This window comes from Amblyomma mixtum, chromosome 2, assembly GCF_055824585.1.
Source record: "Amblyomma mixtum isolate Tamu chromosome 2, ASM5582458v1, whole genome shotgun sequence".
NCBI classification, from domain to species: domain Eukaryota; kingdom Metazoa; phylum Arthropoda; class Arachnida; order Ixodida; family Ixodidae; genus Amblyomma; species Amblyomma mixtum.
In genome coordinates this window covers 202,391,304-202,463,392 of record NC_143013.1, presented here as the reverse complement: position 1 = coordinate 202,463,392, position 72,089 = coordinate 202,391,304, and the positions used below count along the sequence as shown (strand labels likewise).

The following is a 72,089-nucleotide window of genomic DNA, read 5'->3' as shown; positions in this document are numbered from 1 at the left end:
GGTAAGATCTGCCTTCAGACACGGTTTAGAGGGGCCTTGTGCGATGTGCTTATAACGGGCTAGCCTTTATGGCCGGAGATTCTTCTCATCACTAACGTCCTTTCGCTAGCCCACGTGGAGGAGTAAACAGGTTATTTCCACGTTCAGGAACAGCAGTCATCACGAAAAAAAATTGTCGTTAAGGTTAGTGCCGTGGCGCACAGGATATCTTGAACCCGAGCTCTGTTTGGTAGTGTGTTCAGTTTTCGGGCTGAGGAAAGACTGAAGCTTCGATGTTTGGGAAAACGAAAACAAGCGGATTGAATGGCACTTTCACGAAACGTATTTACATACTGAAGACAGAAGAGCAAAGAATCAATAATTAAAAGTTCATAGCGTCCAGCGACTGGATGAGCTTTTTCGACAGGGTCCAGAGCGTTCTTTTGCACTCAGCACCGTTTTTAAGCACCCCATGTTTCCTCCCATCCATCAGGCGGAGGCCAATCCAAGACGAGGCACATTTCCCCAAGATGGGTACCAAAGTTTCACAGCACTGTAGCAGGCGGAGTCACTCGTTTCAGAGTCAACCCCTGGGAATGGGAGCGGAGAAATTGCAAGTTCACTGCTAATTCCTGTAGTGCAGCAGCAGTAGTGAAAGCGGCTCTGTATCACCGAAAACACATGTGATCCTTGCGACGCCGCGGCACTCATCTGCGGCGAGCTATGACGGCTTATGACGGAAACAGGTAATTAGTTGATGGCTCCGTACCTTTATTTCCCAGAACGTCCACCCTTGGTTCAATCCGTTGTCGGTCGTTGTCCCCAGGCGTCCTTCTTCGGGAAGGTCAGCCCCATTCCACGAAGCGTGAGAAAATCCCGCAGGCGCTTTCTCAGTGCGCATTTTGGGTCGTCGTTAGTTGAGTGCTCCTACCAGGCTTGGTCAGCGAGATGTGCCGCTGCATATGATAGCAGGGTGCCAGGCCTCCCTTAAGTACTTGCAAGGGTGCGGAAGGAGATCTGGTTCCATTTGTGCCGTAAACAGTGTCACCTTGGCGAACAAAACATTGCAGACGCGTGTGGCAGACCATGGTTTCTGGAGGGATCATTACTGCCACGATATGAGCCGCTTACAGGGAATGGTTGTCCTTCGGGACACCCCAGGTGTGAAAGAAGGTCCGGTTACCCTGTCGGCTTACTGCCACAAAGGTGATCACGGCTGCTTTCGTGCAAGGTACCTCTTCGGAGTGATACCGCACGGCAGCCACCCGTGCCCGCATAGGGCCATTGTCCCGAACCAAACACCCCCTCCGCCATTGACTTCGGTGGGGGGAATTGCTGGGGATCACGTAAGGATGATGACGAGTCGATAGGTTATGTGAGACCTTGGGGCACGGCACTTCTTGTGTCACTCCCCATCCCATCTGAGAACGGCCAGCAGATGCATAACAGTTAGTCATTTCTTTTCAGCGCAAAACGCATCCACTATTTCGGCAACATTGGAATGTGCGTCCAGGCCTGCTTCAGCTACTTTGTAAAGCACCCCGATGACTTCCGTGTAATGAAACACCTTATGGGGATATCTTCAAAAAAGCGCACCTTTCTGCCTAGAAATAAACAGCTTAAAATCGGTGTTAGGCACTACTCTATACACGCACCGCCTTTCTGTGTGAGCAGATGCTTCTCATGCCGAGAATCCAACGCGAATCTGTGCAGTTTAGAGACGATCCTAACGCTTTCAGGCACGCGTTCTGGAAGGTCACCACACCACGTTTTTCTAGGCACTTCCTGGTTTCCTCGCTGTCACAAAGGACGAATTAACCTTCGCTCCAACACGGAATGCACTTCAGGGCTCTTAGGCATACGCTTACAAGGTCTCTTCATGCCTCATCTGCCGCTGGCGCGCAGGACCGCAGCGAACTTCTCCAATGTTGCGCTGGCCTTATGCCACGCTCCGGCAGTCACCTTGAAGGGCAGTGTGGCTTGTTCGTCTTAGCAAAGTACAATACTGAAGGATAGTTCTCTTTCGATTATGTCAAGAAAGACGCCGGTTTCGCTAATCCACTCTTAGGCATACGCTTACAAGGTCTCTTCATGCCTCATCTGCCGCTGGCGCGCAGGACCGCAGCGAACTTCTCCAATGTTGCGCTGGCCTTATGCCACGCTCCGGCAGTCACCTTGAAGGGCAGTGTGGCTTGGCTGCTCGCACTGAACCCTCGCTGGGCTGGCGCAGACTTCCTTGAAAGTAACATTAATAGCCGTCCCAGTCTTAGCTCTGCAGGCAGAGCTTCGTAGGAGCACAAAACCACTTTCCTTGTGCGCTAAGAGCCTCCGCGGTTCCTCAGTGGTTATGGTGCTCGGCTGCTGACCCGAAAGACGCGGGTTCGATCCTGGCCGCGGCGATCGAATTTCGATGAAGGCGAAATTCTAGAAGCCCGTGTACTGTGCGATGTCAGTGCACGTTACAGAACCCCAGGTGATCGAAACTTCAGAGCCACTACGGCGCCCCTCAAAGCCTGAGTCGCTTTGGGACGTTAAACCCCCACAAACCAAACAAAGCCTTATCTTCTTAAATATGACAGAAGCCAACAGCCACAGAAACCAAGGGGCACATGGGATTTTTTTTATAATTAATTTATTTAATTAGTGGTGTTGATCAATTTAGAATGTTACTGAATATGTTATGGCTTAATGCTAATTGATTAGAAAAGCAGAAGAAAAAACAACCACATGCCGCCGGTGGGATCCGAACCTACGACCTCCGACTTACGCGTCCGGTGCTCTACCTCTGAGCTACAGCGACGGCTGTCAAATCTTCTGCTTTCGGGGGTATTTATGTTTACAAGTAACCTAACCTTGAGAGTGTTCATCAGCGCCACCCACGTTCATAAGCGGCGGACGTAGAACGTCCTGAGTTACCGCAGGTGTGACGTAGAACGTCATCGAATCTTCAAATCTTCTGCTTTCGGGGGTATTTATGTTTACAAGTACCGAGGGCCTCGGTTCTGGCAGCCTTGACGCCATAGGAAGCATAAGAGGGTTGTCACGCAGTTTCCACCCTCTTCGTTCGATGACGTTCTACGTCACACCTGCGGTAACTCAGGACATTTAACGTCCGCCGCTTATGAACGTGGGTGGTGCTGATGAACACTCTCAAGGTTAGGTTACTTGTAAACATAAATACCCCCGAAAGCAGAAGATTTGACAGCCGTCGCCGTAGCTCAGAGGTAGAGCACCGGACGCGTAATTCGGAGGTCGTGGGTTGGGATCCCACCGGCGGCATGTGGTTGTTTTTTCTTCTGCTTTTCTAATCAATTAGCATTAAGCGATAACATATTCAGTAACATTCTAAATTGATCAACACCACAAATTAAATAAATTAATTATAAAAAAAATCCCCTGTGCCCCTTGGTTTCTGTGGCTGTTGGCTTCTGTCATATTTATAACGAGCCCCTCATTCCCCTTCCCTTGTTTGCTTAATTGCTTAGAGAGGGCCTCGGTTCTGGCAGCCTTGACGCCATAGGAAGCATAAGAGGGTTCTCACGCAGCTTCCACCCTCTTCGTTCGTTGACGCTCTACGTCACACCTGCGGTAACTCAGGACGTTCTACGTCCGCCGCTTATGAACGTGGGTGGCGCTGATGAACACTCTCAAGGTTAGGTTACTTGTAAACATAAATACCCCCGAAAGCAGAAGATTTGACAGCCGTCGCCGTAGCTCAGAGGTAGAGCACCGGACGCGTAATTCGGAGGTCGTGGGTTCGGATCCCACCGGCGGCATGTGGTTGTTTTTTCTTCTGCTTTTCTAATCAATTAGCATTAAGCGATAACATATTCAGTAACATTCTAAATTGATCAACACCACAAATAAATAAATTAATTATAAAAAAAAATCCCCTAAGCCCCTTGGTTTCTGTGGCTGTTGGCTTCTGTCATATTTATAACGAGCCCCTCATGCCCCTTCCCTTGTTTGCTTAATCTTCTTAAAGAACTTACAGTTCGGTGTGTCGGGAAACTCTGACAATCTCTTGAATTCTGACTGAGCTCCAAGTTGCCTGTTTCACCAGGTGAACAACGGTATTTGTTGAGTGAAACACAGGGAAGCACAGCCTATGTGTAACCTGCTTTCATTTGACTGCCATTCTCACATTCGATATGCCTTCGGTATCGTGAAAACGTTGTTGTTACTGAGCGCCTGTGAGCGGCGATTCATTTTTGGGGTGAAGACGCGAGAGTGTGGCCTCCCTCTTCAAAAGCCAGTGCATCTAGCACGGCAGCGCAACGAAGCTATGTGGCGTACGCGGAAAAGGACCTGGCCCTTCGAAGAAGGCTGCCGCACACTCACGTGTTTACCCTACGAGTTGCTCATCCTGTACATCTTCGCTAGTTTTCGTACTGTATATTCAGCTATTAGTTTCATTTAAAAGATCGCGCACCACATCCGATGCCACTCCTGGAGTCTGCTATAAATTCAGTTTGCCAACTGACATAAGTATGTCAAGCAGCAGCTGCTAAAAAAAGCGACAAGAATGCTTAAAGGGATACTGAGGCGGTTTTCGAATCAGCTAACCTTCTAGGGTTTTGAAGTAGTGTCATTGCTGATCACGTCTGTGAAATTATTTTTTCGATTTTGGCTAAAACAGTGGCGCAATCACCAATTAAAAACGCGATGTTTAAATTTCCCGCGCCCCGCGCGAGCGCAGGAGAGGGGAACAGCGGAGAGGGAAACCTCGTCCATGTCGGCCAGCGTGACGTCATATTGAGGAGCCGGGGATGCTTCGGCGCACCCGAGCGCGCTTTCAGCGCGCGTTGTTTCTCGTGCTGCATGCGTTGTTCCTCGTACTGCGTGCGTTGCGACGTACAAAGCGTGTCAGCCGACTTTGAGAATCAGATTCAACAGGTGCTACTCTGCGTTCGTGTCCACGAACAGCTACGGCCGCGACTGTGTCGTCTTCCACTGTTTTCCGCAAGACCACAAGATCGCAGCGCAACCGCTCGCTGCTGTGACGAAGAATTCAAGCCGACTAAAGCAAGCTTACTCTGCTCGAAACACTTTCGTAAGAGCGGCTACAGGCAGAGCTTGTCCTAGTGTGATCTCTGGAGATTTCTGTCGAAAAGGCGCGGCTGAATCATGACACAGTTCCATCGATTTCCTCGCGCATAAGAGGCGTGTCACTATTCCGAAGAAGCGCCTCTTTTAAAAGTAGAAACATGCTCACTTAGCCCCTGAAGAAACCTTATAGAGGCTTAAGCATGTGTCGCTCTCCTCAGCTTAGGTGCGGCCAGACCACCTAAGACGTGCTCAGCAAGGCTCGGTTAGTGATTTTATACTCGGTTCGACGTGTCCAAGCAAGCAAGCAAGCAAGCAGAGCAAAGCACAATAAAGCAAAGCAAGCAAGCATCGAAGCTCTTCATATGCGGCATCTCGTTTAATCCTAGCTAAGCAATTAAAATGAAAGCGTTCGACGTTGATTTCGGATGCAAATTTATGAGAGAAATGAATGCCAACCGAGTTTTTGCAAAAAAAACACCGCAACCTTACTTGGTTTCTTCATCAAGTTGTGGCAGCGGGCGAGTTGGAGCTAGCTTGGCTTTTAAACACACATATAGTTGGCAACTACTTCACTGAACCTAAACTGCAAATCTAGGAAGGGCGAACGTTTCCGAGGCAGCGATTAATATTTTCTGGCATCTGCTGAACGCGCCAGGAGTGAAGCGTATTTGTGCGCGTATTTGGCTTGGTTTCCAGCGCCCTATGATTGCGTCACTATCTTGTGGTCACATGCCTCGCAGTGCTTGGCCACTGCGCTTCGCTAATTTTGACACCAACTTTGTGCTCCTTCATCGTCCACTTGAAATACTTTCTTGCCCCAACCTGCAACGCCGGGTACAGAGAACAGGATTTACACAGTGCTTTGGGCCTTTTCTTTAGGATGACGCTCTTCCGGGCGAGCCAGGAGGCGTCCGGTGGTGGTAATTGACTTGAGTATTGTTCGCACCCCTTCCTTTCCGAGAATACGAGCCGATGTAGTGTTGGCACCTTTTACGCATGGTCTGTATCGCGTCTTTGACGCTGGCGTATGCTTGTGCTAGGCATAGAATTTTTTGCTTGTGTCTTTTTTTGGTTTCAGGCGATACGTGGAATGAGCAAACTGTAGTATCCTTTTCTTTGGTGGTCAGTAAAAAAACATAGTCGCCGTATTCGCTTTTACAAGGACACGGAAAGCTGCGATCTGCCGCCAACGCAGCGCCGGATCCCCATCGGCAGCTTCTCCAGTCCTCAAAGTGACGTCACGACCTCTCTTGACCAATCACGGGCGGCGGCGCGCCGCGCGGCGTGCCCCGCGGCACAGGCCGCATATTTCGGCTAAAAAAGGCAATTCGCGCTTGTTTTTGCCTTATTTGGATACGATATTCCAGTATACAGTATGAAAAACTATAGGATGCCGCTGCCAGCCAGATTTTCAGAAAAAGTGCTTCAGTCTCCCTTTAAGCCGGTGTGACAGCTGCCGCGAATCATCCCAGAACATTTAGCCTCGTGAATGGTCAGACATCATCCGAAAGCACATAAAATCAGCAACAAAGGAAAGAGCTAAATTGAATGCGCCGTCTCACTGCCCCGCGGTTATGGACGCTGACAATTTTTTCTCATTGAAAATATCAGCCGCATTCAGGGCCCAGGCAACGAACACGTGCCTTCGTCGGGAGGTCGCTGGCAATTAGAGGCTGCTGTGGCAGTGGCCCTTTCTTCAGAGTACTCTCTTTAGAAGATATGTTTGATGTATTAGTTTATATCTTACTGTCATAAAAACTAGATCAATGTGAACACTTCTTATTATGTGTTCAGTTACTCCTCCTGTTGATTCCGGTGCAAAAAACACCTTTTGCTGGGCGCGCCGTAAACGAATGCCTTTTTGGCCCTTAAAATAGTCTTTCCGCCTTGCCTTGTTCTAGAATAGCTAGGTACTGCAACTAGAAACGCCGTGTTAGTTCGTTTTGCGAAATTTCTGTGTTCGAAAACAACAAGAAAACTTCGTACTTCCTCGACTCTGAGCAGAAAATTACTTCCTGGTTCAGAGCAGATTTTTTCTGCTCGGCGGCTTCTTCTCAAACAATGGCTTCTCCGGCTCTGCAAAATGCTTTTCAATTTCGTGTAAACCCTTGATTTCTCAGGACAGTGCGCATGCGCACAGTGACGGTTTAATGTCCTAGCAAAATCGGTAAGTAAAACGTGCGAAATTCATTCTGCACTTCCGAAAGAAAATTTTGCGCAACATTTTCTTTAGTGTCATACTCCTTCTTGCGCTATATACTTCTTCCAAAAAATGGCTTCAAAATTAAGGCAGTGCGCGACCATGCCTCTTTTTTTAATGCTCTTTCCTCGTCCTGTTACAACAAAATTTCCTGATCAAACCTTGAAGTTCTCCAATTTAGCCGAATAGAAAAACTGATGTGGCAACAATATGATACTTTATTTTTAGGCGTAAAGGCTTTGTATAGTGCGTAAAATTGTTTGGCTGTCCCAATGTGTGGTATTTCCCCGTTCAAGAAGCGGCTTTTGCGTCCCTCTGGGGTCTGAAAACTATTTAAATGGATGTGCGTAGACTGAAATTGTTTCAGAAGCGTTTGTTTCGCAGAGCGTGCGATATATTGGACACTGCAGTAAAAAATTTCTTCCAGCGAACTGTACAACAACAGTCTAAGTAGAGCGTTCCTGCATACACTTGCCTTGCCAAGTAGCAAGTCCGGTCAAAAAAAGTGCCAGCAGGCTTGTAGACGGGATGCGAATCCCAAAGCTATTTCTGACCATATTTTATGTCTGGCTCCTGTTTAAAGTGGAGTAAAAGAAATTTTAGCAGAGTGAAAACTTAAAAATGAGGCTCTTTTCTGTTTTTAACCTAAATCGCTCAAAACGAGATTTCCTGTATGAAGGTGCCTTTATCTTCCATCTGGGACTACATAGCAGGCTAACATCTTCTATGTGGTTCGTGTTACCGTGTGGAAGTAAAATGAATGAGAACTCGCCGTTTCCAGCTGAAGTATTTTACAGGAATCGGCGTCAGTTAAGCATTTTAAAACCAAAGAACTCGCAACATTTGTGTTTTGTTGCTCTTAGTAGTTAAGTTACAGTTGAAAGAACACAGAATACGGAGCACAACAGTGTGAGTGTCTCGTCGCCACATCTCAGAGTTCTGAAGAAAAATAAAATAAAAAAAATATAGCGCTGACGCCGTCTTCTTGAGGTGACAATAAAAGAAAAACAAAGGACAAAAAGAAGCTACGGTAGTGTGCTAAAATAGCCGATGATTAGCCTTCGCGGACACTTCCCGCGTTTTTTCTGCTCACTTTCGATATTACTATTACTATTATTAGTTTCGCTATTACTATTACTACTTTAGCTATTACTAGTTTCTTTCCTCCATTTACAGGCGCAGGAAGCGCTTGGGGTGTGCCATTTTTCTAACATGATCCCTCCACGAATGAAATGCAGCGTGGCTCTCTCGGCGAATAAAAGAAAATGAACGATAATACCACAACTTTTCCCATTGGTCACAGAGGCCTTTCGTGCAATATTTCTTCATAGATGGCGCCAATAACAGAAAAACTAGTTTATTAGTTGCCATTCCAATGCAGCCTCACCGCTTCGAATGAGTGCCAACGGACCTAAACTTTCGTCCTCGGCATGCGATTCCAATTTGCTGCGCACGACGGCTTCATGAGGCCATGCGGGTGGCATGCGACGCGAGTGACACTTCTAGTTGTGACTCGCGTCGCGTCACAGCAAAACTAGCCGCATTACTTTTGTGCTTTCCTGCTACTTTCTATCAAAACAGTAGTAGCGATGTTCTCGAAAGGTTTCGGCATGTCTTTCGATCAAACTTAACTTTGTACTTGATACAAACATCTAGTGGGAAGAAACGACATATTAGCAATCCTGGCATACAAATCTATCAATCCCGCTGTACTTATTATTCATGTTTAGTGCCCTGTAAAAACTTCCTGCTTGCCCCAGACATTTGTAACATGTTTTAGAAGAACTTTTTGTTGGGCTAGATGGTGCATGTTGTAAGAAAAGAACTGTAGCGCAACCAAGACGTACACAATAGAGGACCACATAGGACTAGCGCTAAACTTCGTCTAACTTTATTCGCTAACAGCGCAGCAAACATAAGGAAAACCAGGACATGTGCAGAGAGATAGCAGTTTCCACACAACACTATCTACAGAAACGTTCAAGAGAAGAAAGAGAGAAAAACTTTATTTAAAGAGTAATTCGGGGCACGCCCCAGGGTCCCCGCACGATCCCACTGCACTCAAGTGTTTATGTTCCTAAGGTCCATAACACTGGCAGCCCGGCCGGTGGCGATGGTCTGCACGGCCGGGTCCTCCGAGCGCAGCAGGGTCTCCCAGTCCTCCCAGGTCTTGAGGTTCTCTAGGTCCCGCGGGGGAGGGTCCGCCGGGCAGAGGGAAAGGATGTGATACGCCATTTCCGATTTGAACAGGCTCACCATGTATCATGTATCCTGTATGGTGTAACATGTATCGACGCGATCCCGGTCAGATAGGCTGTGCCCAGTATCGTACCTGCTATTGTTTGTTTTCTTGGTGAGGTAATGTCGCTACATATCTCTGTCATCGCTGGATGGGGCGCGAGGGGCACGGACGGCACCGTGAGCCGTGAGTAAAGCGTTGGAAGGACTGACAAAGAACTTTGTTCCCGTAAAAATCAGAAAAACGAATTTCGCCAATGTTTGCAACAGTGTGGCTTTGAAATGCGGTTCCACCGGCAATGATAAGCTGCAGAAACAGATCACAGAGTGCAAGGCGACCTGTCTAAACCCTTTCATCACAGTTAAGACGCACAAAGAAGGCATGCCTTTCAAGGTAATAGTTGATGACCGAGGAACCTGGCAACGCTGCCTGCCTCAATTCCTAAGAGCCTATCTTTCGATCCTCCTGATTCGGGACCCAGTTATGTTTAAAGGACCTGAGGAAATCACAGGTTTTTGGAGATCAAGCCCCCCGGTGGTGTGCCTTTCAATTGATGCGGTGGACATGTATTATTGCATTCCACGGAGCGCCGCCTTAAAAGCTGTGAAAAAAGGTATTGAATACTTCGGAAATGCCAGGCTTCAAACCCATTCTGGAATGAATGTTAACTGCTTTCTCGAATTGATTGAATGCTACCTGTGCTCCTTGTACGTGGAATTTTAAGAATTGTTTTTGCAAAAAGGAGACATAAGTATTAGATCTTGTTTGGCGCCTGTGTTGTCTGACATTTTTTTGCCACATGGTAATCGGAGGATATCGAGCACCCTAAAAACGCATATCTTAACTTGCTTTAGGTACGTACATACGTTGATAATTACGTGATTTGCCTTCCCAACAGCCCATTTCACTCCATAATCGTGGAAGGGTTCTAATGAATGGAAGATAGCTTTTCCTAGCCTTCAGCTCACTTCAGAAACCCCAAAGGGCTGTCAGATTAGGTTCTTAGACCTGCTGGTGACTTGCAGCGAAAACCACACCAGCTGGGCGTACTAGCCCAGGGCAGAAAACTGCAGCACCGTCTTGCCTGAAACTAGATATAAAAAAATCTTGCTCCACCCCCCCCCCCCCCTCCGATAATTCACAGCATTGATGAACAGGTCTCCCGATTAACGGCGAGCGGCTATCTGGAACAGTTACTTGGCGGCATTGCAGAAAGTTTACTAAGAGAAGTTACTGGGTCCCGCAAAACCAAAAAAACGAGCTATGAGGGATGCCCTGTACTGTGATGCGTATATTAATGAATTCTCCCACAGAATAAGGAGGACAGCTAACAAGTACGGAGTTCAGGTGGTTTTTCAGCTCCCAATAAGCTCATTAGAATGTGTAAAAAGGTCAACGAGAATGAAAAGCACAAAAAGAAACCTGGATGCAACATTAAACACGAATTCACCTATGTAGAGTGTTATGAAAACGTCATTTACAGCATTCCGCTCAGCTGTCAACGAACCTGCATAGGGCAAACGGGCAGATGCCTTAACAAGAGGCTTAGAGAACACGAAATATCACGTGAACAACTTGCAAAATCCGGGAATTTGGCATCTCATTGCGCACTCTGTAAATGCATACCACTGCTAAAAAACGCCAATGTAATAGGTTGAGCTAGAAACATACAGAACGTGAAATTATCGAACCTTTCGCAATGCATGCTGATCAAGAAAAGCACTGCGTCAGCTCGCCTTCGGTGATGTTAGAGAGAACTGAAGTAACCTACCTCAAGAATAGTAATCTTCGGCTGTTGTAAGCGCACGTGTTGATCGTTTTTTTTTCGTGTTTCTTTTTTCTGCTTTTCTTTTTCATTTTGTCCTTCATATCATTCCTGTCAGCGCCATGCGTCCTTCCCTCTTCTGTGTATGATATGACGTCAATATGCGTATATAGTCATGTTTCTTCAGTGAATAAACAGTTGTTAGAAAGCGCTTCGTCCTATGTGTTCGTCCCTTTGCGTATTGAGATAGCGATCACCAATACCTTCAAGAATGTATTTCCAACTAGCCCCAGTAGTAGCTCTTTCGAATCTGCATTTCTCACTAAAGAATTCATGCTTCTTATGTCGGACTTGGCGATTAAAGTGCACTGACCTTTCATTTTTGCGTGACTTCCAAGAACATCGGTACCCATTTCGAGACACGCGATATTATTTATTTATTTATTTATTTATTTATTTATTTATTTATGAATACTGTCAACCCTCATTTGAGGGTCATTACAGGGAGGGAAAGTGAAGAGACAAAAAAAATGCATATATAACCATGAATGAACAAGCTTCTTTGAGCATACAATACAAGAGAGCATTGAAACGCAACACAGTTCACACCACTGTAGAATCACCTGCGATACAAAAAGCAATATTCGACAATCAGTTACGCGCCCATCCACAAGAATCCCATGCCTAGACGGAATCCGCAAGTGCATTCAAGAATGCCGCTACACCTGTAGACTCAGCAACGTGAGCGGGCAGTTTATTCCAGTGCTCAATAGCATCCGGAAAGAATGAGCAGCGAAAGACGTTAGTTCGTGTCAAGTACGGCCGAATCGCTTTGTGGTGGTTAAGGCGGGAGCTTAGTCTACCTGGAGGCTGCAGATATTTTTCTTTATTGATGTTAATTTCTCCGTGAATGATTTGGTAAAGTATTTTTAATCTCTGCTTTTTACGTCTTTTTTCTAATGTTTCTAGACTACATGAGTTTAACATCTCCGTTACCGAATCTGTTTTCCTGTATTTTGAACAAATAAATCTCGCTACACGTCTTTGAATCTTTTCTATTTCCGTTGAAAGAATCTTCTGCCGAGGAGACCATACTACAGATGCATATTCTAGGGAAGGCCGTATGAGAGATTTGTATGCTAAATGTTTGACATCTTTCGTTGCTCTCCCCAACTTTCCTCTTAGAAAACACAGTTTTCTATGTGCCACCGCACAAACATTTTCGACATGTTTGTGCCAACTTAGGTTGTGAGAAATTGACACCCCCAGATACTTGAATGTACTAACATTAACCAAATCGTGACCTGCAATACTGTACTGAAAAGAAATTATATTTCGTTTATTAGTTATATGGGTAAATGTGGTCTTATTGAAGTTGATTTTCATTTCCCACTTCTCACACCAAAGTGCAAAAGCCTGCAGGTTTTGGTTAATGTTAATCTGATCTCCTTCACATGTGACAGGTGCATAAATGAGGCAATCATCCGCAAATAGTTTCAGTTTAACAGAATTTCCAACAGCACACACTACGTCATTGATATAAATCAGAAATGAAGTTACATGCATGAAGTTATCATTTTCGCAGATATCGCCCGTGCTAAGTACCATAATATCTGTGCAAGCATTCATCTATGTCACTAAACTTCGCGGTGTCTATTTCTGTATTACTGAAGCTTTCGTAAAAAAAATATTTCAATCCTTTACCGCCTTCTGTATTTTTCATTATCAAGAACAAACCTTTAAATATTCTCACCACGAATAGGTGCGATTTCGTCTATCGAATTTCGCTCTGCCTATTGGCGGTTTGCTGCGGATATCATCAACCATGAAGAAACTGCATTAATTACACATTACCGTCTGTCAGTTTAAAACGATGGCGCTTAGCGTAAGGACCTTTGTTGAGCAGGTGAGCGTCTACCCTTCCCTGAATTATAAACAATAAGTAGGAGATCCTTTTCTGCTGCTGTTTCCGTGCCCAGAAAAAGCTCTTTTTTGTGATTTGGATGGTACTTATGTCGCTTCAAAGTTATTCCTCCCGGCCCTGATACGAGGGCTAGTGCACAACCTATGGATCTGGCAGAAATAACGAAGATACTTTGCAACCTACACTCTAGAACTCTGGCTCTATAGTCTAAAACTCTGGCTCTATACTCTATACTCTGGCTCTATAATCGACCTATACTCTAGAACTCTGCGATCTTACCCCTATCTCTTATTTTTTTTTCTACTCTGACTCGCAACAAGAATTCAGCCACTGAGGATAAGAGGGTCAGCGGGTAACCAGCCTGCTGTAATCGGCGCGTCTGGGCTAAAAAGTTATCTTCCAGTATGTGGTTGCAGGATTTTTTGAGCGGATTTCTTGAGTCAGCGCTGTGTGTGTCTCTTCTACGTTCCTTTCCTTGTGTAGCTTGCGCTGCTCTGCCTTGTCAGGGTGTTGAATCTAAACTGAAACTGAATTCGAAACATGAACTGAGGCTGTATTTTCTGCCAGAACCGGAACTGCACCAAACAGACTTTTTTCGCGGTCTTCAAACTCAACCCAAACACGATTCACTGTTCAGGTTCCAGATAAATACAACCATCTAGAATAATGTAGAAACAGTAGCGTGTGGCTGCGGTCATTCGAGCCTAACTTAGTCCTATGTCGCATCACGAACTACGTGATAAAGCAGCGTGCCGATGGCTTTGAGAATGAACAAATCAGCATTGCTAGTATTCGCGCCAATATGCCGTTACGCGCTCAATCTGACATCGAGGTACTTAAGAGGCACCATGCGCATGGAACAAAGCCATATTCAGTAGACGCAGACCTCCCAGAGTTGCCATCATTGACCCACTCATTGAACGGCTCTTCAGAACACCAGTAGCGCAACCAAGTTGTTCAGTAAAGCGAATAACCTCCTATAAACTGTGACTGACTAAAAACTGCCAGATCATCTGCATAAACTAGTACCTTCAGCTCATAACCACGATACTAAAGCCCTGATTGGCGATCCTGTCCCGACTGCGCCAGTTGCGATCCTGTCTTGACTGCGCCAGTTGAGTTTCCCCTTTACGTGGCGACGTGAGGAAACATTTGATGATGATGAAATCGGATTTCTTGATGGATTGATGGTTCGGACTCGCAAACAATCACATTACTCGACAACGGGAAAAGGAGGTTAACTATTTATTTACACATAAATAAACAAGAAGAAACGAACAAGGAGAAAACTGTTTACAATATCACTGAACCATTGATAAGACGAAATCAGGCCCTGCTTAACCGAAAGCGCTCAGCTTTAAGCCATCTGTCTCCGCCCTTGGCGGGGACAGCAGCCAATAATAAAACAGGCGACACTTCACACCAATCGGTGGTTTGGGAGAGGAAAATAAAGTTTCCGTCAGCTAATCAAAGACTGCGGAAAGGATATTGGCTAACCGAATACTTAGGAAAGAAGGGGTTCTGAGTACACATACAACAGCACAGAATTCACTGAATTCCGAACCTCTCCCTTCTTCTACGTTTCCTTTCCGCACACTTGCATACGGGGCACACGTATGCCTCGGGAACAAGGACTCCACGTTATTTATAAAAAAAAAAAGAAGACAACTGTCGCTGAGCGGTCAAGCGCCCAGTGACGACGACAACTCTTCTGAGTAATCAAAGCTCATAGACCCATTGGCACCGCATCGCGTACCGATCGGCCACCGTACCGCTGCGTCCTCAAAGTGAGCTATGCACATGAGCAGAGCGAATGAATGGCACGCAGGGAAGCGAGAAGGTTAAAAAAAACATCCACTGGCCACAAACACGACGACTGCAGGCGTTCCAACACTGAACACCGCACAAAGCTGCGCGCCGGAAAGATATCTGTGGTGGGAAGGCAAGATGGAGACGGAGCGAGCGCTCTGCCGGCGGTGCCGCCGGCAACAATAGAGTAGCCACTGAGCATCCGTCGTGCATTCGCGGTTCCACGAATTTGGTAACCTTTCGATCAGGCACAAGTGCACATGTCTAAGTCTCGCTCCGTAAACTCTGGGCTGGAGACTGGATGGCGCATCGGAAAGTTCAGTGAACTTCACACCCTGTATAGCGACTACTGTGCAAATTGATTATAGATAGCGACTCTAAGTAAAGTGAAAGCAGAAGTGAGGATAACGGACACCCTTGTGTGCCCGAAGAAAGCATTAGCACATGATGCCAAAGATAACCATTTACAATTAAGTAGGTTGAGCAGTTATTGGAGGAAATACTTTTGTGGAGAAGTGCACCAGGATTGACGTGTTTCAAAAGGGGCGAAAGGAAAAGCATGACGGAAGCAATCAAAGGCCTTCATGAGGCGAATTTGAAGCACTGCCAGTTGCTGATGAGAGCTATGCATACAACCTATCCGTTTTTCGTCATATATTCTACTTCATGAGATTGACACTCTGTGTATGCAAAGTCGATTGGCGTTAATTATCGGCTCCGCAGATTTCTGTTACAACTCTCGGAATACTAATTTATTTGAAAGTTGCAGGTATATTCCTATTACGTGATATCTTATTTTGGCATTCATTTCTGGGCAGCCCTATTTATACTTATCTATAAGAAATATAACTGAGAGGAAGACTCGCCAATCACTTTTACTTCAATTTCTACTTTAAACTCTCACCTAACAGCAGTGAAAACAGGGCTACTACGGGCACCCGGACACACGGCCGAGCACAACTGCTCAAATATGCTGATTATTTGCTCCAAAATACGAAAACACTATAGCCTAGGCAGATCCAAATATGCGACACCAGATCAAGAACTATCCAACGAACAAGAAATAACAGTGAGAAGAATACAAACACATACTCAAGCCAAGAACTTCACGCAACCTACCCAGAAGACTATGAGCAAAAAGGCACACAAAGTGGCTTCAAGGCGAACCTATATCATATGGTATGTGCCTGCCGAGTTAACATAAAAATAGAAAGGATAAAATAGCCAACAACTGAGCGGTGGGAGGAAATGCTATCCAGCTCAGACCGGAAAGTTCAGCACAAGATGACTTGAAGGGCCAGAGGGGCTGTAAAATGAAATGGACTCGCGTAACAGGCGGACCGACAGCGAAGCTTAGTTGCTATTAAAATATTTTCGTCATCATCGTCATAATCGGCCACATTCGTCGGCTGTGTGCCCATCGCTGTGCCCCCAGAACGTGAACAGATGGAAAGACTTATGCGTGGGAACTACTGAAAACGCTTACGCTACATGATGCACAGGGAATCCACTATTGGTGGATATCACGGCATCTACTCAATTTGAGCTACAGGTCCTGTAAGTTGCTTAAACTGTAAAGTTGGCCTGCATAGAGTGTTCCCGTGCGACCAAGAGAAAGTTCGATGTTAATGCTTTTGTTCTTACCTAAAAAAAATCTGAATAAGAAATTTCAAGCGTGAAAATTGCGAATCCTCTTATTCGTTTGTATAGTGAAACACTGAAATGTTGATTTTCATTGTTGCTGCACATAGTTATCGAAGTAATGCAGCCCTCAAATCTCCATGGGTCCCGCACGCCAACGGCTCTTTCTTCAGGTTGCGTGCGATACGCCATAATTAGTTATGCTATTACTGACGTTTCTCAATGAAGCTATACTTTTGTGCATTATCATTATGTAATACTCTAAATGGTACAAAATGTCCGACAGACTGATATATAGTGATCAAGTACCTATAACGACCTGACTACCAACGCTCCTGGTAGTCAGACTCATGCGATGAACGCTTCGCAAGAAGCAGGCCAGCTGCAGGTCGGCAGGATAGGTTGCGCGTTGGTAGTGATTTGCACATTGCGTCATGCAGCTGCCTGCACGAATCAACCGTCGTGCGAGCGGACTACCACGATTGCCTCTAAGAACAACCGCGCTGACGTATGCAAGTCAATTGCTGCCTCATGGTTGAAAAACAGCGCACAAAAGACTAGACACAAGAGTAAAGGCGACGACAGGACAAGCGCTAGTCTAGTTTTTTCTAGTCTAGTCTTTTGTGCGCTGTTTTTCAACCATGAACCTATACCAACTCGCCCAACTTAATGTTCTACTAATTGCTGCCTATTGAACAGGCCAACGGAAACCAAAAAGAGTACATATCATTGACCTTTGCTATGCGTCAGACGTCACCACAATAGGCAAACGGAAGAGAACCTTTTTTTTCGACGTAAACGGCTTGACATGGCGTGATCCATTATCGTGAAACCGCAAGCGTCTAGTGAACTTTCATTTTTAATATTGCTCTTCAGTACGATACTTTTCCAAATCAGGGGTCGAACTCCTTAATCGGACAGGTAATTCATGCAGTAAATCAAGCATGATGAAAAAAAAAATCTATTCCTGTTGTAGTACATTACCCCAGCGATCATCGACCAAGTCGCTAAGGCGCAGTGATTGGTTTACTGCCTTCTATTTCTTACATTAATTATCGCGCAAGGTGTTCGGGTCATCAACACCCGAAATGCAGCACGTGCTTCAGGATACTTTTTACGTAAGTATAACAAGTTGTTACACGAGTTTATCCCTTGCGAAAGCTTCCAGTTTGAACAACATTGCCGTTGAAAGATAGAAAAAATCCCCCCTGGCTATTTATGGACATTATTCGTGATTGGCTTATCAATCTTTGTGAACACATTTTAGGCGGCTAACGCAAAATTGGTGCACGTCGCGCAAATATTTGAAAGCGAACTGAAAAAGTGCACTCAGCATCGACTTTAACTGATGCTCCTGCTACGCGGGCTCTTCATTTATAGTTTTGGTAACAGTGCCTATGCACACATTTCTCTATAGCCGAAGCTGGCAGCGTTCAAGCCGGTGCAGCGATGGCTCCGAGTATGCCTTCAGCAGGAGGCAAGGTGTACTGGAGCAAAGATCAAACATGGAGCGAGGCCGGGGTTGGACGCCGGGACTCAGCCTGAAAAATTTTTCTCGCTTGAAACAAAACGTGTTACAACTGGAATCCCTGAAGCAAATGCCAATGAATGGTTTTGCGCAACGCAGTATTCTTCGTATTTTTAGTTTCTGGATGTATATGCAACATAAAGAAAGTTTTCTAAAATTTTTCTTATCTTTGTTGCTTGCAGCTTGTTTTCCGATCTTTGAAACATTTTTATCGGCTTGGATGCCATCCGGACAGCCTGGCGAAAGAGACGGAATGACTACTGCGAGGCCATCAAACAGGATGAGAAATTTCTAAACCCGCACTGTCGTACCTCAATATTGCTTCAGAGAGAATTTATATACAGGTATTTACAAGTATTAACGCAACGGCACCAGAGGTAGGAGCCGTGGAGAGCAGAGAAGCCAAAAAGATCTTCCTCGTCGTGTTCGTCCGTTTTAGACTGGTGGCATGCGTGCTCTTCGTGGTTTTTGTCTCCCCGCAGCATGGCCAACGGCAGCACAAGCGCGTACCGGCGTTAGGGTGAGACGTAGGTATGAGCGATGTGGTAGGATTTAAGACGGCCTACGTGGACGATGTCGGTGGCGTGGTAAGTAGGCGATAATGAGGACGCAAGGGGAGCGATTTCACTGTTTACGTCCGCCACGCGGCGCACCAAACGGTAAGGGACACTGTAGTCAGAAAGAACCTTCTCGTAGAGACCGACGCGACGCGAGGATGATCACAGAAGAACGAGTGACCTTGGTTAATAGTCGCCTTCGCGGATTCAGCGGTCATAGGAGGACTTCTGGATTTAGTTTTATGGGGTTTAACGTCGCAAACCGACTCAGGCGCTGAGTGACGCCGGAGTGTAGTGCTCCGGATAATTACAATCACCAATTGTTGTTTGGCGCTCACTGACGCCGCTTCGAACACGGGCCTCTAGCATTTCGCCTCCGTCGAAATGCGACCGCCTTGGCTGGGATTCAACCCACGTCTTTCGGGTCATTAGGCGCGTAGACAGATAATCAACTGTGTAGAAAGAAAGGCGCCAAGCTTTCCACCTGCATTTTTGGCTTAGCTGCAAAACAACCACGAGGTGGCCGTATCATGGTCTTCTGTCACTCTCCGCCGCTAATGCCGATAAAGTGAAGCAGATTTATTTGTCAGTCCGTTAAGATGAGATTTACTAAGCTTTTTCGAGTTTCGGTACGAAAAGCAACATTTCATGCGAGCGCTGACTGACGCATTAAGCTCTATTTTAGATGTTATCTCTTTTTTAGGACTCTCTCTTGGCATATACCGGATGTTTCAGTGAACACTAAAAAAAATTTATGAAGGGGCTTTTTGGGGTAAAAATATGGCTTTGTCGGCACAGTATTACCAATGCTGGCAGACACCAGAAAAGCGGTTCATTGTCTTAAGTAGTGTGCTGCTTAACTAATTTTTAATAACTTTTTAACTAGTGGAGTTAGGCGCCTAGTTGCGATTAGAAATTTGTAGCCGGTTATTAGTAATAGCCACATCAGTTTTTAGAATTTCGAAAACGCGGTTACCTTCGCCGCTGTAACTCGACAAAATCTGGCTGCGTCGTGCGGAAATACATGGGCTTTCGAAACCATGCAGGAAAAGCCACCCCTCCAGTGCACGTAACCTGTCGAAAAAGACACATTTTGTCGAGCCACAGCGCCAAGAGTAATCGTGTTTTCTGATATCTAAAAACTGGCATAGCTATTACTAAAGACCGGCTACAAATCTCTAATTGCAACTAGGCGCGTAAGTCGGGTAGTTGAGAAGTTAATTAATAAAAATTGGTTGACCTCCTTACTACTTAAACAATTTACCAGTTTCTGGTGTCCGCCAACATTGCTAATACTGTGTCGCAAAAGCCATATTTTTACCTCGACAATGAAAATTTTGCAGTGTTCGCTGAAAAACTCTGTAAATTGCTAGAAATAGTTTTTATGGTGCGAAAAATATCGTTGCAGATAGGCTGTAGCGTCCGGATATGACACATTAGCTATAATGGACACCTTAATGGCGAGCTGCGGAATACTTTAGATCACCTGAGGCTGTTTACTGTGCACTGACATCATGCAGCACACGGCTTTTTTTCGCCTCCATTGAAATACGGCCTGCGGAGTCGAGTCAAACCCGCACCCTTGGAATCAGCAGCCCCATGGACTTAACAATAGTTAACCAGTTTGGCACATAGAGTAAGCTTAGTTGCGCCTCCCTACAGTCCATATAGTCATTCTATATATCTCTATTTAGCTCTGCACCTGATTCCCGCGTGTACCAAGCCAGGGTACTGCACCCCAACACCGGCATCTCTCCCTTTCTGCAAGAATTAAAAAATCTCCTTTAGTTGCGCATAAAAACAAATGATTCTACAGTTCTTGTCAGATAAAACCGACGTGTACCGCCGGACCTCCGAGTAATTAATCATCTGTTCCGTGTCCACGAAGCATTTTTGTGACTAAATTTTTTATTTCCTAAATGTGTTGTTCTACGACACATTTGCTGATCACATACGCTTCGTGCAAGGCATGTTTCTTGCTATGTCCAGCTCCCAGTTGCGAACTTTTGTTCTTTCAAACCATGACACCACTGTCCACAGCAGCCCGATGAACAACGCTAGACATCCCAAAAGCCAGAACATGAGATCGTAAGAGCCCAGGTCATCCCTGAAGAAGCCTGCAAAGAAAGACGTAACTATTGGTATGCATTCGGTATGTAAGCAACTTTAAAAGGTTGCAGAATTTGAATTCTCTTCCAGGTAGATTTTGTGATGATGCTCCTGCTTGATGAAACGCGTTCAAGAAAGCTGAAAAGATCTTCTACATCCCTCTGCAAACAGAAAGCTGAAAGAAGCCCTCCAAACCAGCAGCTCGCTGAGAGTCTTCCGTTATGTGGACGATTTTCTGATCGTCTACAAGGCATCTAATTCATGACCCCAGAGGAATGTAGAAGATCTTTTCAAGATCTTCGCCGAAACTCTAAAAGACTTCACTTTGACAAATGAATTACCTCAAAACAACCAACTCTAGTTCTTTGACTTGCGCATCTTCATACGCCCACAACACATCTGTTGGTGCTACTCTCCCCACTTAAAGAAAGGCATCATGCCATACATTTCAGTTAGCCTACGATAGGACAAGTTAGCCTACGATAGCGCCCACTCCAAATTAGTAAAACGAGGAATAGTTTCTCTGTGCATTAGGTCGGCCCTAGAAAAATCTTGTCCACACAACATCAGTGAAAGCTTCCAGTATCAGATCAGAAGAGTTATGTCAGCAGGTTACCCATTGCAACTGGTCACCAGTGTGTCTGAAAGCCTCCTTCAAAAAATGAAGAAACCGGACTACAAGCGGGACATTGGAAACAAACCTGTGCAGGTCATACCATAACTGCATGGGTTTTCGCACAATTTGAAAAAAGTGGCTTCGAGGCACGGAGTGCGGCTGGTTTTTTCAGCCCCCTGCAAACTGGCAAGCATATGTCCGATGGTGTCACGAAAGCGGGTCAAAAAGGCGTGCACTGTCAAACATCAAACAGTGTTCACAAAATGTACCACTAATGTGGTATACGAGATCCCTTTGACGCGTGGCAAAGTATATGTGGGGCAAACGGGACAGTGCTTCAATGAGCGTGCTCGACAGCACAATGTGACACTAAAAAGCAAGACGGGAAGCAATCCAGCTTTACATTGTAGCAGGTGTAAAGATTGTTTTCCGAAATTTCAAAAGACCAGGTTTCTAGCCAGGGCAAAAGAAAAAATCGAAAGAGAAGTTATTGAGGCTTTTTATATTGATCAAAGAAAAGACAACTGCGTTAGCACGCCTTCTGTTCTCCTCACCAGAAACGAACTAGCTTTTTTGGACGGTTTTGTTTAGATGCCCTTTGCAAAGTCCGCCTGCTTCCTTCAATCGGTTTCATGATTGTTAATATCTTAGAGGTAGTTCTTATCCTTATTCATAATCGTTCAACCTGTGCTATCATTCACGCTCGCATGAGTTATCAACATGCCTTTTGTAATAGCGACCTCCCTATGACTTGTTGTGCTGTGTTGTAGTGTTGTTATCACTCGTCCACCACCGCATTTGTTTTTTAGTTCAAGCACCCTCATGCAGCTCAGCGGCTATAAAAGAGCGCCTGGTTTCCTTTCCTGTTATTAAAGTTGGAAGTTTCGCCTCTTTCCTGTTCTGTGTTTTTTCCTTCCTGTTTCGTCCTTTTTCGGCGTACGACATTCTTTCAAGATTGTAATCCGGTACGTGCACGGCGTGAAAAAGCTTTCGTTGACTGCACTAAGGAAGTCGTCTACGGTATTCCATTATCATCATATATTGGACAAACTGGGCGCTGTTTGAATGACAGGCTCAGAGAGCGTAATAGAGATATTGAAGACGGCACTAGAAAGAACTTGTCTGAACACGTGGCCACTTGCCAGTGCACTGCCACTTTGGACCGGACAAAGGTTCTTAAACGCTACAAGAACCAGCTTGAACGTGAAATATTTGAAGCGTACGCCACTCATCAACGAGGAGAGAAGTGCGTCAGCACTCCTTCTATTAACCTGAAAAGAAAAGAAATCAGATTTCTCGATGGGTGATTGCGAAGAAACTTGTAACCCAGTTTTAATGTTTTCATGTTTTTTATCATGTGGGCGAGATATGGGTCTCTACATATTGCCGTTGCTGCAATAAACTTCTTTCAGTTGGCAGTCAGCGCCTGTGTCTGTGTGTTCTCTCTTCTTGGTCCCGTCTACTACGCTGTTTTTATTCAAATAATGTACCAACTAGCCCGGCTTATTCCTCGCTTGAACGAAAGTATATTTCCCCCGAAAAGCGTAGTAACTTGATGCAGCTGTCAATGGAAGGAGGCTTTTAAAGGTGGCGCTGGAGGTTTTGAGGTTTCCACAAAGCAGAGATTGAAACCTATTTGAATCGTCGTAACTGCTAGAACTTCGCAAGCTTTGAAGAGAATTTGTTTCCGTTACCAAGCTTAATTATTTGCTATTTTTGGGATGGAGATTTACTCCGGGGCTTATGCAGCATACCTGACATAAAAAGCAGAGCGCTAACGTACATCTTACTCTCTGCCGTACATGTTCGATATTAGAATTTTCTTCGATAAACACATGAATTACCGCTAGAAATTGTTTCAAGACTCATACTTTCGAGGTCACTGTTTCACGTGGTTCAGATCAGGGCAGAACGCAGCTTCAAAATACGACGTAGAGCGCCGGAAGGATGAAGGGTTGGAGGCATGTTCCTCCTTTGTTTAATCGTGTATTTCCGAAGAACGGCATCCCTTTCTCTCTTCCTCCTTTCACTCCCAGCTTCCTCTCTTTCCTTAGGGCGCGATTAAGGTGTCCACCAAAGAGTGAGACGTTACTGTGTCATTTTCTTTCCTAAAAAAAATATTAGTTTTTGACGAAACAAAATGGCGCAGTAATTGTCTCAAATCTCCGTAGACACCCGAACCGCGCCGTAAGGGAAGAGAGGAGGGTGGGAGTGAAAGAAGCAGGAGAGAAAGAGGTGCTGTGGTGGTCGGCCCTGATGTATATTCGACCACTAGGGGATCTTTAACATGCACTGACATCGCACAGGACAGAGGCGCTTGTGCGTTTCGCCTCCATTGAAATGCGGCCACCGAGGCCGGATTCGAACCCGAGTACTCCGGCTCGGTAGACGAGCGCCCTAACCACTGAGCCACCGCTGCGAGTCTGCAAAAACCACTTATTTCCTAATTAAGCCATCCTCAGGGGCGCCGCCCATATTTCCAAAAGAATTTACCATTCTGACCATTCTGACCCTTTGACGGCTCGTGCCTCAATCTAGCCGGTTTCCTAATTTCAGAAAAAAATTAGTCTGCAGATATGACTCGAAGGAACTAAGCGGGGAGGCATTCTTAGTTGCTCGGGACGTGGCCAGAGCAAAACTTATGGCTTTAATAAACGAGCAAAAGCCAATGTACCCGTTTTCGAACGACGCTACCGTGGGAAGCTCTCCACTTACGCTTTATTGAAAACACGTGGCCCCTTCGCGATTCTGCAGAATAACTTGCCACATTTACTCTTATGCTCTTCCCACTCCGCTGTGCTACTGGTTAATTCAAAGAGCGAACACAGGTGTTCCTTCTTACATTACGCTTCAGAACTAGAGAACCATCAAAATGTCCGTGATCATTCTCAAGAAGTTACTTTGTTGACTGGGAAAGTGGGCTCATATTTTCGTTATAGTTCCCCTTCTGTACAAAATAAATTGTGCACAGCCCGTTATGCAACACTAAAGAAAAAATATTGCTGATTTCAAGGTATTTGCTTCAAACAGTACTGCTGTGAGCTATACTTCAAAGAGCATTGCTTACTTCAAGGTACGAAAAGCAATGCTGCGCGTGATCTATAAGGTTTGGTTTGGTTTATGGGGTTTAACGTCCCAAAGCGACTAAGGCTATGAGAGACGCCGCAGTGGAGGGCTCCGGAAATTTCGACCACCTGGTGTTCTTTAACGTGCACTGACATCGCACAGTACACGGGCCTCTAGAATTTCTCCTCCAAAGAAATTCAACCGCCGCGGCCGGGATCGAACCCGCGTCTTTCGGGTCAGCAGCCGAGCACCATAACCGCTGAGCCACCGCGGCGGCCGTGATCTCTAAGTCACCCTCTCCAGGCATGTATGCATAATAAGAATTTGGCTCACCTGTGAAAGGAGCTTTTCCCAAGAGCAATGGACCACAAATAGCGCCCATTATGCTGTACCCTACGGCCAGCTTTTCGAGTCCCAGGTAGTCTGCCATCAAGACACTGTGCATTGTCATACCACAGCCCATAAACAAGGCAACAGCGAGACACGCGCACAGAAGAGTCGCGAATCCGCTGGTGAAAGGCAGAGAGAACACGGACACGCCCAGGAGTGTGTAATTGAGCGCCATGAGTGTCGCCCTCCGAAGACACTTCCGGTCTGCAAGAAGCGGCAAGATGACCCGCCCTACGAGGTCCGCAACTGAGAAGTAGGGAATCAGAGAGACGGCGTCGGCCAGTGGCACGCCCTTGTCTAAACCGAGGTCAACGACGGTGGCAAAGAATATGTCGAGAATGTAGCTCAGCGACAGCCACGTGACCATGAGGACGTAGAACATTGCGCACTTGACAACGCCACGGATGCTCCGCAACACAACCTGCGACGTTGAGATCTTGGGCCTTCTGTGGGGCTCGAGCTCAATGGTAAAGAGCGAAGGACGCCGCAACTCCACAGAGTGTTTCTTCTTGATCTGCTCGCTTCGAACCCAGGGTGGTTCTCGGAAAGCGAGGCTGATGGCGAACATGTTCATCAAGATGGCGCCAAACAGAAGAAGGCTGTTGCGAAAGCCGTACGTATTCCTGAAGAACAGCAGCAGCTGCGGGTAAAGGAACGCACTGACAGTGGAACCGGCGAACATAATGCCATTGGCGGTGCCGCGGTACCTGTTGAAGTACATGCTTATGATGACTTGCAGCATGGTTACGACGATGCCAAGGCCGAAACCTGTGTGCGGTAGAAAAGAGGAGGAAGTATTATGGCTGGGTGCATATTTTGAAGAAGTCTTTCCTCTTACATTAAACTAAGTGCAATGCCTAGGCCGCAAAAAGGAAACGATTAAGAAACCTTCCGTGGTAAAAGTAAATAAAAATGCAAATTACAAGAAGCGCTGATATTTTGCCGCATTTTTAAATTCATAAATGGTTACAGCAACCATTTTTTAACGAAATGGCATAGCAGACAAAATATAAACAACCGAGTTCAATTCATCGCAGTATAGCACAGTGATAGGAAAAGGACTTCGCTTTAATTGTATACGCTACGCTAGCCTCTCTCATTTCTGGCGGGGTCAAGCATAGAATAATCTAAATAGCTTCGAGAATACAGCACACAGTGCAGTAGACTGAGAAGTTGTGGAGACTTTCCAGTCACTGGTTAGCTCATGGAAAAAATCCCTATCGTCCAAATTTGTATCCCTCATTTGAGTCCTGGCAGCTTTGATGACTTTACGGTCATCTTATGAAAATATAACACATTGTAGGCGACAGCATTTGCAATTTCCGGCGCCTAGTGTACACGCAGTTTCCTAGTACCTTCTCTTTGAGAAAAAGGCCCAAACACTGTCCCCATTATTCATAGGAGCCCAAATGTGTCTTGTGAAGGCGACACCAACGCGGACAGTCTGACGAGGACGCTTCACTGCTTTCAATGCGTCGCCCTCCAGTCGACACCCATACCCGTAGTAGCAATGGAAGTATACGGTGAAAAAAAAAAAAAAACTGGCCGAATTTCAGAACTTGGGATATTCTAAGACAACTGTTTTGAATGTTTCCGCGGCATCTGTTACCATCTGTATGCCTTAAAAGGTCTGTGAAAGGATACTGGGGTTAGCAACACGAGCGATTGGTACTCCATCACTCGTCAGCGCACTGCAAAAATTTCTTGGCTAGCTTCAATAACATCGAAGATCATCATCAGCCTGACTACGCCCACTGCAGGGCAAAGGCCTTTCCCATTACTCTCCAATTAACCTTGTCTTTTGCCAGCTACAGCCACCGCATCCCCGCAAACTGCTTAATCTGATACGCCAACTTCACCTTCTGCCACAGCGGCTACACTTGCCTTCTCTTGCCCTGCCCCTAGCCCATTTCTTCCTCTTGATTTCGACTAGGATGTCATTAACCTGTGTTTCCTTCCTAATCAACTCTGCCCTCTTCCTGTGTCTTAACGTTACACTTCTTAGTTTTTTTTTTTTCCATAACTCGCTGCATTGTCCTCAACTTAAATTCAATCTTTTCGTTAGCCTCCACATTTCTGCCCCATAGGTGAGTGCCGTTAAAGGGACACTGAGGAGAGCTCTATTAATATTTTTTATAGCAAAATCCGATAGTTCGGAATTTCATGGCTTTGTTGCCACTTGGCCGGCAGCGAAAGATGCATTTATTTCTAATAAATTTGGATTCGAAGTTGAAAAAGTTTTTCCCGCCACTCTGATTCAAACTTGGGATTTTCCTATGACGACACAGGACTAAGTAACGTGAAACATGACGTGCACATGACGTAACGCAGACTCCGTGATTTCTGGCGGCCAGCAGTGCGGCCCAGCAGCAGCCGAAAAGAAAGTTACCGCCGGCCGCACGTTGAAAGCATCTATCGGCTATTGCGGCCGTCGCTTCGTTTACGTTTGCACCGGCGTTTTGCCAGCGTTACAATGGATCCCGTTCTCGAAGTCGTCAACGAAGTTCTCGCAAATAGACACCTTTAGCATACAGTGTACCTTGTTTACCGTTAGCAGAATACCGGGAGCCCGCATTCCACTGTGACCAGGCGCTGATTGGTCCTGGCGCTGCAGGAGCGCGCGTAGCTGTCGGGTACGTGGCGCCATCCGGCGACGTCAAGGAGATTTGCGCATGCATTTGCTGCGCCTCAGTCATTAGTGGCTTCTCGTGTCCTAGTGTTGCTAGAACTATTGGTTCTAGCAACACTGTTTTGTCCTATGACGTCATGAAGCTTGTACTTGCGAGTTTGGCCTGTGGCGGCGATACGTGTATTTTGGTTCTTGCTCTTTTATACGTTACAAGAGCTTTGTTGTCAGTATGAATGGCGTTTTTGTAATCAGGAGCTGGTATTCTGTCGATGCAAGTCAACTTCAATTTCTTCTCAGTGTCCCTTTAAGATGCAGCTGCTATGTACCTTTCTGTTGAGAGGTATTGGTAAACTGCCGCTTATGATTTGAGAGAAACTGCCATATACGCTCCACCCCATTCTTAATCTTGTAGTTATCTCCCTGTCATAATCCGGATCCGCGACCCCTACCTGCCCTAACTAGACGTATTTCCTTACCGCTTCCAGACCCTCGATACCAATTGTAGACTGCTGTTCACTTGCGAGTTCAATGAACATTACTTTGGTTTCGAAGATATCGGCGATTAAAACGATGTTCCTTACTTCCTATCCATCCCTCCTTCAAATGTTACATGCCAACACGCCGGGAAAAAGCATTAAAAAGACAGATCGCAACTCCATCCCACCGCGCCACAACCCGCCAGCATCAGTTTCGCACACCCAATGAGAAATCTTGAGCATAAAGAGCGGCTAATAACACGCGGTGAGGTCTCTTCCTATCCGGTGGAGCGATTTTAACGCCATAAAGTTAAGGGCCCCGTGTCGCAGAAAAGCCGGTGTCGTCGTCGACGTCGGCGGCGTTGACCGTGAACGAAATATCCCAGAAGCATTAATAAATAAAACCGGGTAGGAAATTGGTCGAGTTGGAGAATCGAACCAGGGCCCCCGGAGTCACGCTAACCACGCCACCACGCCAGTTCGATGGTTTGGTTTCGAGTGAACAAAGGCGCGTCTAATGAATACGGTGTTTTAGAAGGGTGCTTCAGAGACATATACTGTGGTGTATATTAGTAATTATTTATTTATTTATTTATTTATTCAACATACCCCTAAAGGCCCTAATTCGAGGGTATTAGATAGGGGGGGGGGGGGTCACATGTAACAGAAACATTATTTACAAGCAAATGAACAATAAATAGACTAAATATAACATGGGAAGATAATTAAGCACCACAGGATAAAGAAACAGTCTAATGGAAAGCAATATAATAATAGGTTTAAAAAAAGCAATAAGGCATAGCAGAAATGAACGCACACAGCGTGTACATATTGCCCATAAAGAGAGACAGACGCAATCACATACATTTCAATCAAGAGTACATTTCAAATACCAACGTCGCTGCGGATGAGATCGAGAAATTTGGAGGCGTTAGATCCAGTGGCTATGTGTGCTGGTAGATCATTCCACTCTGATAGTGCGTGGTATGAATGACTTCGCAAATGCAGATGAACGACACGCGATGCGCTTAACTTTGTGGGGATGGTTGAGCCGTGGAAAGAAGGCTGATGGCTATAGGAAAAAATCGTGGTGGAGCGATGGATGGTGATACAGTTTATGGAAAAGTGCTAGTCGTGATAATTTGCGGCGGAAAGACAAGTCTTCTAATTCGGCACGATTTTTTAGGGCAGTGACACTGGTATTATGTGAGTAGTCTGAAAAAATTAAACGCGCAGCACGGTTCTGCAAGGACTCAATGTTTGCTATGAGATAGGCTTGTTCAGGATCCCAGATGGCTGATGCATATTTAATCTTCGGATGAATGAGTTTGAGGAACGCAAGTTTCTTCAGAGGGGGGAGTCTGTCTGAGGTTGTGCTTTAGTAGGCCAAGTGAGCGGTTGGCGGATGCTAAAGTTATATTAATGTGGTTATGCCATGTTAAGTCAGATTGCAGATGAACTCCAAGGTACTTGTAGGTAGTAGCAAGTTCGAGAGAGTTGTTATTTAGAAAATAAGCTGTGGGAATTCGAGCGCTGCGAGTGAAAGACAAAAACTTAGTTTTGGAAGTATTAAGTGGCATAAGCCAAGCCGTGCATCATGCGGTTACTGCATCAAGGTCAGTTTGCAAACATTGTTCGTCAGTGATCGAAGAAATATTTCGCTATATTACGCAGTCACCGGCAAAGAGCCCAATTCGAGAAGACACGGAGTTGGGTAGATCATTAATATATATTAAAAAAAGGAGTGGGCCAAGGACGCTCCACTGTGGTACCCCAGAAGTGACTTAGAGTGAGTGGAGTTGTAGTTATTAATGGAGGTGAACTGAAGTCTAGCGCTGAGGAAGTCCGCAATCCAAGTAACAACAGTAGGGTGAATATTCAACTGAGTTAGTTTGAGTATAAGCCTATGATGAGGAACACGGTCGAAAGCTTTTGAAAAATCGAGAAAAACGCATCAATTTGTCCGCCAGCATCAATGGATGAATGCAAATCATGAACAAATCCGGCGAGTTGTGTGTCACAAGAGAAGTCCTTGCGAAAACCGTGCTGGTACTTGAAAATTATGTTGTTGTTTTCCAGATACTTAAACATTTGACTATGAATGACGAGTTCGAGAACTTTTCAAAAAATATTCGTTAGTGAGATAGCATTATGAACATGGATATTACAGAAGTCGCAGTCAAGCGAGTAGCAAAGTACGCGTCCGCTACATTTCTTCTACGCTTGGAGCACACGTAGCGCTATGAGGCGGCGCCCACTAAAACCTCCCCCTCGCAATGTAGGCCACTGCCCCAACAGATAGTGCGCGACGGCACCGCCTCCCGCTCTCTCGTTCGGGCGCAGTGGGGCCGTGCGGGGACGCAGGAGTCACGCGGTAAGCGGCGAACAGCGCAGCGGACATCCAAGGCGCAATGGCCACGAAGCTTGCAGCTTGCTGCCCGTTCGTTCGGCGCTGAAGCTATGGCGGCGTTCGTGGCACCGGATTTGCTGAGAGGCTTCCTAGAGACTGCGAGCGATTTGTCCAACAGGCAAGGCGTCGCGCCGAACGGGCAATGGCGTTCCGCGGACTCCCTGGCAGGCTGCGACACGCTGTCGCGTTGTACTCTTAAAGTCGAAGCTTAGGCGTCCTCCAACTTCTTAAAAATTAGTCGTGCATTGTAGGTTCTATGCAGAGGTCACAAATTTACTTCGAATATTCACAACTACCACTTCTATAGGTTTGTTGCATTTAATATTGGCCATCGAAATCATTTCAACGTTCCTTCATTGAGGGCTTCGAACCACCCTTCATTCAGCTAGCTGACACCATCTTGTCATAACGAGTTTTCTCATCTCCTGAGCCCGGTTTGAGCCTCTGCCGCCTCGGCCACGTTTTCCCTGCAGAAGTGATTTCGGTCGGCACGAGCAGAAAACAATTGGCTCTCTGCTGTTTGTTGTCTACCCCGGTGCTCTGAGGGCTCTGAGAAGCCAGCCGTTACCTTCCCTCCGCAATATTCTGTCACGGGGCGGCAAGTCGCCATAAGAATCAAGTTCGTTGATTCATGTTCAGTTTATAAGGTTCTGCCGAAATAATTCTCTTTTTTCTCGAACACTGTGTAACTAAAATTTTCGAAATTCAAAATAAATACCACAGCATGTCTGCCGGATCTATATTAGATTTCAATGCAGTATCCGTCAAACAGTTTGGCTTTGCGCCACCTGTGAATAATGCCATGCGTGCCTGCTTCGTACCCTCGTTTCCTTCTGGTGCAGCCCTGTGTTCGCGGCGAAAGGGCGATCTAGTCGTCCTGAAATCCGGATCCGCTAAGCCCAATTTTCAGCGGCCCGAAAAGGTAAAAATCAGGTGGCTCTAAGTCAGGAGTGTAAGGAAGATGCAGCAGAGAAGTCCATCCAAATTTGGCTAACGCTTCTTTTATTTTCAGGCTTGTGTGAAGCCGGCGTTGTCGTGATGGAGACGAATCTCCCTCGCACTCTTGCTACTTCGGGCACGCTGTTAACGCTGCTTTAGTTTCTGCAGGGTTTTGAGGTACGTGTTCCAATTTACTGTATCGTTCTTAGGCAGAACATTCACATGGGTAACTTCATCAATGTCTCCAAAAAGAGTGATCATAACTTTTCCGCCTGACCCAGTCACCTTCAATTGTCTTGTTCTCGGCTAAGTTGGATGGCGCCATTCCACCGATTGTCTGTTGTTTTTTGGCTCAAAGTGTTGAGGCCGGGTTTAACTATCGGTCTTTATCAGAGACAAGGAGTCCTCCAGTTCAACATCAAAGCGCTCGAACAGCTCAGAACAAGTTACTTATCTTTGCTATTTGTCCTCGGCTGCGCGGCACCCACATGGCGCATACCTTGGGGTACCCCAGACTCAGTGATTTCCGTCGCAATTCCTTTTCTTAGAGACCGCTCCTCAGCCAACTGACGAACCGCAATCCTCGGGTCAGCACGGATGATAGTGTCGGCGCGCTCCAGCGTCTCCGGACTGGTTGCAGTGGCAGGCCGCCCAAGCTGCGCCTGATCGTGCAGGTCTGTTTCGGCACTTTCTGAAGCTTTGATTCGTTTTACCTGGCATCCAACGGAGCTTGTATCAAGTGCAGAGCTTCCAGAGAGAGCACACAAGCGTCAATGATTACTTCCAACAATTTCGTTTTCAGCTACAAGAAATTCAATGAGAGCTCGCTGTTTAAACGGGCGTCAAACACCAACGCCTTTTTCTTGGACTAGTATAGTGGTGCCATCGGCGTGACGAAGCTGAAAACGGGCTCACATGTGCACGATGCATGTTTTTGCTGGCCTGTGAAATTTAAGCGGATTATGTTGTCCTCAAAGACAGAGAAAAAATGGCAGGGTTTTAACGTAATTAAGCCTAGTATACGGGCCACCGTCAGCACGCTTATCATGAACGCCCGATGCGCATCCTGCACTGCTGGGCGCTCAGTGCGAGACAATGCTGCACAATGTGTTTGCGGCGGCTGGCGACAGCCCGTGCCCTGCTTCCATCCTAATATTAAGGCGAAAGCCTTTAATGGCTCATGCTCGCGGTGTCCGTCCGTGTTCGCGGTGTCCATCCGCGCGGGAATCGTGCCAACTGTGGCCTCTCCTTCGCGCAGCGGCGCAACCTCGTCCGTAATTTCCTTTCCTCAAATTAATTTCCTTCATTACGGACCCTCTTTCGGTTTATTCTTTCACTCCCACTTCCTCCCTTCCTCTACAAACGGAATACGGGTGTCGACCAAGATATGCGAGACAATTACTGAGCAATTTTCTTTCCTCGCATACAATTTTCACTTTCTTCACGACGGCCCCGCTCTGTCTTTCTTCTTCCACTCCCACTTCTTCCCTTCCTTTACGGTGCGGTTCGGGTGTCCACCGCGATGGAAGCTAGGCAACGGCTTATACGGCCGAATCAAGAACACAACAGCGCGATTAAAGCGTCCACTGACCCAGGGAGCCAGTTTGCGCACTTCCTTTCCTTAAAATGATCGGAGTGTAAAATGTCAACGCCAACTCCAATGAACACAATGAACGCCAAACGGGCATCGGCCACGGCGACGCCGTGAAACGGGCATAACACCTCTCCTGTTCAACATAGCTATGATGCGCCTCCCAAGCCAACTGGCCCGTGTAGAAGGCATTCAACACGCGTTATATGCAGATGATATTACAATTTGGACCACTCAGGGGAGCCTTGGGGACATGGAGAACCGCCTTCAGAAGGCCGCTTCCATAGTTGATGCGTATGCTATTGACTGTGGGCTCCAATGTGCTCCAGCGAAATCAGAGCTTCTGCATGTCAGAGCTAACCCGAAGTATATGACAGCAATACACACCTCTCTGTCAGGAAATCCTATTAGAGAGGTGGAGGAGCTTCGTATTCTGGGCCTTTTCATTCACCACAGACTCAGACCGGACACCACTATTGTGAAACTCAAGAGAGTGGGCGAACAGGTAGGGCGCATGATCCGCCACGTTTCTAACAAGCGGGGCGGTCTGCGGGACAGGGACGCGGTTCGGCTCGTCTACGCCTTCGTGACTAGCCGGATCCTCTACGCCGTGCCATATCTCCGCACAACTAAGCAAGACGAGGCGCGAATAGACGCCATCATCAACAAGGCAACTAAGCGAGCCCTGGATCTCCCGGTGGCTACCTCTGATGCCAAACTCAAGGCATTGGGGGTGCTAAACTCCTACCAGGAGCTGCGGGAGGCCCCCCTTGTGAACCAATACACGCGGCTCATGTAGACGGCCCCTGGGCGCCGCCTGCTAAACCGCTTACACATCCAACACGACTGCACTCCAGAGGAGGCTGAGCGTATCCCAGGACTTTGGCGCCATATGCTCTGGGTCTCCCCGCTCCCCCGTAACATGGACACCGACATGCACGAAAACAGACGACACGCGCGGGCTCGGGCTCTTGAGAGACAACACGGCTCCCGACCCGATGTACATTATGTAGACGTAGCAGGGCCATCGCCCACGGGATTTTACACGGCCGCGGTCGTACACCAGGAAATGCACGTTGATGGACTCTCCTTTCGAGCCCCGAATTCAATGAGAGCCGAGGAAGTAGCGATAGCGCTTGCTGCCGCCCACGCCAATTCGAGAATTATCATCACGGACTCCAGAAAAACATGTGATCATTACTTGGCAGGGGAGATCTCCCCCTTAGCTAAGACGGACTGCCACTGATCCAACACCCAAAAGAATCATTTGGGTTCCTGGCCACCAGGGCTTACGAGGTAATGAGGCCGCTGACGCGGCTGCCCGAGCGCTTACTCACCGGGCTCCTCATCCCAGCTCTTCTGGCGCGGAGAATAACCAGATGCTGCTGCGATTCAGGGAAATTATAACGCATTATAGCGACATCCACCGCCTTTTCCCGGCCCCTGCAAAGTGGCTGAGTAAGGCGGAGGAGCGAACTTCAAGGCGCCTGCAGAGAGGTACTCTACTCTGTTCTGCAATCATAAAGCATTACGATCCTAGCACGGATGAGCGATGCCCGCACTGTGGGGAGATCTGTGATATCTTCCGCATGGTGTGGGCATGTACTCAAAATCCCCACCTCCCCCCTTCCCCTACCCCTTCCAGAGAGGCATGGGAGACTGCCCTCCTCAACTGCTCCTCGCTTGAGTCCCAAAGGGCTCTGGTGGAGCGAGCGAGTGACGGGGCCTCGTCATGCCATGTCCCGGACTAGGGACGCCGACCATGTAGCGGGCCACTCTGTGGCTCACAAACTCTTTCCCCAAATAAAAGTTTTCACCACCACCAACAGAGCGCTCTAAAACACGATCAAACAAAGCGACCGCAGTCGCCAAACACATTAAAACCGCACATGCGGGAAGCCCGGCACGCGGCAAGCGGTTCGGGGAAGCGGCAGTGGGTTGACGACGAGGCTTTCGCCAAGCACACTTTAGAATTTCCAAAGTGTATTCGGTAATTTTTGCCTTAGACCCAGCGGCGCTAATGTCAGGAGAAGACACGCGCTCGAGCGTTCGTGTTAAGCGTGCTGACGGTAGTACAAAAGCATAGGTTTAGCCTGGTTGGCTCATCGCTTTGTTGTGCTGGGTCGTCGGCGTGTCAGCTTAAGCTGTGACCTGATGCGTTCGTGCCGCAGATGAAAGTTGACGAAGACGATCATGTGCAATGCAAAGCGCGAGCATGTGTTGCAATTTAACACGAGTCGTGATCATTTGAGACGATAGCACAGTCCTCTCGTGCAGTGGCCAGCGAAGTTGATCTTTTCACTCCGCCGCGTGTTCGAATCCCAATCGTGGCACTGTTTAAATATTATTTATTCAAGCTCAAGGTTTCAGCGATGGCCCGGCTTTTGCAGCTTTGGTCTTGAAGTACAGCTTTCGCTCTGAAATACCTGGGCATTGCTTTTCACGCAACCAGTACATATCATGCCATGGACTCGACATTGCCCACAATCTCCTTATTCACGTTAGGCGTGATTTTTCCCTCTCATTTGTTCCACAGGCTCCTGTTTGCCGGATTTCGAGCTTTCTCGTCGTCCTCGATACCACTACCCTGCAATCTAGCAATGGCATGCTGCACCAGTCATATAAATGGCAGCAATTGCATATATCCGACACCAAGCAAATAGCTGCGGAATTCACCACGTACTATCGGCAGCAGAAGTATACAGGATATAGTAGGATACAACTTATAAAAACAGCAGTTGCTAACACTGGGCCGCGGTCCGCGGCGTCTTGTATTACTCCGCTGGCGAATCGCAACTGTAAACGAAATCAATTTTTTAATGCTTGACTATATCAAACAATCCACGTATCAGAACTGTAGAGCTCGTAACTTTTTTCTTGTGCTAGGCTTCTTAGTTACGTAACAAGAAACGTTTCAGCCACAGACTACTTTTTCGTCGTGGAGGAATTCTGCGCGCGGAGGCTGAATGTGGGCGGAGCTTCACTGCAGACTTAAGTTGTATCCGACTATAGGAAAAAAAATTTTTGGTGTAGTCACGTAACCCTACCCCTTAAAATTAACGCCGGGGACCTTGGAGATTGCCTTAAAAATTTAGGTAACACATTTCCTGCTTAGAATTATTGATCGATCGAATCACTTTCGATCTTCTATCTCCTAGCTATCCAGGTTAGCTTAGTTGATGGATCAAATGCCCTGGACGGTCCCAGGTTCGATGCCCAGGTTCGATCCCCCAACAAGGATAAACTTTCCTTAAACTGTGAAGTTTCTTTGAGAGATTTATAACTTTCCTTCGTAGCCATGTGGCTGCGCTTGGCTGGTTGCTAATTGGTAATTACAGTCCTACTACAAATCTACTCCACCTTGGGGGATTCCTCTAAGAACTGGAATATATCTCTTTCTGTCTGTCCGTGTACCTGTATGTATGTGTTTTTAGTATTGTGATGCAATGCATATCCTATATGCGCTTAGATATTAACTTCTATATTCTTACATGCTGTATCAGGTGCCTTACATATTATCATGCGTTAACGCATAGGCAGGCATGTGAATTACTTTTTCAGCTCTTCTGACAAACGTTTTTTGTTATGGGAATGCCCCTTAATGCTTCAGATTACATATAGCTTGTCTTCATCACATTCCAGGACGCTGCCATCCATTTATTGACATTGCTTGACAGACGAATTTCAGTCCACTCCTATTAACTACTATGTCTTCTGGATCTGTTCCAAATGCTTCCTCTTCAACCAATGTTGTCCTTCGCTGCTTACATGTGTGCCAATGATACTGTCATATCCCTCTATTCGCAGTTTTCACACTGAGTCATGAAATGATTTTTTTTTTGTTCAAGAACGACCACCTTACTGAAGCCAACCTCCTGTACGGTTGGCGAGTGGGGAACGAATTGTTTTCTATTTTTTTTTTATTCAGTTACCCTAAAGGCCCATGAGGGCATTACATAGGGCGGGGGGGTACAATAAGATTCAGATTCAGATTTATTTCAACAACACTTGGTTGCCGAGGAGGCGAACAAAAAGACAATCAAAAGTTGCCTGACGAAGCGTCCGCCCCCTTTACACTCTACCACTGAGCAGTGGGCAGGTTTAACCAAAGAAAAACAGACCATAACACCAGAGAGACATTGCATATAACATTATACACGAAAACATCAAAAAAAAGAAAAAACAAGAAAAGCAGCACATATTCACTTAAGGCACACAATTAAGAAATGCTGCAAAAAGTATATTCGCCAGTCAACATTGTTACACAAAATTGCACACAAAATACGAATATCGGTGTCCTTGAACATAACAAAAGGCATGAAGAGCTTAACTAAGCCAGCGAAAGTAAGGTTTTCTTTTCTAATAGAACATGGATTTTTTTTATAGGGCAGATATGTGCAGAAAAAGTAAGCCATTGCTATGTCACAAAAAGAAATGGGTTAGCTTTTTCCTAAATGCTTTCATGGAACGACTGTCGTGAATGGTTTCTATAATACCCGGGTACTTATTTAGAAGATCAGCGAATCGATATTTTAGCGTTTGTGTACTGTAGTTCGTACGCACTAGTTCTTTTCTACAGGTCATATGCCGAAGGTTATGGTCGTGGTCTCTAAAGAAGAATGTTTGCGAGAACCCAGCCGGTTAAAAAAAACAAAAGTTTAGAATGCGGAGAAAATACACAAACAGGCGAGTGCACACAAAATTCGAACCTGAAGCGAATACGTCATTGCAGGTAGATATATGCGGCTCATACAACATTCACAGCCCCAGGAAGCACTTCAGACTTCTCAATTCAACTGAAAGACAAACGAATAGGGATGCACAATGTGTGAGCCATTACGCACCGTGGATGATTCCGAGGGTTATGGAGAGCCATGTGACATCCGGCGAAAATGAAGATGCTATGACACCAGCTGACGCCAGCACGGATCCAACAGCCAAGACTGGTACTGTGGTGAAGTGTTCGCTGAGAGGACCGGAAACCAAGCCTGCGCAAGAATGTCGAGGAGGTCAGCATATGTCCTCGCTTGTGTTGCGGTGACCAAATATGACTGGCCAACAGCACTGTGACTCCGACCAATCACGCAAACAGCCTCCGAATATGGGAAGTTTGTTTTGGTTTGTGCAGGTTTAACGTCCCAAAACGACTCAGGCTATGAGGGACGCCGTAGTGAAAGGCTCCGGAAAATTCGACCACCTACGGCTCTTCAGCGTGCACTGACATCGCACTGTACACGGACCTCTAGATTTTCGCCGGCATCGAATTTCGCTACGGCCGAGATCGAACCCGCGTCTTCAGAGTCAGCAGATTAATGGGAGGCATCGCGAACGCTACCAAAGGCCATTTGGCCATTTTCGCAAAATGATGTAGGGTTTCATTCAGTTAGATTGCGGTCTGTACTTTATTCTTTCGTCTCAGCCTTTTATGCGAGAACATGGAAGCCTCGTTGGAGAAAAAACCGGTGTGCCCATCCGTAGCCCATTAAGAGACTCCTCTGGCTCCACGTTTCGTGGTATGAAATAAAATAACAGAAGTTGAATAGAATTGGCATTAAAAACGGAATTAGTGTGACGCCAGGATTCCAGCTATTAAAATATTGTACTTTCCTTGCCTTATATGTACCTGAAATAAAACTTCTTCCTGGGCTAGTTCGCACTTTGTTCTTTTCGGTAAAAATCACCGCAGCATAAAGACGTTCACAAATAAGGAAGACAGGATAACGCGCTAGTAGCAGCTTATACAGGGCGTTTCACCTAAAACTTTACACAATGCGCTGTTTGCGGCAGAAGAGCGCATTTTTTGGTCATAGCAATCTCAGCGGTGAATTTCATCAGAATACAGCTAAGTCTTCCTAACTAGCCGGTTGGTTAACTAATATTGAATGGTTGACTTTTTAACTATTACTGTTATGCTCACTATATATTGAGAGGCGTGTAGTCGACCGTAAGTAATATCGAATTTCGAAAACACGATTATCCTCGGTGCTCTGGCCCAAAAAATTTTGGCTATTTCGAAGAGTTACGTGCACTTGAGAGGTTGCTCTGTCTGTAAGCCCCTCGACAGCGTATGTTTTGGCACGAGGTAAGCAAATTGTTGGACCACAGCGCCGAGGGTAATCGCGTTTTCGAAATTTTAAAAATTGCATAGATATTACTCACGGTCGGCTACAGCCTCTCAATAATTAAGGAGACTAACAGTAAGAGTTAAAAATTGACTATTCAATAATAGTTAACCAGCCTGCAAATTACCGAATCTTAGCTGTATTCTGATGTTCTGCACCGCTGGCAATGTAATGGTGAAAAAGCTCTCGTTTAACTCAAAAAGCCTATTTTTAAAAATTGGGTTAACTCTGAGATGCAACACCGTGTACGTACCCCCAGAGAGGACGTACCGTTTTGCCCGGTGATGCTTTTCTGGCGCCAAACTTTCTGGGCCCCCAAATATCGCACAAGCGATGTAATTGTTAAGTTCTAATCTGTGTGAGATCTAGCACTGGATTCGTAGGTGTAATTTGATTCAGCCACCACATGGGAGTCGAACCGATAAACCAACACATGATATGGCGTCTATGAAATGAAATTAAAGGTGTGCAGTCTAACTACAGCATATGCTATGTGGCACTGAATAAGGGTGCACAACGAGGCTCTGTGCTATCGCATTGTCGCACGTAATCAGTGATTAGGGTCCTCTTGAATTTTTCGCTACAAACCGCCTTTCTTGAATGCCGCGTATAACAGAATCAAACCATTTGGCTATTGGTTACATGTTGACATTTAATCAGAAAATGCATAGAATATTGATCAAACGAAAAGTGTTCTACCGGCAAAGCACGAAGGATGCATGTCAGGTGTAGAAAAAATCGTAAATTCTTATACGCAGTCCCTACCACTGCTGTAATTCCAACTCCGCATCAGTTACCCAGCTCGCTCACGCGGGGGGTCGCTTTTCCAGATGAATGGAATATAGCGCGAGAGAAAACTGCCGATTAGTGACTTTACTTCGGTACGCTACGCAGAGTGCGTCACGCTTAAATCCTTAACTATTGGAGCGTTGGCAGATCGATTTCCCGCTTACCAGGGCAACATGCTCGACCGAATGGCAGAGTGAAAGCTTCCTTGCTTATCGCCTCTGGTTACCATTTTTATCCGACCGCTGGCCTTGCAATTGGATGGTTACGTGTCTTTTATTTTGAGCACCGCGCCGTGATAGCAGCGAACACGAACCGTCAAGAGAGCGATGAAGAGGAAGGCAAAACCATATATAAAAGCAGCTTAAGCCTCCTAAGAAATTGTGTTTTTCCATTTTCACGCGGAAATTTCGCCACATTAAAATGAGTTAACGGTAACCAGTGTGTCCTAGAGACCAAGATAATAAAACTTTTCTGCCAATATTAGTTTCCCTAAACTTTTCACAACCGAGGTAACGTGTAAGCGCATATAGTCGCGTACAGGCGTATAGTTAGGTACATGTACAGATACAATATTGTCGCTCTCTTTGTATCATCCATTTTATTCATCATCATTATCATCATCAGCCTGACTACACCCACTGCAGGCCAAAGGCCTCTCCCATGTCTCTCCAATTAACCCTGTCCTTTGTCAGTTGCCGCCACTGTATCCCCGCAAACTTCTTAATCTCATCCGCCCACCTAACTTTCTGCCGTCCCCTTCTACGTTTGCTTTCGCTTGGAATCCACTCCATTGCCCTTAAGCACCAGCGGTTATCCTGCCTTCGAATTACATGCCCTGCCCAAGCCCATTTCTTCCTCTTGATTTCAACTAAGATGTCATTAACCTGCGTTTGTTCCCTCACCCACTCCGCCTTCTTCCGATCTCTTAACGTTACACCTATTATTTTCCTTTCCATAGCTCGCTGCGTTGTTCTTAATTTAAGCTGAACCCTCTTTGTTAGCCTCCACGTTTCTGCCCCATAGGTGAGTACCGGTAGGATACAGCTGTTGTATACTTTTCTCTTCAGGGATATTGGTAAACTGCCATTCTTGATCTGAGAGAACCTGCCATATGCGCTCCACCCCATTCTTATTCTTCTAGTTATTTCCCTCTCATGATCCGGATCTGCGGTCACTACGTGCCCTAAGTAGACATATTCTCTTACTACTTCCAGCACCTCGCTACCAATTGCGAACAGCTGTTCCCTTGCTAGGCTGTTGAACATTACTTTGGTTTTCTGCATGTTAATTCTTAGCCCCACCGTTCTGCTCTGCCTGTCTAACTGATTGATCATGCTTTGCAGTTCTTGTCCTGAGTGGCTTAGCAAGGCAATGTCATCAGCGAGTCTCAAACTACTCAGATATCCTCCATTAACTCTTATCCCCAACTGTTCCCATTCCAGTCCCAGGAATACCTCCTGTAAGCAGGCAGTGAAGAGCATTGGCAGTGAAGAGCATCCATTTTATTACAGCTATGCAGACCTGTGAGATGCGAAACACTGAAACATCTTGAAGCAAAATATATTTCCCGTTTAGCATAACACTGGAATCTGTTGTGAAAATGGTTTTTCAGTCATCCAAGACTTATTTGGCTTTTACGTAAGGAATGCTGTATAAGTACAAATTCTGTGTACGAAAATTGCTGATGTCTGCAATGAAGGTCCGGTCATTGTGATGGCCGCCAAACCGAGTTGCTCCAAACCGAGTTGCTGCACTACGAGGAAACTTTCTCCTTGCTTATGCAAAAAGGTAATAATAAGTTGAAATAACAAGCGAAATGATTTCCATGCATATGGCTTGTTTAACACAGCCAAGTATTAAAATGCTGTTATCGCTTGCTGCTGTCATTTTAAAGCGGACTAATACCACATACGTTTAAGAAGCGCCTAGCTTGAATTCCTGCTAACACGCCTAAGGTGCAATCTTTTTTTCAGTAATACAACACCCAGCAGCATATGGGCTGTCAATGCTCTTTGCTGTGTCGGCTAGGTTATATTGAGGTCCTTATTTAGCACCTGTGATAATAGTTGCAGCTTAGTGATCATATCAGGTCGGCACACCAACCCACACGAGGAGAAAAACACGGTGATAAATGTAAATTATCTGCGACAGAAAGACATTGAACGTTGCTAACCGAATTTGTCCCCTTTGTCTCCACTCCCAAACCTATTTATAACCAGCCACCACGTTGTTAAGAGCGCCCTCCCGCCACCAACATGACCGCTATACTTAGATCCGCCATATTACGTTCCTTTTGGCAGTGGCGAAATCTGGGAGTCCGCCGCGGTAGCTCAGGGGTTACAGCGCTCGGCTGCTGACCCGAAAAACGCGGGTTCGATTACGCCCGCATTTCGATGGAGGCGAAATTCTAGAGGCCCCTTGTACTGTACGGTGTCAGTGCACGTTAAAGAACCCCCGTCGAAATTTCCGCAGCCCTTCACCGAGGCGTCCCTCATATAATGAGTCGGCACGGGACGTTAAACCACAATAAACCAATAAACCAAATCAAATCTGGGTGTGCTCGATTACGGAATCCTGTGCCGATGCTTCCGCCTCCTATTCCAGGTGCAGTTCCTTGTACAGGCCGCACGGTATCCGTTTTGTAGAAGTGGACACCGGCAGTCAACGTATTTTTTTGTGTGTCACGTTAACGAACACTGTTGAAAAACTGGCCACTTCGGAGCCTTCACTGCTGCCAGCTATCAATTGCATTGCCCGTTGGTGTGCTGAAGCCTACAATTAGTAAACTAAACTCGTTTGACGCCTGCTTGATTTCTCGTATAAGTGCAGCTACTGCCGATCAGCTTCCTCCAACTGCTTCTTTTATCAAAAAAGCGCCAAAATCTCAACAAAGCAAGCAGCGGTTATATCGCACTTTCGGAAGTTCACTTATCTACCGCACACTATGAAACTCCATGAGGAGGGAGCATGTTTTTAACGCCACAGGAAGCCATCGACCCCTTAACCTCACGTTGTGCAAGCGAATTTAAACTTGCTAACATATCGCAGTGGCGAGGCAAATACGACCGAGCGTAGGTGGCTTGAGTAACGCATACAGTACTCTTTTTGCAGCAGAAGGCGCCAACGTCGCTGTTGGCCTAGTCCGCTGCTGCTGTTTGGGCGCGCTGGTATGACATAACATAAGCCCACAACATGACAAGGACGGAGAAGAAAGATCGTTGGCACACGAGTGCTAACTAGCAGCAATTTATTATGATCCGAAGAGCGGTAGGTATAGGCAAGTCGTTGCCTGATGTCTAACAGTATTTTGTTGACTGCGCTTGTGCGATGTGTAGTGTTACAAGCAACCATCGGAAACTGCGCACGTCACGACCGTGTGCAAACAAGGTGGAATGCATGAAAAGAAGAAAAGGCGGAGAAGTGCAGAAAGTCAATACCCATGAGCAGAGGGTAGCCGGTTATCTAAGTAGCAAAATTCTGTCTGACAGGGCGTTGTTTACAGACTACCACTGTCATGTGGTAGCTTGCGTATCGGTCAGACGGGCCGGTGCGTGAACGTGTTTTAGAGCGCGCAAATTTACTAGGCAGTGAATCTCTTGACCGTCTTTCAGTGCACTACCATAAATGCAAATGCACGCCACACTTTACGAGAACCACTATCATGTTCCGCCGTCAGGACCAGGTGACTCGCGAGATGATGGAAGCCTTTTTCATTAGGAGAAACACTCATCGGCCTATTACCAGGCCGCGCACATCGTTTACAGACGTCATTGACGCACATCCCGCCATTCTGCCGTCCCAGTTTACACCTGCCTCTAGACCGTCCTCGCCACTTTGGAGCCTGCATAATCCCCGTGTGCTTCTTTCGATACCTGGCATCAGGAAGAAGATAGACTTATCGCCGACAGAACTACAACAAGTCACCCTTGAATATTTACATGAGCACCATGCAAACCGGGTGCACGTTTACACCGACGGCTCAGTGAACCCTATATCTTCTTCTGGCTCCGTCGTCATACCCGCAAGCACTACAGAAATTAGAGTTAGGACAGTTCACCGCACTTCTTCGACGGGTGCAGAACTCACCGCTCTTCGTGTCGCCATTGAATGCATCAGTCAGCAGCGCCCTCAGCGGTGGTCTATTTTCACCGATTCGAAAGCTGCCCTCCAAGCCTTACAAGCTGCTCTTCGCCGTGGAGCCCATGAACAACTGGTCGCAGAAATTCGACAGCTATATCACTCTGCCATCAACAAAGGGCATGACATTATCTACCAATGGCTACCGGGGCACAGCGGCATAGCAGGTAATCACCACGCGGATGAGGTCGCGCGAACTGCGCACGACGACGGCGATTTTGTATCGATCCCCATTTCGAGATCGGATGCAGCGAGCAGGCTTCGCGCACTTGCGCGGGACATCACGCTTGCCGCGTGGAATTCCGGCCAATTTTGCAATTCCCGTTTACAATCCTTGGACCCAGACCTGAAGCTCCGGCTACCATCAGGCCTACCACGACGAGAAGAAACTTTGCTGTGTCGCCTCTGGCTTGGTGTAGCGTTCACCAATCACTACTCATTCTTAATCGGTATGGCTGATAGTCCTGCATGTTCCATCTGCGGGCAAGACGAGACCATAACCCACATTCTTTGTGACTGCCCTGCCTACACCACCGAAAGGCAGTCTCTCAGCCGTGCGCTGGAGCGCCTAGATACACGCCCTTTCACGGAAATGAAGATTCTCGGCCCCTGGCCGCGGCGGTCGTCGGCGGAGAAGGCCTGCAAGGCACTGCTCCGCTTCTTGAGAACTTCTGGCCTGCACGATAGGCTGTGACTTTAACGAACAGTGACGTTTTATAGTGACTTCAATTTTCTGTTACTCTCCTTTCTCTTTCTTTTTTTTATCCCCTCACCCCCTTCCCCCGGTTTAGGGTAGCAAACCGATTATTATTTCGGTTAACCTCCCTGCCTTTCCTCTTCTATATCCTCCTCCTCCTCCTCATCGGCGTGCCAGCCAGCCTTCAGTGGCACTGTCGGAGAGAATTTCGCTAGTTAGATGACCAGCTACCGTCTGCTCCTGGCTTGTAACTTTCAGTACTTATCCCTTTTTTCACATTTTTTCCATGCGGTCCCGATGTGCGCCGTTTCCGGTGGTTGCCTGTATTTATTCCTTCACATTTTTATTGAACCTACAGCTGCCAATAAGCACCTTTGGTGCCTTCTTTATCTGGTGTGTCTCGTATAGTTTGAGCTGTATTTCATCATGAATCGCAAGGGAGAGTAGAATTGATCAAGTCATGCAGGGACTCGCTATTAACGACTAACCAATATACATGTATACCGTGACTTTGCTTACCACATACGACTGAGGGCCACTGAGAGGCGGCGTATTACGGTAAGCGTGCTCACCACCGAAGTCATTCACCGAGCCGATGAGGTTGACGGGCCACGATGCGAGTCCTCGGTCGACTCCCATTTGCTCCATGATGCCAACGTAGAAGAAACCCGAACACCGGCTGGACGCCGACTCCATGGTGGTCATGACAAAAGCTAGCGCGGCGACCAGCCAGCACTTGTCGACACCCGCTGCCTCGGCATCTCCGTCGTCCCGCGCACCGACACCGGCGCCGGGACCGGTAGAGTTGAGGATGTCGTGGTTATCGCAATCCACGAAACGTTTTCGGGGCGCGCCGAAGCAGCTTGCGGTCGACGCCTTTCGACCTTCGTCTGACTCAACCCTGTCCCCGCAAGCGATTGGCCACACAAGTAAGAAAAAGAAATGTTTCGTTTGAGGTGTGAAAAGAGGAAAAACAATTTGTGAACCTAGATACTAGCAACTGATACCGAATAAAGTAATGAAAAAGTGGCTGTGAATTGAAATGTCTAGAATTCTTAAAGGCACACATATCAGCTAGCTATGTCATAAGAGGGAATGTGCCCAGCAACGAGCATTAACACACCGCATAAAGGAGCTGCAGAGACGGGCAATTGTTGCTAGTGTGAATGTTCAGCTCGCTAACATTTTCGGCACTTCTTCCATAACATTTTATTTATTTATTTATTTATTTATTTATTTATTTATTTATTTATTTATTTATTTATTTATTTATACTGTAGCCCCGACGGGGTTATTGCAGGAGTGGGAGGAAGAACAAAAAAGAAAGAGAGGGACAACATATTCAAAAGTGAATAGCATTAAAATACAGAACAGTAATTCAAGACACTAATTACAGATTTGAAACAGCATTGAAAAATAAGTGATTCCAGGGAGCATACATCACCGGAAAAAGAATTCCGTCGTTCGATAACACGTGGAAAAATACTAAATTTGAACACGTCTGTGCGGGCGTGAATGGGTGTTACATTCATGGGTGGTAGCTGCTTGTAAGTGAAGGTTTTGAAAATTGCAAATACTCAGACAATCAAGAAAAGCGGGATGAATGAACAATACCATGAAAATATTTTAAACACTCATTGTAGCGGCGGGTACAAAGAAGGTTGAAAGGCCTATGGCAGGAAGAGTACTCGACGTACGTACTAAAGAGTACATACTCGACGGGCGCTGCAATCACTACTGTGGCACCCAAATAGTTCAGGACAGCGCCATCGATATATATCCCCTTTCAGTTGAACATGGTTTCTCCACCATGCTGCAGTTATGTCACAAAAATTAACTGAAGAGGTCTGAACTAAATAAGCAAACGTTCAGCTGTTGAAACAGCGCGCAACAAATGTGGGAAGCACCTATTTTTCTAGGGATGTGTGGTCATGCTACTAGGTGCTTTCTTTTAGAATTTGTATGCCGTTTCTACTTCCCAAACGAATTATGCAGATTGGCTAGGTTTCTTGGGGGCTGCGATTGAAGCGTACGTAGAATCCATCGAGCTTAATCATGCGTTATTGTTCAACAAAAGCTGACGTCACCTCCGATGAACTGTTGTCTAGAGACAATAAAGAGCATTTCTGCTGGTTTAATAGGCTTCTCTTATGAGGAATAAAAGCTATTGCTTCCTCATTATTCGGGCCCATATCAGTAGAAGGCCGCAGTAATACTCCGCCGAGTAACGGTAGCGTATCAAAATGTTTGCTGCCCATACCAGCCTCAATAAGCTCCACGATGAAAGAATTCAACGAGCACCGCGAGTGTGCATGTGATATGGCGTAAAATAAAGAATGTGCGGTTCGAACAATGAACCTCATTTGACTGATATACTTGCTTTACAATCGTGAGGAGACCCGTGGAGACGATGTCCCTCTTGTTCCGATGTTCCATTGCTCGCTCTCCTTGATTGTTCCTTTCGAGTGATCCCTATGTGCCCTGTTGGCGGTCGGGAACAAAACAATAAAAAGTACTTCACGACAAGTATAATGAATTATTTTGGCGCGCTTGTTATCCCAGTACTAAGCAGTTGCTCAGAAAACAAAGCAGGCCACGTCTTTGGAGAAAACCTAAGAAGACTCTCTAGATTACCTGCGGAATATCCACTCGAAACCTCATCAGCAAACTAAGAGGTCGAGAGCAGCATAAAAACTTGGTCGTTGTAAAATTTATAACAACGAGAAGTAAAAATTAATCTTAAATATTCTTTCTTACCGCGTCTACAAGAAAACCGATACATGCCTATGTTGTTTTTATTTCCAATTAGCTCGCACATATTACAAGGTTCGAACTTGCAACGCACGATACGACGACCTCTTTTCGTTTGGAGCAATATTTCTTGTTAAAGATTCGTAGCGCGGAGAATGTGCGCTGTTCTGAAGTTAGCAAGCCACAAGTAAATGATTCAGTGCATGTGCAATACGCACAGTTAATTGCTCAGTTTTGAGCCCAAAATTATAAACAGAAGAAAAAACTGACTCTTCTATAGCAAGATTTTTGTGTGATCCTTAATGTGCACCTTTCGGCGCGACACCAGCAGAGTGCTTCGTATAGTGTGCCACCACCCCCTCTGCTCTGTTCCTCCGCAAGCGGATACCAACTACCTCACATGGCTAACACCTTGTTTCCAGTCTTACCTGGTTGATATCAGGCTACCTCGAAATCGACACCATTCTCTCCGAATCAACAACGAAGACAAGTGACCGACAATTGTTTCGCAGCTTCTAAGTCCTGTGTGCGAGCTAGACCGAGGTATACCTTACGCGTACAGTACTGAAACTGTAGTTCAGAAGGAAAACAAAGTGCTCCGGTTCATCGACCCACATTCGTCGACAGTTAGCAAAAATTGCCATTGCTAATGCTACTTGACAAGTTGTGAGCAACACCCATTTTAAGTACAGCAGCCTTAGTTGAAAATTAAAACAGGGCGGTGAAGAGCCAGTGATTATGCGATAAATGTTTCTTAGGACACCTGGAATACCTAAAGCACGTGCACACAGGCCACTATATTCAAGCAAGGCGTGTGGAGAGAAAACTTCACTGCAGTGGATTTCCGCCTTCGAGAGTGTCCCTCTTAGTTCAAAAGCCAAGCGCTGGCTTCAATCTCCCCACTCTCATACCGAAGCCGCTGTAGCTGGTGCCCGGGAAAAGGAGACGACGTCCTCTTGTAGGCTCTTGTAGGGGTGGTGAGTGTGCGGTTGTCGTGCGTTTGCGCAATCCCAAACCTTCGCATTCCCAAGAGGGCAAGGAGAGGTTTGCCACTGGAGTGACTTCCCTGTCATTTTTAGAACGAAGGGAGGCCGTCTTTCTGCAGCTGCTTATACAGGACAGTTTCATTTCTGGAGAGCGTGCGAAGAAGGAGTGGGTGGGGGAAATATGTGGCGGCCCTCACGGCGCTCGTATGATACTTCGTGTAAGAGGAATGCCCGCTCAACACCTGCCGGCAATCCGCGCCGACACGTAACTTTCCTGACGCGACCTCCTTACGTTGCTCGCAGGCAAGCACTTGTGCGCGCTCATTCCCGGCGACAGTCGAGCCCACTGGCAGCAAGATGATGCGGTCCCGGCAGCAGAAGCAGCAAGTGCGCGACATATTACTTATACCGCGTAGTGACTCCGTTTGTCCCGTTGCAACCGTCCACACACTTCCTGTAAGTTTGTAAGGATGATTACCGGTCGATAAAATTGGTCCGGTTGGAGTGGACGACTTGGTGGGCTCTAGCTGTGGCGGGCTGCTCGAGGTGATTGGTGGCGCTAGCGTAAACTTCAGTAGAGACGAGTAGCGGAGAACCGTCGGTAACAGCACCCCAGCGGTTCCTTTCCCATCTCCTGGCAGCGGAGATTACAATAGCGTGTAAAAATGGTACTAGAGCAATGGCATCACCGGAACAGTGAAAATCGCACCGCGCAGCTGGCGCGGCACCGTGCTTTGCGAACACCTGGCCCTTCTACTATTGCCGTGTTCGTAACCACAGCGCAGAGCCTCACTATCTGTCTCTCCAGTGGCACGTCACTATTGCTGATCTTTTGCGCGCCCGCGACTGTGAACAACATGTACTCCGGCCCCCTTTTGTCACCCGTATATCCTCTGTATCCAGCGCAACGGGAGTTATCTTCCGGCTTGTTGCTTCTCTGTTCGTATACTGCGTGCTGTACATGCGACGCAAATCTATGCCCGCTCGTCGTGGGCAGGTGTGGTTAACGATAGTTTTAGGCACCGCTTAGCCGACCCGCACGAGCATATCACAGCCTGCGGTATATTAAACGGATGCCCTATATGGTTAACTCTCTGTGCGTCTAAGCGCTCGCCGAGCGTGTTATGCATGCCGAGAGAGAGAGAACTGTAGTCCTACGGGTGAGCATCGGTATTCCTTGTACTGCCTTTGCTGTCTTGCGGATAGACGCCCCATTCAGCGATGCTGTTATTTGGTGAGGCTGCGAATGTAGTAAGGCTTTGTCAGTCGGATAATGTCTGTAACTCTATGATGGTAGCAGGCCACCGTTATTTAAACTTTCTTTTTCTAAAGCATTCTAATGTGGCACCGCTAGAATAATACGGAGTACAGGAACGGTCGCAGAACTACAGAAAACTCCTAATGCCCGCTACCTCGCTGTACCGTCATGAACTATCTGTGCTTGGATGCGCAAAGAGAACACCGGTAGCAAGAACCCACATTTTTCCGCAGGCCTGCCAGCATCACCGCTTGACTGGTATTCGGCTGACAGCAGCAGGCACTTCGTCGCTCCCATCGAGGAACGGCTCGCGCTGGGAACGAGCGCAAGACTGCCGTCTGGCACTGCGAGTTATAGTCCGCTCGCGGCCATGCGGCCGTCGCTTCGGCGACGATAAACTAAACCAGACGTCGACGCTAAACTCAACCCGCTTGGAGGAAAGCGCTGTTGTCCTAAACAGCTCAGCATATTTCGAACATTGATAGCGACAGGGTTTAAGCAAAGAGGAGGTGCGGCGGCGGGCTCTCTCGCTGGGCTCTGAGAGTCAGATGCTCCTTTCTGGCGTTGATCGGTGGCGCTTACGTATATGTAGTTTCTCCTAGTTTCGCCGCCTTTTGCGTGCTCCGTATTTTTTTGCCGCACCTGTACGTAGGAAGGGGGATAGGGAGGCAAGGTAAAAAGGGGGGAGAGAAAGAACAAAGCCCCATGCCTTTCACTCTTCCCCAGTACAATGAAATCAGTGACAACGTCATTGTGCCCCTGTGGCCGCGCAGGAGCATTTACGCATGGCACTAACCACTACCTATTCATGACCTCTTGACGCAACATGACCACGTGTCTACAAATGTCACTTTCTCTGACCTGGCCATACTGCCGTGGGTAATCACAAAGGAACCTGACCTGTCTTACGGGAAGTTTGTGCTGGCATTCTGTGTGCACGTGCAACTGCACCCGCGCGTTTTCTGTAGGCACGCAAAGCATGTTCTTTCACTGCATGGGCACAGTATCTATCCAGCAACATAACCGCTCAACTGGCTTTGTGGACACGTAAGTGCAATTTCTGCTCGCATCGATTCGCGCTAAATGTCAAAGCAAAGCCAGCATGTTAAGAGTACTGCTGTTTTGAACGTTACTTGGAATCGAGAATCATGATGCTTATAGTTCGAGCACCCTGCCTCTTTGTAATTCCGACGACACGTGGCAAGCATCGCTCGCCTTCACGGACTGAGCTTTTTTCTCGGCGAACAAAAGAGCTGGAGGCAGTAGCTTCGCTTCACAGGCGTCTATAAATTTGTCCTTCTTGACAGCTGCCAGGGTCCTTGCTCGGAAGAAATGGCCTGTTTTGCCCTTCTTCATTGCTTCAAAACAAGCCGTTGTTGCCTGCCGTACTGGCGCCTTTTGCACAGCTGTCGGCGTAGGATATACAGGATGTCTCCGCACAAAAACGAAGTGAGTGCACAGCATTTTTTAGAGCCGCAAGGGTAAATAAACACCGCAGCAAGTAACTTGACAGGCCATCGACACTAACTCCGCTCACCCACCCGAGGCCATCGATGTCATCACTTCCTTTCTCAAAATAATGTCCCAGTATTCGCCAGCAATGGCTCTGTAAGAGACTTTCGGCCTTAAGTTTGCGTCGCTGTCGCAGTAAGTTGTAACCGCAGCCTCCATAGTTCACCATGAGACCACAGTGATGCGTAGGCTTGATGATGTCGCTATCTAGAAGATGCCATCTGTGGTCAAATGGGTGCCGTACGCTTGGCAGTTTCTACAGAGCGTCCCAATGGCGCGGCTCGCCTACCGGTATCTTTTTTTTTTTCTGCCACGAGAAAGCCCAATCACTTTAACCCTTCTCCTTTTTTACCTTACATGTTTCATTCCGGCACAGCCATTAACTTTATGCTCACACTTGTTGGAACAGGCAGGCGCATGGCCACGTCGGTGTGCACTAGTCGTGGCATTCTATTGTGACGGACTAGAAGACGACGAAGCGGGCAGTGGCATGGGCAGGAGCGCTCGTGCCATTCAGCCCGAGGAAATCATCATCATCATCAGCAGCGCTCGTGCTAGGCTCGCAGACATTAAATCATATCCATTCTGTCGTAGGCTACAACAACAACAAATCATATCATCGCCATCGGTCATGCAGTCCTTTCTTCATCGCTTGCCGTCACGTAACATTTGGTGTAAGGTGCGGGGTACCTTCTTCATCCCGGTCCCGGAGCTTAGGAGCCTGCTGTACACCGAGGTCTTCTGTGGAAAGCTCACGGCTTCGCACCTCTCGGCGCTTCCCCAGCCTGCCAGGTATGCCCCGACGCCGCCGCTCTTCACCGCCCCAAGCCCCGACCAGAAGACACGACGACACAACGACCGCCGCAACTGCCCTGTGACCCCACTCACCGCCCACATGAGAACCCTCTGAGAACCTAGAAGACCCAACGACCTACGACCCCACTGAATCGAGACCGCCGCCACTGACCAGAGAACCCATTGACCACCGACACTCACACGAGAAACAAGTACCCCAGTCCCTGCCGTTGGTTGTGTCCACGGGCCTCGACGCTGACTTCCAGAAACCGGTTGCTCCTCAGTCTTCGTGGACCTGGCTTCACACGCCCATCATCTCTTTCATCGTGACGGCAAGCCCTTCATCTTCTCTTCTCTGTTCATATGTTCTGCCACGCCCATCGTCACGTCCTGCTTGTCATCGTCTGTGGCATTCTTCTAGTTAGCGCAATCGGGACGATCGCTCCGTGGCCCCGAGTCATGTGACGGACTAGAAGACGACGAAGCGGGCAGTGGCATGGGCAGGAGCGCTCGTGCTAGGCTCGCAGACATTAAATCATATCATCGCCATCGGTCATGCAGTCCTTTCTTATCGCTTGCCGTCACGTAACAATATCTTGTCGGTTGGAACTGCAGCCCGCACTAGCGATGTACGGCTCTTCACAGCGATAGATGGTAATGATCCGTTCGAGGCCACCTCGTAGAGGCGTTTAACGAGGCGGAAATAACGCACACGCTACTCTCGCAGGTGAGCAGCGCGTGGCGGCTGCTAAGGCGGCGCTAGTGGCTTCGACAAAGAGGTACTGTGAGGGCATCAGTGGCCAGTGACAGACAGGAGAGTGGCCGGTGGGCCTGCGCTTCAAGTACGCCACAGAGTATACGGTTCGTTTCACCTAAAAATTTACAAAATTTTTAAAAATAGGCTTTTCGAGTTAGAACATTTTCTTCGACATAACATTTAACGGAGTAGTGCATCAGAATGCAGCTAAGATATGCTGTTAACTAATACTGAATAGTGAACGTTTCAACTATTAGGATTAGGCTCCTTAATTATTGAGAGGCATGTAGCCCACCGTGAGTAATATCCATATCAGTTTCTAGAATTTTGAAAACCAGGTTACTCTTGGTGTTGTGACCCTACAAATTTTGGCTATATTTTGCCAAAATACATGCGCTTTCGAAAAGCTTGCAGGCAAAGCAACCTCTCGAGTGCAAGTAACTATACTCCATTTCATACATCAAATGCAACGCTGTGAAGGCTACGGAAGTAGTCCGCCAAAAAAAATGGCTGAGGCTTAGCTAAGGTTAAGCCTAGTCAGATGCGAAGCATATTGATGGCTAGGCTTGGTAATACATGGCTTTCCTTGGTTGAATACTTGGTCATTTTAATACAACCACTAGAAGCCTTCGTCGTGGGGGAAGACAACGGCATGGCTACAGCGGAACGCCGACTAACCCCGAGACGCGCGTTGGGTGAGCGCCTGGATTGCCACGGAAGCCGCGTCCGCCTGCCCGGTGGAGCGAGCGTTTCACCTACACCGAGTGTGAACGCGCGTTCGAAATGCGCGGGAGTGTGACGTCACCATACCATGTGATTCACACGGCGTGCAACCGCAGCGACGGCACAAGTTGGAGCCCCGTCTCTCATCTGTCGTGACGTCATTGTGTCACGTGGTGTGACGTCACCATACCACGTGGTCTGCACGGCGTGCAACCGCAGCGACGGCACAAGTTGGAGCCCCGTCTCTCTTCTGCTGTGACGTCATTGTGTCGCGTGGTGTGACGTCACCATACCACGTGGTCTGCACGGCGTGCAACCGCAGCGACGGCACGAGTTGGAGCCCCGTCTCTCATCTGTCGTGACGTCATTGTGTCACGTGGTGTGCACGGCGTGTAACCGTCACGAAGGGCTTGGGTTACCTATTGTAATATGCTTCGCATAATAATGAGAGGTGTATCACTCCGCGCTGTTCTGTCCGTGTGGGCGTCGCTCCGGACAGTCGGCATGTAACTGGGTGTTCCTGGGTTCCAATCCCGCATGGTGAAAGTTTTTTCCGCGCATTTTTTTTTTCGTCATTGAAAGTTGCATTTCGCGTGGCTTGAATGAGAAATCTCGTTTTGTTCCGAATCGCTTCAATATTACGCCGTGTTTTGAAATGAACTGCATGCATCTGTTCATTTGATGCATACCGCGTTAATGTGAGCTGTCCAAATTCGTTGTTAGTGAGCACGCACCGGCTTTTCGTCAGCAGTGGCGGTTTTTGCGATTCTGCAGCATTGTGACTGTACTTTTTAGATGCAAGCGGGAGATTTGTATGGAAACATAACGTTCATTGGTCGGGTTTATTTAGTTAGCACAGTGGTGAGGGCTCCGCCGTGGCCCGATTAACAAGTGGCCGTCTGCAACTTTCGATTTCGTCGTTGCCGAAGAACGCATTCTTTTGTGGGTCCCTCTTAAGGTACCTGGCATATTATGAATTGTTCCGTGCAACCGGTTAGCGGCTGATCCAGTCTTCGCCAAAAGAGTGTGGGACCGACTTTGGCAGTGTGCTGTAGAGTAGCCCAAAGGAATTGGCGAGAGCAATTTGTTTTTACTGATCGCAAAGTTCAGAAGCAAGATGTTTGTTAATTTAGAACTGGTTTATCATACAGGAGCGCAGAAAACATTCTAGACTTCTTAATCGCGTATTTCCTGACTGTATATGTGCAACATTCTTATGCATATCTGCAATTCTTTTGTTTGTGTTAAAATATTTATCGTTCTTAAGCAAAGCGCGTTTTCCTTTGTCATTGAAAAGAGAGCTCTATAACTAGGCTATTGTATGCGGCAAAAGAGCAGTATATTTAAACTGATGGGTCAAATTATTTTATACACACCACCTCGATATGGCCTGTTTTCCCATTTTAAGTGTTAAATTTAGAACATAGTGTTGTTTCGCCCAGTGACGGAAAATAGTACTGCCTCAAGAGTTGCAGATTTGTTGTCGTGCATAAATCTATATGAAGGCAATACAGAGGCAAGTCAGCTTGTCTCGATTTCCTTGCTCTCTTAGAAAGGCAGAAACTTCTCAGGCAGGATTTTCATGCCGCCAGGTAAAAAGAGTTCCAAGCTTTGGGAGCGTCAAGTAAGAATGCAGAGAAGGTTGTACAGCGCTAGTAAAAAAATGTTTCGAAAGAGCAAACAACAAATGAGACAGGACAATACAGAACGTTGACCCCGCCGTGTTTGCGAGAGATGGTTTTTTCTGGAAACTGCCAGTGGCATGGATCACTGTGCATACAAATTAAAGGACACGTGAAGTGGAGGTACACCAACACACAATCAGTCAAGTGCTCCAAAATTGGAAAAAAAATGAGCAGACCATCGAACAACATTATTTCATACAACGAAAACCGGAGCAATGACTGTACAAGGTTCAAAAAGCAGTGCATTTTGAGTCAACAAAATAAAATTTTTGGGACATGTACTAACAAAGACATGACTCGAAAGAAACAAATTCACACTGAACAGAGCAAGAGCCAGCTTGAAGTCATTCACACCACCCAAACGTTAAGGACAAAACATAGAGTACTGGCTACCTCAACACTGGCACTGCATAACATGTCAAAACGATCAGAGATTGACAGTAATGCAAGACAACACCAAACCAGGACTCCCTTTTCAGGACATGAAGATCAGACATCCATACATACCGTTCCCAACCCTCACACACAAAATGAGGCCTATTTCTGGCGGTGTGTGAATGTTCTTCTGGACAGCAAATTGAATAAATTCCTGTTCAATTAGTCGAACGAATCAAACAGTACATGTTCAAAATTTTGAAATAAATTGAATTTTCTCTGAAATTTTCAGATACTTTTCGAATAATGGACGCAACGCTAGATTAAGCTCCGCTGTATTCTTCTGCAATGAATCTTCCAAAAGCTACACACACTGACGACGTGTACCACTACTCATATTCTAATTGGAAAAAGTATTATTTGCACTGCCTTACAAATTCTCCTTCTTTACAGCACTATTAACACGGCATCCTCACCACCAAGACTACAAGTTACTGCCCGATACAATTTGATGCTAATGAGCATGTGCTTTTACATGCATGCACACACAAGAGTGATCACAGCACGACGATGAGTACTCTCTCTTTCCTCGGTAGACTGATCAACACACACCCACATGCACACATATTTCACGTTTCCACCCACACACGCACAAAGGTGATCACATCATGCCGATGAGTCCTCTCTCTTCCCTCGGTAGCATGTGTGTTACACATCAATTAGAAGTCAAACAAGTTCCTCGATGCCACTTAAATCTTCATTACTGAATTCAGTGCTCGATTCATCAAAGGAGGACTTGCACGACTCAGAAATGCTGAAGACAACCGGTCCAATTTTAGCGCCAGCAATCATATCGCGTTGCCTTGTTTCAGCCTCAACTTGCTCCACGTGAACACAAGTTTTGCCAGTTTTCCTAGCTTACAGACGCCAGTGCTTCCGGCAGAAGCTTTTCCACTTCAACCAAAGTGAAACATTTGTTGCGACTTGCGATGTATCCCTTCACCTGGCTCCAAACAAGTTCAGTGGGATTGAACTCGCAGTGATACGGTGGTAAACGAAGTACTTTGTGGCCATGGGTAGCCGCCAGGGTGTCGATGCGGTACACAACGCTGAGTATGTTTACCTTTTGAGAAAGCTCCAGCAGTTCTGCCCTCGCCATGTCCTGTGACCATGGAACCCCTTTCTTTGTGAGCCAAAGCTGAATATCAGCTTTGCGTGTAGACTTGGTAGGTGCTGGTAGGTGCTTTTTCAACAGCCACGCTATGATATTGAGCATTGCACATGACGACAATGCTATTGGCCGGAATGTTTGGCAAAAGCTTGTCGGTGAACCACTTCTCAAAGTAGTTGCCATTCATCTCAGAGTGGTAGTCAGCGCGGTTTCCCTTTTTTGCTCTGAAGAAGTTAGCAGCATCTTCCAAGAATCCTGTTGCACTGCTCCCATCATGTACAAAGATGAAACGGGCCCCTTTGCCCGAAGGCGCAGCCAATCTAGTTCTTAAACCTTTCAGGAAGGCATTCTGAGATGACTTCACAGTCTTGTCCTCCCAGGCGTATTCTTTTGTGTGCCCTGCGTTGATCCAAGTTTCATCTAGGTAGATGATGCACTGTAAATGCGAAACAACCGAGTGCACGAGTTAATGCTTGTAAGTAAACAAACACACTGCAGCAAGTAAGTAGGCAACGCACTGCAACAAACACACTACTGACCACTGTCTCACAAAGAGCCCCTCAAAGACCATCGAGAAAAATAGTTATCTCGGCTATACTGCTCTCTTGTTCGGGCTTATATTTCGCGCCCCAGGCGGCGTTTGTTAGCCAGTTTATATTCACTGTATGTTTGCATCGGGTACTTGATTAATTCGGCAACATTTGAAATCTCTTCACTTGTGGTGACTGCGCACAAAAATTGCCAACGTTCGCAGCAGTAGCACGAGTAACTCGCACCGCCGGAGCAACGGGCAGTGTACGGTGGGTGTTTATTCGTTCCTGCGGTGACGACGAGATGGCACTACACATTGCCGTGCTACGACATTTTTGGCAGTTTTGTTGTTTTTGCTTGCAGCACCAATTGGTATTTAGCGATTAAATCTGACCCGTGCAGACACGTGCCCCAACCAAATGTAGCGCAAAACTGGCCGTAAAACGTAACGTCTACGCAAAAAGTTCACAACAGCAACGTGGTTAGGACGATTTCTTCTAGATGTGTCATTCTGAATCAACAGTCACTATTACGACTACGAGGTTGCAACGCTAACATCAAGATCTATGTGAAGTCAGTCTAAACGTGCTGCGTAAGAAAATAAGTACGGAACGACTCGTACCTGCCCTGTCCACGGAATTCCTTGATCGCCTGCAGTTACGTGCGACGCCAGGCAATGATGTCACTTCGCTCGATGAGCTCAAGGTTCCGTTTTTTTTTTTTTTCAAATGTGAATCCGATGTCCTTCATCAACCTCCACAATGTCGTTTTCTTGATGTTCTGCAGGTCGTCGTCCTCATTGACAGCCTTTAGCACACTGTCCATAGTTTGGACTTCCCTCTTCGCGTACATACTGTGCACTTTCAGACGGATGGCATGGGCTGTGAAGCTGTCATTCTTGACTGTTCGCGAGCCTGAAATCTTCACGTCGCGAGGTCTTCTCTTCGGAGACGCCGAAGGCCCACACAGACGCTCCGCCTTGATTTTGGCAACGGTACGGGCAGATACTCCGGTGTCCTCGTGCACAGCACTCAGTACTTCCCGAACAGACTTCTCCGGAAAACGGATCCTGGTGCGGAAGTACACGTTTGCAATTACTTGCTTGACAGCTTGGATGTACGAACCTTCGAGAAAATGCGTACAGAAGAGGTGGCCTAGGCGCATGAGCAGGACGCCATTTTCTCAAAAGTGAAAGGGAGCCGGACGGAAAGAATAAACATGGAGGCCAGTCTTCCGGAGACAACGAAAACGGGAAATGAAAAAATACGACAAACGGAAAATACAAAATCACAGATCTCGATCGATTCGCTCGCAATAACAGAGTTTTTTGTCATGGTGATGACATATGTATTATCCACGAAGCCTGCCGGCAAAGCATTTGTTATTTTTCGCTCACCACATGCAACGCACTATTTTGTGACATGGATGCAGGTTGCGCAAAAAGGAGCGCTAGCTTTGGCAGCGTTGCACCTGATGTATGAAACGGAGCTATAGTCGAATTTGCCAAAACTTGTCGGGCCACAGCGCCGGGGTAACCGCGGTTTCGATATTCTACAAACTTACATGGATATTAATTAAAGTGCGCTACTACGCACCTCTCAATAATTGAGGAGCCTGTCAGCAATAGTTAATAAGTTAACAATTCAGTATTAGTTAACATGCCTGATAGTTAGCACATCTTAGCTCTTTGAGCCACAGTTCCAAAAGCATGCTGTCCCCCTGACCGTTTTCCCATACGTAGGTTGTTCATTTCCGAAAATTTGCAGTGGAATTCATGGTGGCTCTCTTTCTGGTTTCACGAAGCGCGCGGTGCTAAGTGGGGCAACTGCTCGTTTTCTCTATAATGAACCATGCTTCGTTTAGGACACACTCCAGCATTTTCTTTATAGATGGTAGATGTCCTGGTAGGGTAGGTGATAGGGAGGACAGGTATCGTGCAGTTGATGTAATTATACTGATTATTACGACTACAGATGGAAAATTGAGCTGGAGATTCCGGTTCCGTACAAGGGCCCCGTACCCAGCGAAAATCGCGAACGAAAGAAATGCGGCCCTTAGTAGTCAGCCAGTTACGTGTCTTTCCGGCCTTTCGCCTTTGGAACTGCGTCACTTATAGAGCGAATGATCTAGAAACGCGTCACATGCTTCCTCGAAAGCTAAAACGAGTATCCCCAAGAATATAACCGGGTTCGCGAAGCATCCATGCGATTGGTAGCGCCAACGCCCTCGTCTCATCACTTGAAGAGTACCTTCAAGTTGTTTGCGTCCCGACAGCTGTGTTGCTTCACTGAAGGCCCCTTAGAACTGTTTTTGACCATGCCGTACTGGTAGCTTTAGGTAGTACTGTCCTCAGAGGAAAACTATAGAAGTGGTTTGAAAACAATTTAAAACAGGGGGAAATATTATGAGTGCCTAAATTTTTCTAACGTTTCTTCATGGACCAGAGAAGGGCGTACCTCAGAGAGCAGGCCCCAGCCCTTTCCTGTTCAGTATTACCATGCTATAACAAGCAGTCTCCCCCGAGGAGTCCGTACACGGTTTATGCAGGTGGTATCTGCATCTGGAGCGCGTCATATCAGCGCAACATCACCCAGCAACGTCTTCCGAAAGTGTAACTTAACGTCTCAATGTTTCTGAGTCCCCAAAGTGTTTGCCTCTTGACATGAAAGACTGTTGCCAAGGCATTCACAAGAAAAACAAGGACTAGATATCCTCCCCTCCGAGGTAGATGCATGCTACCTTACCAACGATTCCAGATATCCTTTAATATACTGATGGACAGAAATCTCTCTCAGACGCCTCAGATTACAAATCTACGTTAGAGGATTGTCATAGCATCACAAATTTTGAGAGTCATGGCGGGAGTGCGATGCAGCTGCAACTGCGGCTGAATGATCTGCTGCAAAAATTCTATATTAATGAAACATTAGGATATTTTCTACCGATTCTACACCCATTATATTGAACGAAACAAAAACACTGCAAGCTGCGCGAACAGGTGCTTGCGGATCGGTATTGGCGTCCAAAAGAGACCCTCTGCCTTGAGAACAGTAGCCGAAGCAGATGACCGCCGCTAGATTCGAACGTCTCCCAGGAAATTATGCGTATTCATTTCCGGCATGTACTCCAAGAGCAGACGCCCTTCCTACACCGAGTCTAGATAACCCGCAGTCACTCTTCACGCTTACCAGTCTGTGCAAGTCCTGCACTGCAGAAATACGAACGAAGCAAGAACACATCGAAAATAAAATTTCAAATCATCATATCGTAAACGGCGAAAACTTGAAAATGGTTTCTTCTCTAGGAGCCGGAAGCTCATTGAGACAAAGAAATCATCATGGAAGGCTGCTGCGAACGCACCTTTGCTACTCAGTTCTTGAAAAGGTGACTGCGTTCTATCACTGTTAGCAAACTTTTTGTCTTCCCAAGACACGCAGAAATGAGGAATCTTTTAACGCCACAAGAAACAGATGCGCTTTACAGTTTACGCGGAAACTGGCGAGGTCATACCAGGACGGCAGTACCGTTAAACGTGAATAATTTTCCATGCTCTCAATTTTAGCAGGTGACCACTAACGTGTCGGCGTGCGAGATTGAACTCAGCTTCAGGAACGAGCAAAATTTCTTAAGCCGTATCGAGGCAATGTGATGTAGCACGTATGTGGTAACGTCCCGACAAAGCAGCTACTACAGGCGCGCATACCAATCTAGGAATCCAGCTCGTTATTGCGAGATAAGACGGCAGAGAGCTACAGAACGCGTAGTACATGCGTTTGCTAGCGCTCATCGCTCATGAAAACGCAACGTTCGGCGCACCCGACCTAATCGAGCAGTCCTATGCTGGCGCCACTGTGGCGCCGTCTAGAAACCCATCGCCTGAAGCAGCACCGCTCACTCAACCTTTAGGAACATTTGCTGGCGAAGTGAGCCCGCTTTCTGCGAGCACAAGAAAATCCGCTGAGCTCGTACGCTAGGATCGAAGCCTACATGAGGTCTTACAATACTTTCATGCCGATATCAGTCGCAAATATTGCAAAAGGCAAAGGCAATGGTTACTGGCACCTATAGTACATCTTACACTTCAAGAAATAAGGCGCTGCTAAACACAAAGCATACGAGAAGAGACAGGCCGACGATACGTCCCGTCCGTGTGTTTTGTGTTCTGTAGCGCCATATTTCATGAAGTGTAACATGCATACCTGACTAGCCCAGCAACAAACGTTACTCATAGTATATCTCGACAGCGAACTCTTGTGCTTGTGTGAGGTTATGGCAACATGACGGTGTTCACTAGTTGTTAGGTGCACTTGCACGCTTGAAAGAAACGGCTAGGACTAAATAAATACGCATAGAGACCTTAGCACCGGTTTCAAACGTGCGTAAAGCAGCGTTAAGACCACGTGCGCTACGTACGCATCGTAGGTAGGTATCATAAGCTTAGACGCAAAAATCTCAATAAGTCTGTTCACACTATTGTTGCACTGAGCGGAAAGCACGCAACGCTTGCTGCTAGCATGGGCTTAAATGTTTGCGGGCCCGAGACTTTTGCCGTTTTTGCGAAAAGACTTACTGCACGGCCAATGCGCAGATCAGTTTTGGTTTTCACTTTAAGGTCACGGCGCTTCCGACCTTTCCAGATTCCTCGCCTTGAAAACCGGCGGGCGGGCGACCCGACGACGCCATCAAATACGATCCGACGCAGCAAGCTTACCGTAGTTACCTGCGGGAGCCTCTCTGTACGGCTTGTCAGTGTTATTGTATTGTGTCCCGTAGCTTGATGATGCTCAGTGCGGAAGCCTCTTCGCTGTGCAGTGACGCGCTAGTCGTTGAAGAAGTGCGACAGAGGCCGATACTCTATGACTAGCGCTTGAAAAACGTATCGGAACAAACAATTCATTTTGAGCTTGAATAGCATCGACCTCCGCTAAAACTCGTTTGTAAACTGGCGCCATCTTCAAAAATGTGAAACGCAGTTTTCCCAGAGCGGTGATTGGTCGGTTCTGGTTTGGTTTGGTTTATTGAGGTTTAACATCCCTAAGAGACTCAGGTTATGACGGACGCCGTAGTGAAGGGCAGCGGTAATTGCTACCTCCTGGGGTTCTATAACGTGCACTGGCATCGCACAGTGCACGGGGCCTCTAAAATTTCGCCTCCATCGAAATTCTACTACCACGGCTGGGATCGAACCGGCGTTTTTTTTGGTCAGTAGCTGTGTGTCATAACCACTGAGCCGCCGCGGCGGTTGATTGGTGGGTTCTACAAAACGTATCTTGCCGAAGGGCTCAATGTGAGAACAGCTGTTTTTAGCTGCGTAAACGGAATTTTTATCTCTTACGCGAAACGCGATAAATACGACACTTATGGTGGATGCGACTGTAGTCTAAACGCAGATTAATGAAACATGCGTAGTGACGATGATTCTGCACAGACGCTTGATGTCAGGGGTGCGAAGGTTCTCTCTGTCGGGCTCTTTTGAAATCGCATGAAATCATCTCAAAACTGGCAGAAATCTGTGCGTATACCTTGCGAACCTCTGAGCGAGTCCAATACCCTCCTGTGCCGCGTAAGCGCCTTATACAGACCGCAAAGTGTTGTACTCCGAGCAATGACGAGTGTCATCACGGATAGCCACTTCTCTTTGTGACTTTGTGAAGTGGGACTGTGGTAATAACTGAACATTTTCTTTCACATTAGTGCTAAATGGTTATAATACCCTCTGTTCGTTATAAATAATTTTCAAGAATGCACAACAAAAATTAAGAGGACTCTTAAGCTTTGCCTTAAGAGTAGACGCAAGGTCCTCATTCTTTTTTCTCTTTTTCTTCCTTTTCGTTATCATTTCTCACCTATTAGAAGACCACAATCACATTACCGATCATACTCATCAAATACAATTACGAGTACCCATCGCATAACCAATTACCAATCACCAATCACTATTATCGACTAAGCCACTACATACTCATACACACACACACACACCACTTCTTTCTCTTAATGAAGCACCATAAAACCGGCTTGACATCAGCGCAATTTCTGATACGTAACTGGCTAATTTACATCTGATATTATTTTTTGACTGCGATAACATTAGTGTACCTCTCAAACACACGTTACTAAGCTATACACACCACAGTGAGCTCACTGGGTGCCCCTTTAACACGCTCGAACCAACGACCCTTCGTGGCCTATGCCTTGCGTGCCCGCCTGGCCCGCACAAGGCCTAAGTTCCAACACTAATGGGCGACTGTTTTCTTTTAGTGAGATACATCTATATATTCTGGCATTTTTTCTGACTGACGCAGGACGACGGCCGACGCCGGGTTTTCAACAGAACGAGCTCCTTACGCTGTCGCGTAAATCAGATTTTAAAAAAAAACAGCACAGACAGCAAACTACATATCCCAAAGTGACCACAGGTGGGTCCTTACGTATCGTTGGTATGGCGTTGTGGAAGACGGACGCCTTGCGCTGATGTTGAAAAAGGAAGATGACTGGAAGCGAAGGCGGCACGCGAATGGCAATGTACGCAATGTTGGTGGCATGGCCTTAAAGTTTGTCGGTGCGACTTGTATTCCTTCCTCTATACGTAGTGGGGCCGAAACCAGAGAACTGCCATTGAACCGACCTGGAGAAAAGGAGCGGCTTATCGGCACATCTTGGGCCATGCGAAAAGCAAGCGTACTCAGGTGCGCAATGAGGCCAGCCACCTGGTGGACTCGGACGTAGGCACTCTTCCCGTATTACAAGAAATTCATGATCGACTCGCGCTTGCTGAACAAGCTGGGAACTTTTCTTTCGGACGGGGGTACGTTAGAAGTCTGTCTCAGGGGCCGAATGCGACGACATGACGACATCGTCGCCGCTGCCTTGGCGCTACTTCGCTGCAACATCCAACGCTTTAGTAGCCTACTCTTGCTGCCCGTGTGCCCAGAATTTTTATCGATGCCGCTGTGGGGTATCTCCTAAGCTCTGTGAACTTAGCTGCCGGAGGCAGCCAGCTTCACACAGCTCTGTACTCTCAGGTCATCACTTCCACACTGGACGGACCGGTCAGTAGGTGTGAAACGGCTTCCGTGCAATGTCCGCACGGGGCGGAAGACAAGACACACTAGCGTCGGAGCTCTCTTCCTTCAGCGCACCCTTCGGAGGCACCTAACCAAGGTGTTCAGCGCTTTTTTTTGCCGGTCATCTCCGCACGCGACAGACCGCAGTAAGTTCGCAATCAGCCTGCAGTTAAACAAGCGCCGCCTATAGAGAAATCTTTCCTATGTCTCAAGTGCACAGCTAAGGGCCAAGCAGCGTAACACTGCTGCCACAAAGTGCGCTATTATCAGTGTGAAGGCAGGCATGCAAACTCTATGTGCAGCCCCATCTACAGCTTCAACCAAACCTGCATCAAATACAATAATTTTTCCAGACCTTGTACAAGCAGCGGCGTATCAAAGAAGTCTCTTTAGCCTTCTGTGACGAGTGCTGCCGTCATCAGGCAACACTGTACACGCTTCAGAACGAGGTGGCATTCCTCAAGAGACCAGTATCTCGCCTCATGGAGTTGTCCGCCGTCAACTGCAAGGTTGCTGTATGCTCCAAATGTGCGGACTAATGGGCTGCGTTCAGACGCTTCGGCAAGGACAATGAATTGCTTCAACTGAATAAAAGGGATCTGGTCTACACACCACGTTCTCATTAAGGAAGTGGAGAAAGATAGATGAAGACAGAAACTTTAACGCTCTTAGAGGTGTGTTGCGTCTCAAAGAGCCCGACATCTTGCTCAAAAGGGAAGGTACCTAAGAAGACTCCACTGCTTTCTACTTGGAACGGACTGAAAGCGACCGCCTTGCACGTGACCATCCAGATGACCGCCAAGACGGCATACAAGGGCTGCAGATGCACACTAAAGGCTTGAGGCCTCGTGCGGCACAGCTGATGTTCTCATCGGCTCACACTGCGAAAGAAACTTCCTCCGCCAAACTTACTTGTTATTCGACTAAGGGCCATGATGTCAAGTCCATTCACGTGGCTGACGGCTTCTGGGGCTGGCCATGACCAGTTAAAGTATAGCACTTGGGCTGACCAAGAGAGGAGGTGCCTACGCAGGCAGTTAAGATCTGGATGGACCTCCAAATACCACTTTGTGAGAACTCCGGCCAGGCACCGAAACTTCAACACCGGAGACGTAGCTATTAGGCAAAAGGACAGTCAAATACTTTTCTGACAACTTAGCGCGTCACCAAAGATGATGAGCAAGGGTAGGGCTGTGCGCTCATATATATGCCTGCCACTAGGACTACGAACTTGTTAGGGTGTTTCAACGTCCACACCTGCTTGATATTCTCGCCTCTGGAACGAAGCGTGGTGTATATGGCTCCTGGCGCTGAAGGTTAACATGGAAGAATATGGTCGAGGAAGAGATGGCACGCTAATTGAAAGTGTCGGCCTGACATTAAAGTCACAGAAGTCGGCGCGACTTCTGTGACTTCCTGCGTATTTTCTGACCCATCGCAGTTATTATAACTGGCAAGCGTGGTTAACTGCCACATAACCATTAAAGACTGTCATCACCCTCGTGATACGTTTAAAATGGTTGGATTCGATCCTACAACTTTGTATTCACCAAGCGGCAGGAAGCAGGGGGTGCGTGCAATGTTGTTCAATAGACCGATTGCTGCCCATTGAAATCGGCTTAAGCGATGTCACAAAAGCGGCGAAGTTGGAACGCCATAGAACTGTTATATAGCGTAAATGATAACGACATACACTATAACCTACACTCTTAGAAAAAAAGGTAGTGAAAACGTAGTAACGGCTGCTGTTACAACCTTTTTTTAATCCTTACTACCTATGTACTATGTTGCTACGACCTTGTTACTACCTCGAAAGAAAATTAAGTAGTAACAAGGTAGTAACTTCTGCAGTTACTACGTTTTTTGGCAGTTACTATACTTGTACTACCTCATTATAACCCTGGTAGTATCCATTACTACCTTGATCTAGAAATGGATGATCGGAATATGCACATGTACGTATACTAACATTCCCGGTGACATTGCTACTCAATGCCCCATGTTTTTATATAATAAAAAGGGTTTCCTAATTGGCAGCAAATCTAACAAAATTGCCAGTGCTGTTTTTTGTTTTCAGTACAATATACCCAGCGCCTATGTGTTCCATTCTTTAGTTTGATTTCTTAATTGCACTTTTTCACCAACCCCAAGCTATTGTGCCGGACTTGTGCTCATTTTTCCTTCTGGTTTACTACAAGATGCACAAAAATGGGCGTTGAGTTTCTGGTGTCATGTTCATGCACTCCTTGTGACAGAATAGAAAGTCACCACGAAGTCAGGTATTCATGTCTTTCGACAATAAAAACTCAGCAGAGACTATTTTTCGTTAACACAGAAGATTTCCTTATGTCATTGGCCATCAGCCACTGAAAGGTCCTTCTCAACAACGTTGTTGTCCGTGCGAAATGTAGATGCTGCTGCTACCTTTGCACGCAATGGAAAGAACAAGAAACAACTGTGGCTGCACATATCACGACACATAAGTTGTCAAGTCAACGTCTAGTGGCGTGGCGTGAATCAAGAACTCTCCACGCGTGCACAGAAATGGTCGGGAAAGGAACTGTCTGTATTCACGCGCGCAAACATATGCAATGTATGTCTGGTTTCAAAAGTTTGCTATTTGTTGCAAGTCCTTTCATGCTCTAGACTTAGCATTCAAAAGTTTCACCGTCTCTTCGCAGTTTTTGTTTGGCAGTCCTCATGGGAGAGGACTATACGTGATAATTTATTTCTGCGTTTGAGAAAAGGGGGTCTTTCCTTGCCACACTTGTACCTGAGGCAGGTGGTGTCAAGATTTCTGTTTCTTCGCGATCAACGCGACCCTTTTCTGCGGACGTTTATTCAAGTGAGGCTTTCTTCGGCTTTGCCAAACTATGTTATTTCCAGTGTGGACGGGATGAGATACAGTGTAAGTAGGTTTTTGAAAGAAGTTGTCTTTGCTTTCCGGTTTCTTAATGCGCGCTTCAGTTTGGAATATCTTTCTAATGTCACGCGTAAGAAATTGTTAAAAGATTTGCTGGACTCTGTCTTTCCGGAGCCAATCTATCGATCTCTGTATAGTGGAGGCCAAGCAGGAAATGTTTTAAAAAGAGTACGAAAAATGGTGGTGCCAGCGGTTGTGAAGACGTTTTTCTTCAAGTTACACACTGAGACGTTGCCGGTTAAAACATGGATGGAGGAGAAGGGATTGTTTCTACCATGGGGTGCTGACTGCTTGTTGTGTCACGAACCAGAGTCAATAGAACACGTCTTTATTGATTGCTGGGATGCGCTGCTCTTTTGGGACGTGCTCCAGCGTACAATAAAGAAAGATTTACCCTTGACGCCGTATGGGATACGATTCCTGGACGTTGAGCCGGATCTTTATCAATATGATGTAATTTTCCTGCTTGGCCTGCACAGTATTTGGCGAAGCAGGATGGCTGTACGACACTGTGATGAAGATGCGCGTTCTGTCCGCGATTACTTCAAAGAAAACATATTTAAGCTACGTGAAGTGTACAAGGAGCTATGTTTTGGAGACGAAGTTATCGAGTTGATGGGAGAGTTGTGTTCCCTGAAACAGTTTTGATTTTCTCACGCGAGTGAAACACATGTCCGCTCTTGATGTTTGAGAGTGCAGCGCAGAACATCTGTTTATAATTTGTTGTAATCTGTCAAAACAGGCAATAAAGACAAAAAGAAATAGTGGCGTGGCGTAGTGGTTAGCGTTGTAAGAGAGAGTGTAAGGTCCGCGGTTCGAATCCTCGTGAAAGCAGGATGTTTTTTTCTTTGTTTTTGCTCCAGTTTTTTTATTTTGGCTCTTATTTTGCACTATTATTACCTTATATGCATAAGATCCTAATGTCAAAAGTCATTAGATTTTTTTAAAGGTGTTTTCTCTCCAGAGGTAGTAAATGTTACTACCTTGCAGTTACTACATACAGTTACTACCTAGGTAGTCATATATGTGACAGTCGTTGCTACCCCAAAATGTAGTAACCTCAACTACCTTTTTTTTTAGAGTGTATATAATGAGTTTCAATAAGATGCGTTAATTTTGAAGGTTTTTTAAGGACGAAAAACATCGCACGAAAACAGCAGCACATTATAGACCGGTTCATCGATTGTGATAGCCCCACATTGGTACAGCGTACAGCATTTGGTTGCTGAAGGTTCGCCCTATTCGGCCGCTTCTGTTCTAACTTAGGCAGCGTGCTAGATCTCCGTCCACGCTTTCTCGGCTTGAGTCGCCTTCGACATCAGCCAGAATATATTCGGTTTCCTTCGCCGATTTTGGTGCTTTGCGTGCCCCCGCCTTCAGCCACTTAAGTTTTTCGTGATGGGCAGCGTGCTCAGCGTGCCTTGCTGCTTTCTTTGTTGTTGTTGTGGTTGCCTCTGAAGCTATCGCAAATAGCCACGGTGCAGACTCGCCGCATCATAGCGCACGCCCACCCTTTACTTTGTTTAGCGACATATTTTGCCGCCTAGGATGCACTCTCAGCTTCCAGCGGAGCTACACGAATCTGCCATTGGTGCTATAGCCGAACCTTTCTGTCCTTGGCTCAAATGCGTAGCCACAGTGGAAGCACTACTGGCTCCAAGCATAAGCGGACTAAAGACGAGGAAGTCGATGATTTACGATACGTAGCGATAGAGGGTACGAGTTTGCAGAAGCCCGCAAAAAAGAATAAAAAATGAAAGTGTCCCAGCCCGTGCCATTAAGTATACTTGGCTTAATTCAATTACAAGTAGGAAAATAAAAAATAATAAAAATTGTTCTGCGCAGCCGGAAACAAAAAGGGGATAAAAACATCGCTTTTTTTTTGTCTGGAGAGCATCCCGACGCACAAATATGAAATGGTTTCGTTAAACTCGGCATCATGTTCGGCCTCAGGTCAGATTTGCCGCGGTTGCCAGATGATATTCGCGTAAATCTGACAATAATGAAAGCTAAAAGCATTCTGGCTTGAAAACTTGTACGTTTGGCACTGCGGTGCGTGTAGATAACCGAGGTCTAAAAGAGAATTATAAGAAAGGATCTCAAAACGAATTTCTCTGTCAAATGTACGCTTGGGCAACCGGACATGTAGAAGTAAAGTACTCCAGATTCTTAGAGTCTCCGCGGACTCTGCTGTTCAGCACCGAAAACTCAGCCGACTAGTGTTTTTACTTTTTGCCATGCTATAAGTGATGCAGCTGCAGAAGAAATCAAACCCATGATCAAGGGCTGAAAAAACTAAAAAAAAACGTCGCTGAAGCAACATTTATGCGCATTCCGTTCCTCGCTGTCCTCAACTCGCCCTTCCTGCGCTGGAATGGAGCAAAAAAGTGTTCATTTGTGCATTTTCTTTACCCATATATATATATATATATATATATATATATCCAAAGGTTTCAGGGTCATAAGATGGCTCGGTCGGATACGCTGTGTCCGCGAGCGCTCGAGAATTTGCCTCAACCGACAGCGACTAAATTTCCTCCGAGTTTCTCTTCGCATCAGAGACAACGAAACACTGAAAACGTTTCGCACTTCCTTTACCCTGTGATGACTTCGCTTCGCTGACTCGCTTTGCTTTTCACCAAAAAGACCCCACTCTGAGTAAATTCTGGACTAACTATGGGCTGACTGATTATAGCAAATAAAGCCCCCATTTACGATATCCCCTAAGTCCACACGAGCCATCACGGGCTCTAAAGCGTGACAATTAACGTTAAGGATAACATAGAACTAGTTGCAGTTATCATTCCTCTTCTTTCCCCATTGTGGACAAGCCAGTGCTTGGCTAACCTTCGTTTTATTACTTCTTATTTCGCGTGTACCAGGCAAAAAACTTTTCTTTGTATTATGCGCTGTACTGTGCTTTCGTACATCTTCAACGGTGTGATATGCGGGACAGCTTCGATGTACCGACCTATCAACACTTGAATGCCGCCACTCCCAAAGCCTACTTGGTCTACATGACCATAAAGGACAGTCTTCAGCGCTGCAAATGCTTCAGTTTACCCAGCAATCTCGGCTTGAGCGAACCCGCTGTAAACAAACATCGCTGTGTAGCACTTACCAGCAGAAAAATGCTTTGATGTAGCCGCTACAGTCCTCTAGATCTTAAAAAGCTTCAATATTACCTATCGCCTTACAGTCTGGGTTCCTTTCGGCACTGCGTTATTTCTCTGACAAATGCCTTCTGTGAGAAATATGTTTTCCATTTCACAAAGAACGTTTTCCCGGACAAGTGCTGCACAAACGGGCCCAGTGGTGCGGCAAAAGAACATACCGTTTCGACAGAATCCTTTCTGCAGCTGTGATAACCAGCAGGAATCCTACACGAGCGCACGAATCCGACGCACAGATTTCGTCACTGCTATGACGTCGACTGCGTTCGAGTGGATCGCAGCGTGCAGCGAAGACACACTAGCTGTTGAGGCAGCTTTCAGCAGAGTAGTGTTGTCAGGGGCCGCGTTTCCCCCGGCTCGAGCTAGAAGACGCCGCCAGCACCCGGCATGAGCTGCTTTGAAGCTCATATCTTCTTGCTCATGCTTGGAATGTAACGTCTCACGCGCTAAAGGAAAGAACAAAGGATAGGATCCTCCTGAGCACACAATGCTCAAAGCGTGATGCATTGAGCGCCGCTTGCTACACTTTTGACTTTGCTGCAGCTGCGCTTTACCATCCCGGAATTCCCGGCACATGCCAAGACGGGAGGTTGCCTTGGCAGAACTAGAGACTGCTCTCTCATGAAGAGGACGCCTTAAAATGCCGATAAAGACTGCTGACACGTCAGGGCTACTGATCTCGGTTCATCTTGGCATCCACAGTCGCGTTCCTCACAACGCGGGCCTGTAAGGAGTGAGGGTTAAGTAGCGGACTCTGGACTACACATGGCTTTGCTGGGAGTTCAGTAGATTTCCGAACAAGGAAACAAAGTGCTCAGTTTTTCTATTTCTGCATTGCAATGAACTGACAGCGACTGTTGTACCGCAGTTCTTCCCATTAGCGTTTAAACTCGAGCGCGTGATCTGTTGTCCACCTGCCAATAACTATATATAGCACATGCCCAGAAGCGTCATTTCACTACGAATTACATAGATAACGTTTTCTAAGTCACTTCCGTGACATTTGAGGAAGTATCCCGTGAACTTACCGATACAAAACAATCCGCTTAAGGCTACAGGCAGCCCCATCCGGTGCACAGAAAGGCTAGTGGAGTGATCTGCATAAGTAAGAAGCAGGTTGGTACCCTGTTGGTCACTGCTCTTCTGTAGCACTGGCGCAGAGCGTGTACGTCGAAGCGCTTGGTACAACCGCCTTTTCGTTCCTCAGCAGCTTATTTCTGACGACGCCTCCGGCATTTGGCTTCAGCCGCTCAAATCGGCAATGGTGTCATATTAATGCTAACATTCTTGCCTGTAGACATTTTCCGGAGAGTGCATCGCTTGGTGGTTCTAACGAGGACCATCCACTATTATTCATCAGAATTTCTTTTTGCATGGTTATGCTCATTTCAGCTCCCTCACTGCAGTTCCACTACGGTAATAACTCTTGCAAATTTCGCTCAGCGTAGCTGTTTGCGGGGTGTTTCAGCGACACAGTAGGTGACTGGTTGCCTTGCATCTTTGTTCTTCGTGTCCTTATCTGTTTGCTTACAGACGCCATGTTCAAGACTCAGCTGGCTGATAGATATCTAAAAGGCTTTGCACGGAGCGACAAGATTATATATATATATATATATATATATATATATATATATATATATATATATATATATATATATATATAGTCCCTGAACCGTCTGTTAACCAACTGCATACTCTGAAACTGTTCGTAGCGCATTCG

The 72,089-nt window shown here is 46.7% G+C and overlaps 1 protein-coding gene across 1 annotated transcript; it reads right to left on the bottom strand.

Moving 5' to 3' along the window:
* Nucleotides 1-20,638: 20,638 nt before the first annotated feature.
* LOC149362251 (monocarboxylate transporter 13-like) lies at nucleotides 20,639-47,098 on the bottom strand. Its single transcript, XM_089569675.1, has 5 exons — nucleotides 47,043-47,098; nucleotides 45,235-45,563; nucleotides 37,762-37,905; nucleotides 24,816-25,640; nucleotides 20,639-20,808 (listed from the first exon to the last, which is right to left on the bottom strand). The coding sequence occupies exons 1-5, from the start codon at nucleotides 47,096-47,098 to the stop codon at nucleotides 20,639-20,641; spliced, it is 1,524 nt and encodes a 507-aa protein (XP_089425801.1).
* Between the last annotated feature and the right edge of the window lie 24,991 nt (nucleotides 47,099-72,089).

What these genes read in the sequence shown, in the direction of transcription:
- LOC149362251 (XM_089569675.1), bottom strand. Translation starts at nt 47,098, where the DNA reads ATGGAACATCGGAACAAGAGGGACATCGTCTCCACGGGTCTCCTCACG. An exon ending in GGTCTCCTCACGATTGTAAA is followed by an intron (nt 45,564 to 47,042) that starts GCAAGTATATCA and finishes TTGCGGGGACAG; the next exon opens with GGTTGAGTCAGACGAAGGTC. An exon ending in GGGAAAAGCTCCTTTCACAG is followed by an intron (nt 20,809 to 24,815) that starts GTGAGCCAAATT and finishes CTTTCTTTGCAG; the next exon opens with GCTTCTTCAGGGATGACCTG.